This window comes from Dama dama, chromosome 1 (genome assembly GCF_033118175.1).
Source record: "Dama dama isolate Ldn47 chromosome 1, ASM3311817v1, whole genome shotgun sequence".
Classification (NCBI taxonomy): domain Eukaryota; kingdom Metazoa; phylum Chordata; class Mammalia; order Artiodactyla; family Cervidae; genus Dama; species Dama dama.
Genome location: NC_083681.1, coordinates 16,395,094 through 16,467,182, shown reverse-complemented (window position 1 = coordinate 16,467,182; position 72,089 = coordinate 16,395,094).

Below are 72,089 nucleotides of genomic sequence, written 5' to 3'. Positions count from 1 at the left end.
TAATCTTCTAAAAAGAGAAGATACAAATCATTATTACCAAAAATGAAAAAGGGGCTATCACTGTAAATATTGCAGCCACTGAAAGAACAATAAGGGAATATAATGAACAACATTGGACTCACAATAAGTTCTTCAATTTAGAAGAAATGGTCTAATTCCTCATTGACCACAAACTGCTAAACCTCAACCAAGATGGAATAGTCTGATTAGTTTTTTAACCATTAAAGAAATTAAATTTTTATTTTTTAAAAAAACTTTATTGGAGTAGAGTTGATTTATACTGTGTTAGTTTAAGGTGTATGGCAAAATGAATCATCTATATTGTGTGTGAATGCATATATATATCCACTCTTTTACTCTTTTGTTAAAGATGGTTTTCTCATATAGGCCATTACGGAACACTGACTACAGTTCTGTGTGCTTTATAGATCCTTATTGCTGTTGTTGTTTTAGTTATTAAGTCGTGCTGACTCATTTGCAACCCCGTGGACTAGAGTCCACCAGGCTCCTCTGTCCATGGAATTTTCCAGGCAAGAATACTGCAGTGAGTTGCCATTTCCTTCGCCAAGGGATCTTCTCAACCCAGGGATTGAACTTGTGTCTTCTGCACTGGCAGGTAAATTCTTTACCACTCAGTTACCTGGGAAGGCCAGATCCTTATTAGCTATCTATTATGTATACAGTAGTATGTATGTGTCAGGATTTCCCTGGTAGCTCAGCTGGTAAAGAATCCACCTGCAATGCAGGAGACCCTGGTTCGACTCCTAGGTCGGGAAGATCCCCTGGAGAAGGGATAGGCTACCCACCCCAGTATTCCTGGGCTTCCCTGGTGGCTTAGATGTAAAAAATCCACCTGCAATTCGGGAGACCTGGGTTCAATCTCTGGGTCGGGAAGATCCCCTGGAGGCGGGCATGGCAACCCACTCCAGTACTCTTGCCTGGAGAATTCCATGGACAGAGGAGCCTGGGGGCTGCCGTCATGGGGCTGTGGAGAGCCGGACGTGTCTGAGTGGCTCAGCACAGCATGGCACAGCAGGTATGTCAGTCCCAACCTTTCAGCTTATTCCTCCCCCTTTTAACCCCGGTAACCATAAGTTTATTTTTCTATCTATGGTTCTATTTCTGTTTTTTACATAAGTTCTAAATACCTTTTTTTAGATTCCATATACAAACAATTTGCGCCTGCATGCTCAGTTGTTTCAGCTGTGTCCAACTCTTTCTGACTCCATGGACTATAGCCTGCCAGGCTCCTCTGACCATGGGATTCTCCAGGCAAGGATACTGGAATGGCTCGCCATGCCCTCCCTCAGGGGATCTTCCTGACCCATGGATCGAACCTGGGTGTCCTGTCCTTCCTCTGCTCAACCACCAGGGAAGCCCTATATAAGCAGTGTCATATGATATTTGTCTGTAACTGTCCAGCTTACTTCATTCAGTATGAGAATCTCTAGATCCATCCATTTTGTTGTAAATGACATTATTTTGTTTTTTTTTTTTATGGCTGAGTAATATTCCATTGTATATATGTACCACATCTTTGTCCATTCCTCTGTTGATGGACATTTAGTTTGCTTTGATGTTTTGGTTAAATAGTGCTGCAATGACCATTAGGGTATATTATATACAGAGCCTGGTTCAGTGGTAAAGAATCCATCTGCCAATGCAGTAGACTTGTGTTTGATCCCTGGGTCAAGATGATCCCCTGGAGAAGGAAATGGCAACCCACTCCAGCACTCTTGCCTGGGCAACCCCAAGGGTAGAGGAGCCTGGCGGGCTATAGTCCATGGGGTTGCCAAAGAGTCGGACATGACTTAGCAATTAAAACAACAACATCTTTTTAACATTTTATTTATTTACTTATTTTTGACTGCATCGGGTCTTTGCTGTTGCAGGCAGGCTTTCTCTAGCTGTGGCGAGTGGAGGTTACTATTTAGTTGGGGTTCTCATTGCAGTGGCTTCTCTTGTTGTGGAGCACAGACTTCAGGGTGTGTGGGCTCAGTAGTTACCACACATGAGCTCTGGAGCATCTGAGCTTCCATAGTTGTGTGCACAGGCTTAGCTGTCCCGTAGCAAGTGGGATCTTTCCAGACCAGGGATCAAACCCGTGTCCCCTGCATTGGCAGGCAGGCTCCTAATCACTGCACCACCAGGGAAGTCCCGAAACTGAGTTTTTGATTAAGGATCTCCTGAAAGGAAATTCTCAGGCCTGATGGCATCACTGGAGGATTTTACCAATATTTAAAGAAGCGAAGCGAGCACAAAGAAGAATTAACATCAATTGTAACAATATCCTCCAGAAAATAAGGAAAAGCAATACTTCACCTCATTATATGAGATCAGCTTACCTTGATACTAGGATCAGACAAAAACAGCCCAAAAAAGTAAGCTGTACACCAATATCTCTACCAAGTAGATTCAAAATTCCTCAAGAAAATATTAGCAAATTGAATCCAACAATGCATAAAACGAATTATACACGTTAACTAAGTGGAATTTATTTTAGGTGTACAGGTCTGGTTTATGCAATCTGCCATGTCAACAGGATAAAGAAAAAGAAGAATCATTAGGTCATATCAGTTGATATGGAGAAAGCAAAACAAATCCAATATCTCGTGATAAAAACCCTCAACAAGGTAGGAATGGAGAGAACCTCAACTTGATAAAAAGCATCTACAAAAAAAAAAAAAGAAAAACAACCAAACCGTAGAGCTAGTATTACACACAATGGTGAAAGACTGAATTCTTTCTAAGATCAGGAACAAAGCAAGGATACTTCTCATTCCTTTTATCCAACATAGTACTGGCAGTTCTAGCTAGAACAATAAAGCAAGGAAAAGAAATAAACAGACTCAGATTGAAAAAGAAGAAATAAAAGTGTCCTTATTTACAAGTGACATGAGAAAATGACTATGTAAAAAAAAAAAAGCCAAGGAACTCTGGAACTGATGTGAGTTTAGTAAGGCTATAGGATATAAGATCAGCAAGCAAAAATTCTTTACATTTCTATATACTGACAATGAACATGGTGGGGGTTGATATTAAAAACACAATACCATTTATAATTTCTCCAAAGAAAACTAAAACTTAATAAAACTAAAAATTACAAAATGCTTATTAAAGAAATCAAAGAACCTCTAAATAAATAGAAAAACATAGAATATTTATGTATTGGAAGACTCATCATGGTAAAGATATTAATTCTCCCTAAGTTGATCTATAGGTTTAACATAATTTCTATAAAATTCACAGCAAAATTTGTGTAAAACAGACAAATTTATTCTAAAAGTTATATGGAATGGCACATACCCAAGAATAGCTAAAATAATCTTTAAAAAGGATTTAGTGGGAGGAATCATTCAACTTGATAATAAAGCTTAACACATATCTACAATAATCAAAACAGTATAGTATTGATGGAGGGCTGGACACATAAATCGATGGAATGATAAGGCAACCTAGATTAATACTCACACAAATATGAACTGGTTTTTGACAAAAAGTGCAAAAGCAATTCAATGGCAGAATAGAGCTTTTACAAATGGTGCTAGAACAATTGGCCTTCCATTGTGAGGGATGGGAAATGAACCTTGATCTAAACCTTACACTCTATAAAAAAATTAACTCAAGATAGATCACAGAGTTAATATAAAAAATACTATAGTTTTCAAGATATTATTACTGAGGAAACTGGGTAAAGGATACATGGCATCTCTCTGTATTATTTCTTACATCTTCATGTGAATCCACAATTATCTCAAAATAAAAGTTCAATTAAAAACTTAAACATTAACAATATTTTTAGTTTTCCAAATTATCTTTAACTCCTCGTTGATCCACCAAGTCTTAGAATGCAGAAGATTTAGAAACCCTGACCTAAAGCACATGAAGCAGAGAAGTGACCTTGGCTCAAGAGGCCTGCTTTAAAACCGAGTGGACATCTTTATCTGCTACTTCGGCTCCTCATTTCCCATCAGCTTACCAATGATCTGGTAACAGAGGACCCAGCGAAAGAGTATGGATGCGTCTGCACAATCCCCACTGCTTTAAGAACATACAGATTGAAGATCTTGGTGACCTAACTATGTGTCACACATATCACATGTATCATCTCACTTCATTGGAAAAGACCCTGATGCTGGGAAAGATTGAGGGCAGGAGGAGAAGGGGATGACAGAGGATGAGATGATTGGATGGCATCACTGACTCAAAGGACATGAGTTTGGGTAGACTCCAGGAGTTGGTGATGGACAGGGAAGCCTGGCACAGTCCAGGGGGGACACGACTAAGTGACTGAACTGATCTCACTTCAGCCTCACAATAACCCTATTAAGTAGGGAGTGACAAAGCTGGGATTGTAGCCAGATCTGTCTGATTTCAGAGCCTGCCTTCTTCACTGCTACATGCTACCACTCTGGGCTATCTGCGTTCATGCTGGTTTTATGCCAGACCCTCCTATACATTTGAAATGGAAATCCACCCAGAGAAGACAATATCTAACTGTTATCCTCACCTTGTGGCTGAAGCAGCCTTATCTATTAATACCTGTAGAAATCCTGGAACAGTTCACTTTAGCCCTAAGAGCACAGAGGTCTTATTGCATTTTAGCATTTAGACAACTCCATCTGCTTGCATGGGAAAAACAAGAATCTCCTGCAACAACTGACTTCATTCCTGATTTCACATTTGTTGGTTTTGGTTTTTAAGTCTTTAACATGGCATAATTTACATACCATAAACTCCAGCCCTGGTACAACTATAATTCAATGACTTGTAAATTTGTAGAGTTGTGCACTCATCACCAGCTTGAGAACATATCCATCATCCCCCAAAGTTCCTGCTGTGCCTGTTTATAGTTACTTTCTGTTCTCACCTGCTATCTTAGGCAACCATTGATTTGCATTCTGTCTCTATATATTTACTTCTTCTAGAATTTCACATAAATGGAATCACACAATATGTAGTCTTCTGCTTCGAGTTTCTTTAACTTAATGTTATGTGTTTGAGATTCATCCATGTTGCACCATGTATTAATAGTTTGTTCTTTTAACTCTGGCATGGTATTCCATTGCTTGGATATGGTGTATTTTGTTTATCTAGTCACCAATTGATGAATATTTTTCACTGTAATAAATAAAGCTGCTATGAACATTCACGTTCATACTTTTGTTTGGACATACATTTTAATGTCTGTTGGGTACATTCACAGGAATGAAATTAATGGATTTTATTGAAAATATATATAGTTGACCCTTGAACAACCTGGGTTTGAACTGCCCAGGTCCACTTATGTGGCTGTTTTTCAATAAGTGTGTACTACAGTACTACATGACAAGATCTACAGTGGGTTGAATCTGTGGATAAGGAACTGGGGCTAAGGAAGGACCCATTACAAAGTTATAAATGGATTTTCTACTGCGCAGGAGTTGGTGGCCCTGATTCCTGCATTGTTCAAGGGTCAACAGCATTTTTTTAAGAAACTGCCAAACTGTTTTCCAAAGAGTCTGCTCCTCTAATTTTCTTTCAAAAATAAATATTTCAATATAGAAAAATAAGAAAACAAAAGTGTTTCTCAATTCTACTCATAAAACCTTAGATGACATTTACTTTAAATAAAACATGTACTTACTGGAAGACAATTTAAATGATTTAAAATGATAATAAAAAATTTTCCTTTTATCCCTAGGTCATCTCCTTAAAATAACCAATGTTAACAATGTGCTTAGTCACTCAGTCGTGTCCAACTCTCTGTGACCCTTTGGACTGCAGCCCACCAGTCTCCCCTGTCTATAGTATTTCCCAGGTAAGAACAGTGGAGTGGGTTGTCATTTCTTGTTAACAATGGTTATTTTTACCTTTCCAGAAAAATTTTAGGCATATATCACTGTATGTTTTAGATATGCATCTAGTGACCATTGCATTTTTTCAATTAATCATGTATTTTGGAGGTCTTTGCATATGAGCAATATGGTCCCACCTGTTCTTTTATTTTTAACAGCTTTACTGACATATACTGGACATAGAATAAATTATACATATTTAAAGTATACAATTTGATAAGTTTAAAAAAATGTATACACCCATGAAACTATCACTGCGATCAAGTCAATGAACATAGTCAGCCCTCCTCAAAAGTTCTCCGTTCCTCTTTGCAGTCTTTCCCTCTCCTCCTTCTTTGTCTCTTTTCCTCATTTACACACAATCCTTTGATAGATATTTTTGGTCAAGATTTTTATATAAATGGGATCACACATTAATTACTCTTTTTTCTTTGGATTCTTTCTGCTAGAATCAACCTTTTGAACTTCATCAAGTTCACTCTTTCTGTTGCTGATGGTATACCATTATATGGTTATGCCACAGTTTATCCATTCACTTGGGGATGGCTATTTGAGCTGTTTCTAGGTTTTGACTGTTACAGATAAAGTTGCTTTGAACATTTGTATACAAACATCTATATGGACATATGTCTTGAGTGAGTACCTAGGAGTAGAATAGTTGGAATACAACATATAAATATATGTTTAACTTTTTAAGAAATTGTCAAACTGCTTTCAAAAATGGGTTTCATTCTACATTTCCACTAGCAGTGTATGAAAGCGACGGTAGCTCAATGTTTTGTTTATACATCTAGAAATTTGACTTATTTTTAAAATATTTTCAATATCTTTAACATTTTTAACATATGGAAAGCAATTATAATAACCATTTTAAAGCTCTTGTCTGCTAATTCTCACATCTGTTTCAGTTCTGGGTCTGTTGCAATTGATCGGTCTTTCTCTTTGTTATGGATTGTATTTTCCTTCATGTTTTCATGCCTGGTAATCTTTGATTAATTGCCAGACACTGTAAATTTTACCTCGATGGGTGCTGCATATTTTGTATTTCTATAAATAGTTTTGAGCTTTGTTCTGGGACATTCTTGAAATACTTGGAGACTTTTGATCCATTTGGACTTTGCTTTTAAGATCTTTGGGTGGGACCAGAGCTGTGTTTAGTCTAGAGCTAAATAACCCCCACCACTGCAAGCCCCTTCTTGAACATTCTGTCTAATTTCCTGTGAGTTATAAGATTTTTCCAGTCCAGTTGGTGGGAATGAGCACTATTCCTAGCTCTGTGTGAGCATTGTGTACTGTTTTCTCTAATCCTTTTGTATGTTTCTACCCCAGGCTTTGGGTAGTTTTTTCACCACATGTTCTGATCATACTATGATGAATATTTGAGGGGAAACTTCTGCTGGTTTCCAGAGTTCTCTCTCTGCACAACTCTCTCATCCCTTGCACTCTGTGCTGTGATGTCTAACTGCACGGGTCTCCCCAGATTTTTAGCTTCATCTCTCTGACTCAGCTACCCAGTATTACTGTGCACTATATTTAACCAGTTTCCTATTGTTAGGTGCTTGGGTTGATTCTATTGGTATTGTCTTATAAACTACAACAAATAATGTCCTCATGCATATATATTGACAGATTCTTGTAAATGCAACCATTCCATGGAGTCTTTCCTAGCAGGAAAGTTACTAGCTGAATGCATGTCTGTTTAATTATGATAGATAATACTAAATTATTTTCCAGAAGGTTGCATCAATTACCCTTCAGGGAAAGTGTATGAAAATTACTTTTGGCCCACATCCTTGCCATAGAAGGGTATTATCAAATGTAAGAGTTTTGCCAATCAGATAAGTGAAAAAAATGACATCTCATTGTTGCCCTAATTTGCATTTCTTTAGTCACAAATGAAGCCTAGCATCTCTTTACATGTTTGTTGGCTGGTTTCCCCATTATCATCCAGATAGTGCTGTGGACAGACAACTCAGAAATACAGACCACTTTTGTAACAACTTGCAGTTTACAGTCTAACTGATGGCTCATCTCCATCAGCCACACACTTAGCAGTAGATTTCCTAATTTCTAGGGATCTCTAGATCTTGAGTTCTCTGGGAACCAGTGACATTATCCTTCTAAACTAATCTGTGGATTACTGAGCATGCGTGCTCAGTTGCTTCAGTTGTATCCGACTCTTTGCAATCCCATGAACTGTAGCGTGCCAGGCTCCTCTGTCCACAGGATTTTCCTGGCAAGAATATAGGAGCGGGTTGCCATGCCTTCCTCCAGGGCATCTTCCCAACCTAGGGATCGAAACTGCGACTCCTGCGTGTCTGGCAATGCGGGTGGATTCTTTACCGCTGAGCCACCACGGAGGTCCTGTGGATTACTGTAGCAGTACAAATTATTTCAGTTACCAACTTCAGGTGGCTACAAGGAAGCAAAGTTTCTCTCTCGTTTTCCCAAGAGAGAGACTTTCTCAATGTCTAGAAATCAGCAATGCATATGATCCCCAGCCTTCTGAGTCATTAGGCCTCACAATAGTGATGACCACAACTGCTGCCATCATTACTGAAATTCGTTTTAGGGCTAAGACCTGTTATAGCAAATCATTTAGAACTTTTGTAGTTTTCTAGACCAGTGGCCAAAGGGATTGGCAGGACCCTGAATTTTGTCAGTCCTGGATTCATGACAGGGTGACAATTGGCTGTATAAAGCTTTTAGAGGTAGCATCAGCTTAGCTTCAAATTCTATAGCTACATTCATTAGGATGGAAAGAGGTACTATGGCCCAGGCAACAAGGAAAGGAGGTTAGATCAGATGACCTTTTTTTTTTTTTGCTATACCATGCGGCTCGAGATTCTTAGTTCCCTGGCCATGATTGAAGCCTCAGAAGTGAAAGTGTTCAATCTTAACCACTGGACTGTTAGGGAATCCCCTTAGATTACTCTTCACATACTTTCTGACTTACCATTAGATAAACCAGTTATGTCTTTAACTCTCATAGCCATCATGGTTTCCCTGTCATCTTTCAATCTGCAACAAACTCTTGAAGTTCAAGAAATTCTATCAATTTGTATGTACAAATTCAAAGATACCCTTCCTCCTTGGGATGTATCTCAACTATACCCTGTTTCTTCTGGATAAGCCTTTAGACCAGATCCCATTTCCAGCCCTGTCTAAGATATACCTTTCCAGATTCTTCTGACTCATCGCATTATGTGCTTCCTACTCCCCTGGTGGCTCAGACAGTAAAGGATCTGTGTGTAATGTAGGAGACCCAGGTTTTATCCCTGGGTCAAGACTCCAGTATTCTTGCCTGGAGAATTCCATGGACAGAGGCTACAGTCCATGGGGTTGCAAAGAGTTGGACATGACTGAGTGACTAACACCTTCACTTCACTTTCCCCATTGGTGACATACCCGGAAGCCTGCTTTTTTACATGGAAGAAATAAAGATTCATTTCAGGGAAAGTGAAATCACTTCTCCTTCTCCAGGAGATCTTCCCAACCCAGGGATTGAACCTGGGTCTCCCACATTGTAGGCAGATACTTTACCATCTGAGACACCAGGGAAGTCATTTCAGGGAAGCCAGTCACAAAACTCACATCCTTCTCAGCTTTTTCCCTACAGGTCCCTCACATCATTACTTTCAGTTCAGTTCAGGTCAGTCGCTCAGTCATGTATGACTCTTTGCGACCCCATGGACTGCAGCACACCAGACTTCCCTGTTCATCACCAACTCCCGGAGCTTGCTTAAACTCAGGTCTGTTGAGTCAGTGATGCCATCCAATCATCTCATCCTCTGTCATCCTCTTCTCCTCCTGCCTTCAATCTTTCCCAGCATCAGGGTCTTTTCCAATGAGTCAGCTCTTCAGACCAGGTGGCCAAAGTATTGGAGTTTCAGTTTCAGCATCAGTCAGTCTTGAATATTCAAGACTGATTTCCTTTAGGTTGGGCTGGTTGGATCTCCTTGCAGTCCAAGGGACTCTCAAGAGTCTTCTCCAACACCACACTTCAAAAGCATCAATTCTTCAACGCTCAGCTTTCTTTATAGTCCAACTCTCATGTCCATACATGACCAGTGGAAAAACCATAGCCTTGACTAGACAGACCTTTGCCAGCAAAGAAATGTCTCTGCTTTTTAATATGCAGTCTAGGTTGGTCATAACTTTTCTTCCAAAGAGCAAGCGTCTTTTAATTTCATGGCTGCAGTCACCATCTGCAGTGATTTTGGATCATTACTTACCTATCACTATAAATATATTGATTCCAGGATGACACTAACAGGGTCTACTTGCCAGGCACTGTGTCAGCCACTTTATGTGCATTATCATTTATTGCCACATGACCCCTATAAGGTGGGTATTAGATGAGTCAGGTAAGGATAGTTTAAGTCAAAGTCATACCGCTAGAATATAACAGGGCCAGGTTTACCAGATTCACAGACTGTGCTCCATCCACTATACCGTACCTAGTATTTACTCATGTACAGCATTGTAGGGTACAGAGAAACATGATCTGTCCCTGATTTCACATAGGCTTAATTTTGCTGGGGTGATGAGGCTGACTCTGATGGAAGATTAAACAACACTGAAAGATTACATTAAGTGTATGGTGATTGGCAACCACTAGATTTACAGGACAGAGCACAGAATATCTAAAGAAAGTTTCATGGGAGATACAAGGCCTAAGGTGCTCTGCAAGGATGCATTTTGGAGAACTTGCTAGATATTTGAAGAATTTGCTAGAATTTATTAGACATCTGAAGAGAATTGCAAGGTGAAGTAGAGGTGATTGAAGAGAGCATTTATGAGATGAAATACAAGTTCTGTCTTACACATATGCACACACATGGGCTTCCCAGGAGGCCTTAGTGGTAAAGAACTCACCCGCCAAGGCAGGAGACACAAGAGATGCAAGTTCGGTCCCTGGGTCAGAGCAGGGCATGACATCCCATTCCAGTATTCTTGTCTGGAGAATCCTATGGACAGAGGAGCCTGTCAGGCTACAGTCCATGGGGTCACAAAGAGTTGGACATGACTGAGCGACTTAGCACACACACAGCACGCACTCACACATAGACATACTCAGCCAAGTCACTTCATAGACCAATGCTTCTCACTGCTCACAAAGAGCATTGGCAAATGTGCATGCCCTTGGGATAAATTCATTGCAATGTGTTCACTCTTTTTAAGATACTCATAGGCCAGACCCTGAATCTTTAGGCATCCTCAGTGAAAAAGCAACTATGATCAGTGTATAATCTGTGTGATGGGTCTGCAGGGTGAAAATGGAAATGCATGTTCCAATATTGGAGATAAGCCTGTTCATCTGGCTTATTTCCCACCTACTTCTCAGCAATGGTAGTTTCTTCACTGGGTCAGGGCAGGGAGTGCAGGTTCTTCTAAGTACCACCCTCAGACAACACCTCCTCAAAGATCTGTGAGAACCTAGATGTAGATCACTGGCCATAGAATATTAATGCTGGAAGAGGTATAAGATGTCATTAAAGGAGTTTTCAAACTCCTCTTTGGGAACCTTCAAGAACTCTTGTGCAATGGCATTTGGAGGCTTTTATGAGGATAGGAAACTCAGGGTAATATCAGCCTGCCACAACTACTTCTGTAAAAACCATTCTGTTTTTGCTTGCTTCATTTGTGCTTCTGCACAAAATACAATGCTGCAACCTGAAAGACAAAGTTTGCAGAGAGCTGGTGTGGTCCTATTCTTTCACACAGTAGGCAAAAACCAAGGCCCAAAGAGAGGAAGTGACCACCCAGGTTGGCTACTTAGTGGTTAAGCAGGATCTAGGTCTTCGGGTTGCTGAACTCCCTTGAGCACATGACCACTACCTCTGGGGTTCTATTTTTGGCACTAAAAAAATCTCACCAAGAGATCACTGTCACACTAAATGGGAGGGAAATTCACAAAAGAAGAGATGAGTGTAAACTGTGCAGATGATTCACTGCTGTGCGGTAGAAACTGACCCAATATTATAAAGTCACTATACTCCAAAAAAATTAATTTTCTTTAAAGAAAGAGATAATGGTCACAGAATTCAGATTCAAAGAGGAATTCTGCTTCATTTCCTTCTCCCTTTCCTCTCCTTCTCCTCCTCCTCCCTTGTCTCCTTCTTCTGTTCTTCCTTTTACTTGGCTGATTATCCATTCATCTTAAAATCACTTTCCCCCTTCCTCACTCCACTGCGTCCACCTCTTGCCACCCAGCTATCCAATCAATATGTAGACTGACATCAAGAGGGCATTGGGGAATTAGAGATTTATTGTGTTGGTTAACGGTAAGATGGTAAGCTAGACTCCTCCCAAGGGGTTGGACATTCTCAACATTCCAACAGCAACTTGCCGACCTCTCCCACTTCCTGCTATTGCAGGTATCCTCCTTCTCTTCCACTCGAATCTGTAATTAAGCCCCTGCAGCCAGAAAGTTGAAGTGCCTGAAAATTCTGGAGTCTACAGTGCTATACACAGATGGCAAGTTCAAAGCCTTCCTACCTGTTGAGACCTGAGCCCAAGTTCTCAATAGCTGGTGAAGTCATCAATGTTTAATATCAAATGGTAAGTGAAACAATAGCCTCCGGGTTAGGAAACAGGCCTTGGCAGGCATGTGACAGAGAAGGTTTGTTATATGCCTAAGGATCTGTTGAAATCTCCATTAATTGCATGACTCGCTAAAGATCAGTACCTTCCTCATTAGTGATGGAGTGGGCTAAGCAGAACTTTGTATTCTTCTTTGCTGAGTTTAACGATGGTGCTCCAGATTGTGACCTCTGGATAGCCTTTATTAAGGGATTGTATCACCCAACATTTGGGGTTCCAATTGCATTCAGAGCCCTTCAATTAAATAAAATTTTCTGAATACCTACTGTGTATACAATACACTTTTGGAAATACCAGACTATATAATCAGGGATTTGGTGTTCTAGAGTTTTCTCATTGGTTGGAAAAACAAGGCTAGCACACCTAAAATAATTGGAACCCAATTTATATTGCTTTGGAAGCTGCTGTCTTTATGATTGTGATTTTTTTACCCATTCACAAAATTGCTCTGATTTTCCATTTAATTTAATAAGGATCTGTGGCTCACATATTCTGTGCTAAGTGCGGTTGTTGTTTAGTTGCTAAATTGTGCTCAACTTGTTTGCAACCCCTATGGACTGTAGCCTACCAGCCTCCTCTATCTATGGGATTTCCCAGCGAAGAATACTGGAGTGGGTTGCCACTTCCTTCTCCAGGGGCTCTTCCCAACCTAAGGATTGAACCTGAGTCTCCTACACTGGCAGGAAGATTTTTTACCACTGAGCTACCTGGGATGTCCCACTCTCTATGTTTTAAACTAGGAGATTACTATACTTTTTATGACTCTTAGTGAAAATGAGAGGAATCAACTCAAATCAGCTTAAGTCAAGTATTGCATGTAGCAGAGTATTACTTGTACTTGAGGAAGGAGCTTTGGGCTTTTCCAATATGGGTCACGTGCATGTCACTGAACCAATGTCTTTGGCCAAAGGCATGTTGGGTCTTTGTCTGTTGTTGAATGGCCAAACACAACAGTGATTTCACTGAGCCAGTTCCACCTGGTGGACCGTGTGCTGTTTTAGAGAGTTGAAACTCTCTTGGAGAAGGCCCTGGACTCTTGAGACCACACAAAGCCTCACTGATACTCCAAACTTAAGTGAGGCCACTGGTCTTAAGGATACTTTGTTGTAGGAAGTCTACAATGGTAAAAGCTGAAGACTTGACTGTTGAGTAGTCCATCTAAATCTATTGAGCTGAGTTCCCTTGGGTCAGAAGTCAAATGTACCAGCCTTAACACTAGACGGAGGAGAAATGTTATAAAACACCAACACCTCATCAGCACTGGCAAGTGAATTATGGCAGCAGTAAGCTTCTGGAGTTTTCTTACAAGACTGGGCTAGATCTGATCTGCCTTTCAGCTCCCCACCATCACCACACCAAATTATTTCCCTGCCTTCCACTAAACTACCCATGTTACCCTACTATACTGTCTGAAAGTTATACTTTGAATGTCCATCTTAGGAATTTTCTCAAAGGATGAAGAAAGGATGAAGCTCTTTAGAACACTAGGCTGAGTCAAGCTTGAAATGTGTCTGGCATTGCCTTTGATACAAGATGTAGAGCAACCCTCTCACTTTGGAAAATCTCGTTTTCTGAAGTATAAAACCAAGGACTCAGATGAGAGTGTATAAGTTCCCTTAAACATAGCTATTTAATAAAACACTTGGCAAATAGCAGGTGTTTGATGATAAGCACTTGGTCTTTGCTCCTCCTTTCTTCCCCTCAGATTTTCGCTCCATGATTCAGTGTCTGATTGACCCATTGGCCTATTCATCCATTCTCAGGAAAAAGAGAACAGGGAATGAGATCCAGGACAATAAGATTTTGATTTGAAGGAAGGAAATAGTGAAAGCATGGCTATGTCTTAGATTTCTGTCCAACAACAGCCTCTTTATTCAAACCCTTCTCCTAACCCTGGTAAGCATGCCAGAGACTAGACTGCAATGAAAAGTCAACATCTTAGAGATTATTCATCAGCTACCCTCACTCTGACCCTAAGACCCTCTTTTTTCTTCTAATCTGTTTTTCTAAATGGCCAAGGCTTTCAATGCTGAATTTTTCTGGGAGGGGGGAAAGAGATAAGGGGAAAGAGAGCGGGGTGGAGAAGATTATTGAGAGAGGGTAGTACCATGGACACAGGGGCAAATGGCCAGTGAAAATTCCCAAGTCAGGAAGGCTGAAGAACAATTTTAAAAGGGAGATGACTAATGTTTAACTTAAAATTGTTTTTCTTGGCTCTTTAGTTGGGATATTAGAATCATAATTATTATACTCATAAATGTTTTCAATGTTGAAAGGGTTTGTTTATTTTGTTTTGCTTTTGCCTTCTAAATAAAGGAAGGAGACAAAATTTTTCTGGGTTGCTGTCATGTAGAACAGAGAATACATTAAAGGTAACAAATTCATCAAGAATTGGCAGGGATAGATTTTTTTTAAAGACTTTGAACTTCCCTAAGATGTGTAATCATCATTCTAACTGATTTAAGCTAGGTCTGGAGTGGCTAGATGACCCCAGCTGACATTTGGGTTACACATGTAAGCCACCCTACATAGGATAGAGCTTTGCCGAATACATGGCCTAGCTTCTGTGTTGCTACAATGCATGGTGTGCTCACAGAATGGCTAGAATTCCAGGACAGTCCAGATATCAGCCTGGCCCACACCACTTAATCCTTTTCTTCCTTCCAAGCTTTCTGTAAGTTGATTAAAGTGGTTAGCTTTCCTTTTCTCTACTCTCCCACAGGACCATCTAATTCTAGAATGTTATTAGCATTATTCCAATTGTCTCTTCAGGTGTTTATGCCGTGCAAAGATCGGAGCCTGGAACCATTCTCCAATGACTCTCCTTTACTCACCAGGAGCACAGCTGGTACATGCCTGCATACGTGCTGACTCTTTGTGACCCCAGGGACTGTGGCCCACCAGGCTCTTCTGTCCATGGAATTGTTCAGGCACGAATACTGGAGTGGGTTGCCATGCTCTTTCCAGGGGATCTTCCCAACCCGGGGATTGAACCTGCATCTCCTGAGTCTCCTGCATTGCAGGTGGATTTGTTACCCACTGAGCCACCTGGGAAGCCTGCACCTGCCATATAGAACAGATTAATCAATACAGCTCGATGGGGCTGCCTTCTCACTGGCAATTGTTGCCTAATGGCTGTGCCTCCAAGTATGGATTACAGTGCCAGGGTTTGAACTGTAGTTCTCCTGAAGCCTTGGCTTTTGAGTGGTGACCCTGCCTCCCTGCATTTCCACATTTCCACACTCACTGACATCTACCCAGGTTGACCATGTTTCCACTATGGCTGGCTGCATCTTGAACTACAATGGTTTCCTGTAAGCAAGTAACAGAAATCAGATAGTATGCTGCTACTGCTAAGTCACTTCAGTTATGTCTGACTCTGTGTGACCCCATCCCTGGGATTCTCCAGGCAAGAACACTGGAGTGGGTTGCCATTTCCTTCTCCAATGCATAAAAGTGAAAAGTGAAAGTGAAGTCGCTCAGTCATGTCTGACTCTTCGCGACCCCATGGACTGCAACCTACCAGGCTCCTCCGTCCATGGGATTTTCCAGGCAAGAGTACTGGAGTGGGGTGTCATTGCCTTCTCCGATCAGATAGTGTAAGGAAGGTCAAATCCAAGCTGGAAATTCAAATCTATGAGAAAGAAGCCATTCTCTTGAGAAACGTAGAAATGAAAATGAAAAGAAAGTCAGTGGATTTATAAATTTAAATCGCCCCTTTGGCTCACCTGCCTTATAAAAGAGCTCCTTTATACCAGAACAATATTGCCAAGCATCCCTTTGACTGTCCAATTATTCCTTACCTTCCTCCCTTGATCCCCAGACAGGACTGTGTTCTTACAGTTGACCCTGGCATAAAGCCCTCCCCACTCCTATTAGGCATTTTAAACTCTACCTGTTCTTCAGAGCAATGATGCTTTCTCAACTAGATTGCAAGCTCCAAAAGGGCAGAGAACCCTCTTTGCCTTGTTTGCTGAATGTCCCAGCCCTTTGTATGGGATCTCCATGGATATTGTGGAAGGAAAGGTGGAAGAAAGAGAGAAAGAAACTGTACTAATCCATACTATCTTGACCTTTGAACTCTTGGATTTATTGTCACTACTTAACAGTCGAACTAAGGGCTGCCTATTGCTTTACCTGAGTGTGTTAATATCCTGAAGACAGAGAATTACACTTCAGTATTCAGTCCCTTTCCAGAACCTGATAACTTTTTAGTAAATACTTGCTGATGAAGGAATGGTTTGTTTAGAGACCTCATTTATGGGCTGTGTACAGATGACATTGTCCTGTGTCCGCAGCATTCAAGATTGCTGCTCTCTGTTAATAACAATCAGCCTGATGGACCCCTCCCGGTGACCTAAAGAACAAACAGCATCCTTGGAGCATCAGATGAGAGACAAACTCTATTCTCCATGCCCTTCTGAAAAAACAATTCACAATGACACCACCCTCTAAAGCTTCAGGCTTAATATTGATATTTCCATGGTTACTACTTTTCAGATAGAAACAAAAAGCTTTGATTAGTTTCAGGAACACATGTTGTCCCCTCAGCCTCACACTGCAGGTACTGGTTAGGAGTCAAGCCTCTTCTGAAACCCCAGTGACCTGAAGATTACATAAACGCTCTAAGCCTGATTCCTTACCTTTAAAACAGATGGTGGAGAAGGTGAAAGATGACTTACACTATGGCCCTTTTGCTGAGGCAGACCCTTCTTCACTTTGAGCTATGTTAGAGCCCCAGAGACCACCCCACACCTGGCCAGGTGATTCAAATAAGTTCCCAGCACCACACTCTGCTCTTGGCTCCTCCTGTGGCCTCTGACCACAGATTTCCAATATTTGCTTCTGGCTCCTTGGCTTGGAGATCTGCCCAAACTTCATTCTCAAGAGTATTGGGCTCAGATCCTGTTTATTTCTGGGATTTCCAAGCTGCCTTCACCCCATCCTCTCTCCATTTTCAGGGAACACACACCTTTCATCAGTCCCAGCCTGTGGGAAATTTCATTCTGGGCCAACTGTTGGACTTGCTCTGCCCCAGGTCGGAGAATATAGATCCGTGTCATTAAAACACAAAGATTAATCTGCTTGGACTGAAGAGGTGGATGGTCAGAGGGGATGCTGTTCTGTCCTACCTGGCTCCCTGAAACAGACCTGGCCTCTCCAGACAAATAAACCCAATAAAAGGTCTGCATATGTCCATTTCCCACCCCTGATTCTTTATGCTGTCTACATGTGCCAGCTCATCGTGTTCTTTCTTTCTTTCTTTTTTGGCCACTTCATGCTGCTTGCAAGATCTTATTTTCCCAACCAGGGTTTGAACCCAGGGCCCCCGGCAAACAGTGAAAGCCCAGAATCCTAACCACTGGACCACCAGTGAATTCTTCACGTTCTTTCTTATTCTCCCATATTCAGTCTCACCTCAGTCTTCAAGTTTGGCCCCTGACTCTGTTTTTGCCTTTAAACTTGCCTTGTCTCTGCCAAAACTCAGCCTCCTGACTCAGACTTTAGTTTTCCGTTTCCCCTGCTCTTATTCCTCCTCGGTCACCCTCGTAGTCATGCTCCCTCCACAGGGCGCTCCCTGAGAGCTGGAAGGTCCTTTTGCAGTTTCTGAGGCCAGGGAATCCCAGTCAGAGTGGGTGATTTTTCCAAAGATTCCAGGGCTTTCAGAAGCCTAGTTTCAAATGAAGTTAGGAAAGTGTGATATTCTTAAATCCTCCTATCAACTTAGGAGCTTGAGTGACAGATTGGTCAAAATAGAAGAAAGACTGAAAGGAGAAGAAGAGGGTGGATGATATTATCTGAGAGGTGAGAGAAGAGGAAAGAAGTCTTGCTTCTTCAAGGTACTCCTATATTTAAGTTTTAGTCAGAAAGCTACCAATAGTGATTTTGATACCTAACATTTTTGTTACAACACTGTAGAAATAGCGGGTGTGCCAGCTCCAGACCGACCTGCACGGTAGGTATTCGGGAGTTCAGCATGAATTCTGAGAGGCAGAGGGGAGAATATTCCATGGCCCTTCTCTTCTCTCCGGTCTTCTTCCCCGCTTCTGTTACCTGTCAGCAAGGATGGCTGCTTTTGGGGAACTGCACACAGTTTATCACTGTGTCTAAAAATCTCAGAGCAACTGCAGCTGTTCAGTATCATATATAGGATGCTGTGGAATTACGATTTGTTCTTCACAGGCTGGAGAGAACCTCCATAGGTTTCTGGACAACTATCTCTTCATTCTGAATCAGCAACGGCATGCTGGAGTCAGCACCTAAAATGAAGTCAGTTCCCTTTGCTTGCTGTCGAGGATCCATCTCTTACGTTGGTGCCAAATAGGTCCTTGTCCACAGGGAGACTGCATGGATTATCTATGTGGACAACAGGGTACTATGCTTGTGGACAAGTGTGTGTGTGTGTGTGTGTGTGTGTGTGTGTGTGTGTGTGTGCCTGTGATGAGTGGAGAAAGCAGCACAGAAACTGTTGCTGCAGAAGTGAGTTTAGTCATCAAGACAAATATGGTGTTGGAGTTGTAAGGATATGGCATCCTTAAAGGGACTCTATTTTTTCAGGAGGCTGAAGTTAGTGGAAAAGATACCTCGTGATGGAGTAGGACAATTGACAAGGGAAGGTCGATTGACTGGCTGGTCTAGTAGGATAGTGAATTTATAATGGACCTAGGTCTTGGTTCCCAATGTTGATCAGGAGAGCTACTATTCATTCAGTACCTCCTATCCCATGCCAGCACCCAGGCCAAGAACTTCCAGATGCTATTTTATTTAAAATCCACAGCAGGTATAATTAGCTCCATCTTAACATGAGACTGAGTAGGTTAAGCAACTTGCTTCAAGATCTATGGCTAATACCTGGTAGGGCTGGATTCAGACATATATCTTCTGACACCAAAGCTGGTATGTTTAATTACCATGCAACACTATCTCTCCTTGCAGGGCCCCAAATTGGAGCAATTAATATACTCAGAGACAATTAGACTTTTGCTGAAAGACAAGAATTACAGAACTCCCAAGAGACAGCTGAATAAAGTACATGGCTCATTTCTTTAACTCTCCAGTGACCAGAATGCCAGCTGCCCATAGGAGCATTGAGGTATATCTCAGGCGTAACTGGCAATCAGGAAATCATTTGGTGAGAAGGACTGAGAAGGTAAAGTGGGCACTCGTGTCCATAGGGAAGCCTACGCCTCTGTGGGGATAGAGTCAGAGACCGTCTCCAGGCCCAGCCAGACTCCCAGCACCCCTAACCCCTCCACTGCTAGCCATTCTCTCTCTGAGGACAAATTTTATCTTCAATGTGCTTACATTTTTGATCTACAGCTGATGACAGATTTATACTTGGCCAGAGGGTTACTCTGTTTCTTTTATTATAAGTTACAGAACTGCCCAGAAGGCTACTTTATTCCCCCCCCACCCCCACCCCAGGTTCCTGTGCAGAAGACAGGCTCATGATGTCCATAAGACCTCAGTGGACATGCTGATTGTCCACTCAGCATCCTCTTCCACCCTCCTCTTTCCTGAGTCCATGGTAAGCTGAGGCTTCTACTCAGGTAAAAAAAGTTGTATTCCTTAGGTATTTTGAATTGGCTTTTCTACTACTTGCTGCTAAAACACCCAAAGTGGTACAGGTACTGCTTCAAGAGTAGACTTAAGTAAGACTAGTGTTGTGCTTTACTTAGTCACTCAGTCGAGTCCAACTCTTTGAGACCCCCTGGACTGTAGCCTGCCAGGGTCCTCTGTCTAGGCCTTACTCCTGCACTAATTCTTTCAACAAACATTTTTTGAGCCCTTCCTTTATACCAGATGCTCGTCTAGGTCTTAAAATGTATTTGCATGTTGGTCACTCAGTTATATACAACTCTTTGCAACCCCAAGGACTGTAGCCCACCAGGCTCCTCTGCCCATAGAATTCTCCAGGTAAGAATACTGGAGTGGGTTGCCATTCCCTTCTCCAGGGGATCTTCCTGAACCAGGGATCGAACCCATGTCTCCTGCTTGCAGGCGTCTAAGGCACCAGGGAAGCATAATATCAATGAACAAAATGAACAAAGGTCACTGTCTTCCCAGGGCTTACATACTAGCAGGGAGAAATAGACAATAAACAAAGGATGTGTAAAGTAAATGGCATAGTTTGTTAGGAGATGGTAAGTGCCATGAAGAAAGAAAAATGGGGAGCGGTGTCTCAACGTGGGTTCACCCAGAAGAAAGCCCAAAGATAAGAGTTTTGGTGTAATTAGCTCATTTTGGAGAGCACCAGGGAGACAGAAGAGAAATAGGGACAGGGTAGGAAGGAAAGCCAATGAACTGTCTGTCAGTGAGTAGTGAGTAAGCAACTATTGTATCAGCAGGGAGCTCACTGATGCTGGAAGCCGTATGAGATCTTATTGTGAAGAACGTCTCAGGATTGTCCTGCTGAGGGCTGCGAAACCTGGATTACTCCTCCTCCAACTTGGTCCTTCTTGGGTTGAGAGCTACCCTTGGGGGAATTAAATCCTCAGCCTTCAGAGGTGCCCCTGGCAGGCCCAGCAAGCTTCAGTGGTAGAGGGACCCCCAAAAGTGAAAGAGAAGCATGAGGTGCTAAAGGGGGAAATCTGTCAGCTTGTAGAGACTGTCCATTAAAGCCAAAGTTGGGCTGAGGAGGTCACGGACAGGATCTCCACGGTGTCTGCTGCTATCGGCAAGGTAAAGAGGATCGGGGGTGCAGAGCGTGGGAGGCTTGGCTCAGCTTCAAATGGGATGCTCAGGGTGGGCCTCCTTAAGAAGATAACACTTGTACAAATACTCAAAACCAGTGCATTCCAGTCAGAGGCAATAGCGGGGCCGAGACCCTGAGCTGGGAGTGCCCTGGAGCATTTGAGAAACAGCAAGGAGACTAGAGTGACTGGAGTCCCATGGTCAAGGCTGGGGTGCCAGGTGCTGGTGGTAGGAAGTGAGGTCAGAGGGCTCCAGCGCCAGGGCTTAACCAGCTCTGAAGGGCGTTGTAAGGACATTAATTCGCACTCCAAGTGAAATGGGAAGGCACTGGAGGATCTAGGCCCAGTGTTGTAACTCTGATGGTTGAGAAACTCTCAAGGAGGAAATGCTCTTTGGGGACTGACTTGCACTGTTATAGGTCCTGGAGCCGGAAAATGATGAATACAGAAATAAACTGCCAGACAGTCCTTCCAGGGGGTGTCCAGCCTGGTGTGCCGAATAAAGGCAGACAACGCCGTTCCTCCCTCCAGAGCAGCCTAGTGAATTCTAGGTTTTGGTTCACTGTCTTTGAGGGCTTTCTGGGTTGGATGTTAGCCGATTTAGGTAGTTTGAATGCTGGGTATGTGGGAGAAGTTCATGGAATGTGAAACAAAATGGAATTGCATTTTAGGCATTATCATCTACTTTATTCTTGGATCTTGTCTCCAGAATTAGCACCATTTCCTCCTCCTCTTGTGTTCAGTATCCTCATGTGGATGGTCTATGTTCATATTCTCAGTTTACAGGTAAGGAACTTTAAGCATAGTAAGCATGATATTCGATTACCAAGTGGTGCCATAAGGTCTCTAGACCCCAATTATGGTCTTTTCTTATAAGTTATAGAGGACCCTGCTCTGTGCACTGTGTTCTGTCATATTACAGGACACCTGATTTCCCTTTTTCAATGTCTTAGTGGTTTGTGTTAGTGGTTGATGAAAGCTTTACTGCAGAAAACAGAGGGGAAAAAAGACATGTGGGGTTAAATAGTAAAAGCCAGGGTGAATTCTTAGTATTAAAAATAAAAATTGGGGGGATTTCCCCAGTGGTCCAGTGGTTATGACTTCATGCTCCCACTTGCAGGCGGTACCAGTTTGATCCCTGGTCAGGGAAGTCCCACATGCTATGGAGTGGGAAAAAAAAAAAAAACACAGCAAAACAAAACAAAACAAAAACTGGGGCAATGTAACAACCTAGAGGGTGAGATGGGGAGGGAGGTAGTGAGGTTCAAGAGGGAGGAGACATATGCATATCTATGGCTGATTCATGTTGATGTTTGGCAGAAACCAACACAATTCTGTAAAGGAATTATCCTTCAATTAAAAAATAAATAAATATAAATAAATAAATAAAATAAAACTAAAAATTTCCAGGTTTTAAAATTGTGAAGTATAAGTAAACAACACCCCCCAGCCCAATTCACCGTCAATTCTTATGTTTATCTGTTAATACTCAGAGTTTAGTCCCCAGTGCAGGGTGCTTCTAACAGGGACCGGGAGGTAGCTGTGGAGACCACTGGCTGCCTACCTCAATCCCCTGGTTCCTCTCTTGTTAACAGTATTGCAGTCAGGGCCATGACCAGGCTGCGAGTGTACTCAGAGACAGAATGCATTCAGTTCCAGACCACAGAAACAAAGGAAGGAGCACACATTGCTTTCTGTTTCCTATTGCATAAGAAGTTATGTTTATACCATCAGTTCAGTTCAGTCCCTCAGTCGTGTCCGACTCTTTGCGACCCCATGGACTGCAGCACGCCAGGCCTCCCTGTCCATCACCAAGTCTCAGAGTTGACTCAAACCCATGTCCATCAAGTCGGTGATGCCATCCAGCCATCTCATCCTCTGTCGTCCCCTTCTCCTCCTTCCTTCAATCTTTCCCAGCATCAGCGTCTTTTCAAATGAGTCAGGTTTCCACATCAGGTGGCCAAAGTATTGGAGTTTCAGCTTCAACATCAGTCCTTCCAATGAACACCCAGGACTGATCTCCCTTAGGATGGACTGGTTGGATCTCCTTGCAGTCCAAGGGACTCTTAAGAGCCTTTTCCAACACCACAGTTCAAAAGGACCAATTCTTCGGCGCTCAGCTTTCTTTATAGTCCAACTCTCACATACTGTAGTTTATTAAGTGTGTAATAGCATCATGTCTAAAAACTGTATATGCCTTAATTTAAAAATAGTTTATTTCTAAAAAAAAAAATGCTAACCATCATGTTAGCCTTCAGTGGGTTATGATCTTTTTGACAGTGGAGGGTCTTGCCTTGCTGTTGATGCCTGCTGACTGATCAGGGTGGGAGCTGCTGAAGATGGGGATGTCTGTGGCAACTTCTTAAAGTCAGACGCAGTGAAGGTTGCCACATCCATTGACTCTACCTTTCACAAATGAATTCTCTGTAACATGCAATGCTGTTTGTTAGCATTTTACCCAAGTAGAACTTCTCTCAAACTTGGAGTCCTCTCAAACCCTGCTGCTGCTTTATCAATTAAGTTTATGTAATATTCTCAATCCTTTGTTGTCATTTCAACAAACTTCACAACATCTTCACCAGTAGATTTCACTTCAAGAAATCTCTTTCTTTGCTCATCGATAAGAAGCAACCCATCATACGTTAAAGTTTATTCAGGAGATTACAGCAGTTTAGTCACGTCTTTGGACCCCACTTCTAATTCTAGCTATTTTGCTATTCCCACCACGTCTTCAGTTACCTCCTCCACTGAAGTCTTTAACACCTCACAGTCATTCAGGGAAGTTGGAATCAACTTCTTTTAACTCCTGTGAATGTTGATATTTTGACCTCTACCCACAAATCATGAACGTTCTTAATGGCATCTAGAATGGTGAATCCTTTCCAGAAGATTTTCAATAGACTTTGTCCAGATCCATCAAAGGAATCACTATCTATAGTAGCTATAGCCTTACAAAGTGAATCTCTAAAGTAATGACTTGAAAGTCGAGATTACTTCTTGATCCATGGGCTGCAGAATAGATGTTGTGTTAGAAAGCATGAAAACAACCTAAGTCTTTTTGTACATTGTCATCAGAACTGTTGGCACATTGTTAATGAGCAGTAATATTTTGAAAGGGGTCATTTTTTCTTATCTTATCTAATAGGCTTCAACAGTGGGCTTAAAATATTCAGTAAACCATCTTGTGAATGGATATAGTTAGTCTGTGGTTGTCGTTCCATTTCTAGAGCACAGGCAGTGTAGATTTAGCATAATTCTTAGGGGCCTTAGGACTTTCCGAATAGTAAATGAGTGTTGGTTTCAACTTCAAGTCACCAGCTGTATTAGCCCCTAACAAGGGAGTCAGCCTGTCCTTCAAAGCTTTGAAACTGATTGACTTCTCCTCTGTAGCTATGAAAGTCCTAGATGACACCTTGTTTCAATATGAAGCTGTTTTGTCTACACTAAAATTTGTTACTGACTGTAGCCACCTTCATTGATTATCTTAGCTGGACCTTCTGGATAACTTGATGAAGTTTCTACATCAGTGCTTACTCCTTCACCTTGCACTTTTATGCTTTGGAGACAATTTCTTTCCTTGAACCTCAAGAACTATACTGCTCTAAAACACCTTGCACTTTTATGCTTTGGAGACAATTTCTTTCCTTGAACCTCAAGAACTATACTGCTCTAACTTCGGATTTTTTCTTCTGTAAGCTTCCTCAGCTCTCAGTCTTCATAGAATTGAAGAGAGTCACGGCTTTGCTGTGGCTTTGGCTTTGGCTTAAGGGAATGCTGTGGTTGATGCAATCTATCTGGACCACAAAAACTTCCTACATATCAGCAACGGGCTGTTTTGCTTTCTTATCATTTGTTCACTGAAGTAGCATTTTTAAGTTCCTTCAAGCCCCTCTCCTTTGCATTCAGAACTTGGCTGACTGGTGTCAGAGGTCTAGCTTCCAGCCTGTCTCAGCTTTTGACATGCCTTTTTCACTCAGTTTAGTCATTCCTAGTGTTTTATTTAAAGGGAGAGATACATGGCTCTTCCTTTCATTTAAACACTTACAGGCCATTGTAGGATTATTAATTGGCCTAATTTAAATATTACTGCTTCCCAGGGACCAGGGAGGCCTGAGGAGAGGGAGAGAGACAGGGAGACAGGGGAACAGACAGTTAGTGGAGCAGTCAGAACATTCGCATTTACCAATTAAGTTCACCATCTTATATGAGTGTGGTTTGTGGCACCGCAAAACAGTTACAATAGTAACATCAAAGATCACTAATCACAGATCATCATAAAAAATATAATAATAACAGTAAAAAGCTTGAAATATTTGTGAGAATTACCAAGATGTGACACAGAGATATAAGCTGAGCCAACGCTGTTAGAGAAATGGTGCTGCTAGGCTTGCTTGACGCAGGGTTGCCATGAGCCATCAATTTGCAAAAAACACAGTATTTTCAAAATGCAATAAAGTGAAGCATAATAAAATGAGGTATGCCTGTACATTTCCCAGCCTCTTTTGAGTTAGAGGTAGACATATGACTCATCTGTGCTAAAGGGTGTGGGCAGACACCATGCACATTTCTTGCAAGCATAAAGCAGGCATTTTTCCCCCTACATGTTTTCTTCCAAATGGAAGAAAAAGACAACGAGGCTGAGGCCTTGAAGATGGCAAAGTCTAAGGCAGGAGCACCTTGGATTCATATTGCCACATGGAGGAGAGTGATCCCAACCAGAAATAATTGCCTTGTACCAACATATGAATAGAAATAAACCTCTACTGTATTTCAGCTATTCCATTTTTTTCTATTATCACAGCCTAGCCTATTCTATGTAGTACATGGTTGATTCCCTTTCTTGAGGGCCAGAAAAACATCAGGGAGGGTCTGAAATGTTTTTTACTTACAAGATTAGAATATTTTAATGTTTTTGGTTTAAACATTTTGAAGTTGTCAGAGTTGCTATTGAAATGACAAAGGTCTAATGGAATAGAAAATAGATATTCTGTCATCTTTTAAGTATGTGGCTGTTTCTAAAGTTTCTATTTGTGCAAACAGGAAAGAGTGTACTATTGGGTACACTGAGCAAATGAAAGACCTATATGAAGAACAGGAGAGACTTACATGCATCAGTGGTTACACCTAACGGTCAAGTAAAAAAGGGTTGGACAGAGCCTGTGGCCACATACCACAACCAAATAGGAAGCAGATTTAGCATTGTGTTCCAGGAAGATAAAATTAACCACATGTCCTCAGAGAAAAGATAAATATGCTGACTTTACTTCTCATCTTATAGGAGATAAAGACTCTTAATGGATCCTATTAAATTATAATAAAATATTAATAAAGGGTATAAGTGTTTTTATACTGGTAAAAATCCGAGCTATATATTGCAAGGATAGAACAACAGATTTTGTAACAGTAGCCAAACGAGACTTCAATAATGTATTATTTCATGATGAGACACAAGTTAAAAACAATAGAACCCATGGCAAAGTTTGGACCTAAAAAGTGTCATTGATGTAACAAGTTAAATTTAGCTAAGAAAAGAAGAAGAAAACAAACAAACAAACAAAAAACTCAGCTTGATGAGTAGTGACTTGGGTTTGAATGCCCTCAGGAGAAACAAAAAACCCTGAATCTTGGGCGATAAGCAAGATCCTATAAGCTTGTTTTCTTTTTCTTTATATCTGGAATGATTCCTGCCAGGCTGAGAAAGTGTCAAACTACTTATTGAAATGCTAGGAAGGCATCTGAACAAATAGAATTATAACCCAGGAAGGTAGAAAAATATTAATATTAAAATAATGAAATTAATGAAATCCTTAGTGTTGATTTTTTTAGAACGGGATTAAAAATTAGTATTATATGTTCTGTGATAATTGCATTTTTATATAGTTTACTTTGTTGCTTCTTCCTTTCCAATTTGGATTCCTTTAATTTCTTTCTTCTCTGATTGCTATGATGAGATATCCAAAGCTATGTTAAATGAAAGTGGTAAGAGTAGGCATCCTTGTCTTCTTCTTGATCTTAGAGGAAATGCTTTCAGCTTTTCACTGTTGAGTATGATGTTAGGTGTAAGCTTGTCATATAAGGCCCTTTTTTCTGTCACTGTATGTTCCTTCTATGCCCACTTCCTGGGGAATTTTTATTATAGGTGAATTTTGAATTTTATCAAGAGCTTTACCAAAATAAGCAAGTAGGACCTAGTTAAACTTAAAAGTTTTGCACAGCAAAGGAAATTGTTGACAAAACAGAAGCAATCTATTGAATGGGAGAAGATATTTGCAAATTATATGACCAATAAGGAGTTAATATCAAACATAAGGGGTTGGCCAAAAGTTTTGCTCATTTTTTTTTCCATAAAGGGCTCTAGTAATGCTTAGTTGTCTTCTACTTTGTTCAAAACAATTTTGTTAGACTGTATTTTGACAGCTGTCACATCAATGTGTATTTTTTTAAAAACTTACCAAAATTGGTGAAAATGTGTAGTCATTTTAATATTGATGATGGACTGAAAAAAGCAACATTTTGGCATATTATGCTTTATTACTTCAAGAAAGATAAGAATGAAACTGAAAAGCAAAAAAAAAAAAAGAAGCTGAGCAGTGTATGGATGGGCTAGGAGATTTCAGGCTGGAAGATGCTCCTTGATCAGGTAGATCAGGTGAAGTTGATAGCAATCAAATCGAGACATTAATTGAGAACAATCAATGTTATACCATGGGAGAGATAGTCAACATACTCAAAATATCCAAATCAAGTGTTGAAAATCGTTTGCACAAGCTTAGTTATGTTAATCACTTTGATGCTTGGGTTACGTATAAGTTTAGCAAAAAAACCTTCTTGACCGTATTTCCGCTTACAATTCTCTACTGAAATGTAACAAAAATGTTCCATTTTTAAAAACAATTGTGACAGCAATGAAAAGTGGATACTGTACAATAAGGTGGAATGGAAGAGATTGTGGGACAAGCAAAATGAATCACTGCCAATCATACCAAAGGCTGGTCTTCATCCAAAGAAGCTGATGTGCATTTGGTGAGACTGGGAGTCCTCTGTTATGAGCTCCTTCTAGAAAACCAATTATTTCCAACAAGTACTGCTGCCAGTTAGACCAAATAAAAGCAGCACTGGGCGAAAAGTATCTGAAATTAGTTAACAGAAAACACTTCATCTTCTATCATGCGGGGGTGATAAGTCACTTCAGTCATGTCTGACTCTTTGCAACCCTATGAACTGTAACCCACCAGGCTCGTCTGTCCATGGGATTCTCCAGGCAAGAATACTGGAGTGGGTTGCCGTGCCCTCCTCCAGGGGATCTTCCTGACCCAGGGATCGAACCCACATCTCTTATGTATCCTGCATTGGCAGGCAGGTTCTTTACCACTAGCAGCTCCTGGGAAGCCCATTAGGATAACTTGAAACCACGTGTTTCTTTGCTGACCAAGCAAAAGCTGTTACAGCTTGGCTGGGAAGTTCTGATTTATCCACCATCTGTTCCAGGCACTGCACCTTTGAAGTCCATTTATTTCAGTCTTTACCAAATTCTCTTAATGGAAAAAAAATTCCAATTCCCTGGAAGACTGTAAAAGGCTCCTGGAAGAGTTCTTTACTCAAAAAGATAAAAAGTTTTGGGAAGATGGAATTATGAAGTTGCCTGAAAAATGGCAGAAGGTAGTGGAATAAAATGTGAATATGTTGTTCAATAGAGTTCTTGGTGAAAATGAACAATGTCTTTATTTTTAACTTAGAAAGTGAAGGACATTTTTTGAAAACCCAATATATAACAGCTCATACAACTTAATGGGGCTTCTCTGGCGGCTCAGATGGTAAGGAGTCTGCCCACAGTGCTGGACACCCAGGTTCAAAAGATCCCCTGGGGGAGGGAATGGCAACCCACTCCAGTATTCTTGCCTGGAGAATTCCGTGGACAAAAGAGCCTGGAGGGCTATAGTTCATGGGGTCGCAAAGAGTCGGACAAAACTGAGCAACTAACACAGGTACATACAACTTAACACCAAAAAAATAAAAATAAAAAACAAACAACAAACAAACATGAAAAAAAACAACCTGATCAAAAAATGAGCAGAAGAACTAAATAGACTTTTTTACAAAGAGGAAATGCAGATGGCCAATAGATACATGAAAATAGACTCAACATTGCTAATCATCAGGAAACTGCAAATCAAAACCACAATGGGATGTCACCATCATCATCGAAAAGAAGACAAGTAACAAGTGATGGTTAGAATGTGGAGAAAAGGGAACCCTCCTACACTGTTGGTGGGAATGTAAATTGGTGTCGCCATTATAGAAAACAGCATGGAGGCTTCCAAGAAACTAAAAATAGAACCACCATACAACCCAGCAACTCCACACCTGGATATATATCCAAAATAAACAAAAACACTAATTTGAAAAGGTACATATACCCCAATGTTCATAGCAGGATTCTATATGATTGCCAAGTATGAAATCATCCTAAGTGTCCATCAACAGATAAATGCTTGAAAAGGATTTACAAAAAGATGCATGCTGTGCTGTAAGTCACTTCAGTAGTGTCTGACTCTTTTTGACCCCATGGACTGTAGTCTGCCAGGCTTCTGTGTTCAAAGGGATTCTCAAGGCAAGAATACTGGAGTGGGTTGCCATGCCCTCCTCCAGGGGATATTCCCGACCCAGGGGTCGAACCTGCGTCTCTTATGTCTCCTGCATTGGCAGGCAGGTTCTTTACCACTAGTGCCGCCTGGGAAGCCCCATACAAAGATATATAAGTGTATACATACACAGTGGAATTGCCATTTGCAACAATATGGTTGGACTTGGAGGCTATTATGCTGAGTGCAATGTCAGGCAGAAAAAAACAATACTGTATGATATCACTTATCTGTGGAATCTGAAAAATACAAAAGGCAAGTAAATAAAACCAAAAAGAAGCTGACCCACAGGTATAGAGAATAAACTAGTGGTTAGCGGTGGGCAGAGGGAAGGGCAGAGAGGCAATCTAGAAGTGGGGGTAGAAGAAGATTATTATGGGATTATACAAAATAATGTATTGAAACTTCTGAAAATTATAAAGCACTATAGAATTTAAAGATCTTTCATTCAATAAAAAAGAAAAAGTATCAGTCATATTAAATGTGTATCTGTTGTTTAAACACATCAAAGAAATTTAAATTTGTAATTATTAACGTTTTTAAGAAAAAAGGTTCCTTCATTCATTATATGTATATATGCATGTATGCTTATGTATTAAATTATATATATTTAATAAATTGATTATTACAGAGGTTACTCTTCACTGGTGTAAATGTTTCTGTCTTAAAAGAATCTAATCAGCATTAAACCTTCCTGGACATATCTGGCACACTAAACAAGTATTCTCATGACAAATAATATTAAGTTTATCCGTATCAAATATTAAGTGGGAACAACAGTATTTTACAAAGAGAATTTCTAGGAGGCTTTTATCACCAGAGACTACTGCTGTGGTAATTTCACCTGCAAACATTGATTATTTTATACTCTAAGCAAATGGACATGCAAGTGGAGCCTTGGGTCACATTTTCTTCCAGAATGCTTGCAAATCTACTGTAGGACCTGACTCTTGGTGTTCTCTTCCCACCAGTCTCCTGTCGCACCATCCTGTCTTATCTGTACTGATGCTGGATCTGATCCATGGGTTATACTGGACTGAGATCCTTTCACTCTATCTTCTGTCAAGTCACTAGCCTGACTTGCAGCCTGCTTCTCATCCAAGTCCCACCACCTGGCAGAGGAATAATAGCTTTTGTATCAGGAAGAGAAAATTAGGGAAACAAATACTATAGCCCACCAGGCTGCTCTGTGCATGAAATTCTCCAGGCAAGAAAACTGGAGCAGGTAGCCATTCCCTTCTCCAGGGGATCTTCCTGGCCCAGGGATTGAACCCTGGTCTCCTGCATTGTAGGCAGATTTTTTTTCCATCTGAGCCACTGGGGATGCCCCTTCATACTTTCACACTATGAGGAAGAAAAATATTAGGGAAACAAATGAACACATTCCTTTTCCTTGGTAGTTATCATCTTGCATTTCTCCTTCTATTGGTTTTCATGTCCTGGCCAAGATCATTGGGTCATCTAAGTGGATTCTCTGGCCACTCAGTTCTCTGTCCCATCTTGATGAAAATTCCCTTACTTTTTAAATGTTATTAAAGATATTTTGGGCTTCCCTGGTGGCTTGGACTGTAAAGCTAAAGATATTTTATATCCCAGAGTTTTCATGGTACAGTTTTCTCTGAATAGTCCTGGCCGCCAAATTTAATCTCCCTTCTCTGAACTTCTCCAGGACATAGGGTTGGGACCACAGCAGTTAGTCACTGTGCAGACGCTAACTCTCTGGAACCCTCGGAGACAGTCATTTTGTTTTGCCGAAGCTTCACAGATCAATAAGAGTTAAAACCTAGAGAATATTAAGCCTCTTTGGGTTTGCTACATAAGAACACATTCTGAGTAAATGTCTAGGCTTTAGTACTTCACATCCTGTAGAGCATTTTCTATAGACCTGTGCTTTAGACTCTCTTGAGGTCACTTATTAAAATGTAAATTCCTGGGTTCCACCCAAGATGTACTGAATCCCAACCTCTTAGGATGGGGCCTGTGCATCTAACAAACTCTCCACGTGATTCTTGGGCTTCCCAGGTGGCTCAATGGTAAAGAATCCACCTGCCAAGGCAGGAGCCACAGGTGATGCACCTTTGATCCCTGGATTGGGAAAATCCCCTGGAGGAAATGGCATGAGTTCAATTCAGTTCAGTTGCTCAGTCGTGTCCGACTCTTTGTGACCCCCATGAACTACAGCACACCAGGCCTTCCTGTCCATCACCAACTCCCGGAGCTTACTCAGACTCATGTCCATTGAGTCAGTGATGCCATCCAACCATCTCATCCTGTTGTCCCCTTCTCCTTCCACCTTCAATCATTCCCAGCATCAGGGTCTTTTCAAATGAGTCAGTTCTTCACATCAGGTGGCCCTTTGGCCACTGGAGTTTCAGCTTCAGCATTAGTCCTTCAAATGAATATTCAGGACTGATTTCCTTTAGGATTGACTGGTTTGATCTCCTTGCAGTCCAAGGGAATCTCAAGAGTCTTCTCTAACACCACAGTTCAAAAGCATCAACTCTTTGGTGCTCAGCTTTCTTTATAGTCCAACTCTCACATCTATATATGACTACTGGAAAAACCAAAGCTTTGACTAGATGGACTTTTGTTGGCAAAGTAATGTCTCTGCTTTTTAATATGCTGCCTAGGTTGGTTTAATATGCTGTCTAACTTTTCTTCCAAGGAGCAAGTGTCTTTTAATTTCTTGGCTGCAGTCACCATCTGGAGTGATTTTGGAGCCCCCCAAAATAAAATCTGTCACTTCATTTCCCCATCTATTTGCCATGAAGTGATGGGACCAGATGCCATGATCTTAGTTTTCTGAATGTTGAGCTTTAAGCCAACTTTTCACTCTCCTTTTTCCCTTTCATCAAGAAGCTCTTTAGTTCTTCTTTGCTTTTTGCATAAGGGTGGTGGTATCTGCATATCTGAGGTTATTGATATTTCTCCTGCAATCTTGATTCTGGCTTGTGCTTCATCCAGTCCAGCATTTCACATGATGTACTCTGCATATAAGTTAAATAAGCAGGGTGACAATATACAGCCTTGACATACTCCTTTCCTGATTTGGAACCAATATGTTGTTCCATGTCCAGTTCTAACTGTTGCTTCCCGACCTGCATACAGATTTCTCAAGAGACAGGTCAGGTGGTCAGCTATTCCCATCTCTTTCAGAATTTTCCACAGTTTATTGTGATCCACACAGTCAAAGGCTTTGGCATAGTCAATAAAGCAGAAATAGATGTTTTTCTGGAACTCTCTTGCTTTTTCAATGACCCAACGGATGTTAGCAGTTTGGTCTCTGGTTCCTCTACCTTTTCTAAATCTTGCTTGAACATCTGGAAGATCATGGTTCACATACTGTTGAAGTTTGGCTTGGAGAATTTTGAGCATTACTTTGCTAGCGTGTGAGATCAGTGCAATTGTGTGGTAGTTTGAGCATTATTTGGCATTGCTTTTCTTTGGGATTGGAATGAAAACTGACCTTTTCCAGTCCTGTGGCCACTGCTGAGTTTTCCAAATTTGCTGGCATATTGAGTGCAGCACTTTCACAGCATCATCTTTCAGGACTTGAAATAGCTCAACTGGAATTCCATCACATCCACTAGCTTTGTTTGTAGTGATGCTTCCTAAGGCCCACTTGACTTCACATTCCAGGATGTCTGGCTCTAGGTGAGTGATCATAACATCATGGTTATCTGGGTCATGAAGATCTTTTTTGTACAGTTCTTCTGTGTATTCTTGCCACCTCTTTATATCTTCTGCTTCAGTTAGGTCCATAACATTTCTGTCCTTTATTGAGCCCATCTTTGCATGGAATGTCCCCTTGGTATCTCTAATTTTCTTGAAGAGATCTCTAGTCTTTCCCATTCTATTGTGACATATGCATACCGAATTTGGGAATCACTCTTCTAAGGGAAGGGTAATGGGATCTGGATGAATTCAATGCAGTGAAGCTGATTGAATGTGCCTTGGTTTTCCCAGAATTTAGGCTGTATTTGCTTGCATTTATACCTCTGTTTCTTGTTTTTCAAACATTTTATTATTTATTGTCAGATAACAGTTTTCTATTTCATACATCTTTTCAAGTGACTCTGACACAATTAACTAGCCATTTCACTGAAATTAAATAGTTGGGCTTGGCATGGAATTGGTATGGTGGGGAAGTTTGGAGAATAATCAAGAAATATTGGATAAATGGAAATTGAACATTTCCCCACCCTGACTTAGCACCAATGAGTTTCAGCTGGGGTATGGGTGGGTGGTCATAATCAGTAGAGAACTGTTGTAAACAAAGGTACAAAACAAAGGGTAGATGTTATACCATTCAGATAGGTCAGGCTATGCTATAGCAACAAATATCCTCAATTTTCAGTTTCACGAGGCAAGGTAAGTTTACTTCTCACACATGCATAGCCCATTCAACTTTCAGGAGGCTCTTCAAGGGAACCATTACTGACATATGGACTCAGCATTCCAGTCTGTTCTGATTGTGGGTTTCATCATTTTTACATGAAGATTTCTTCATGATCAACACAACAACAAAAGAGTGAAACAGTCAGACTGGTAATTTGATGCCCTTTTCCATACCCACTGGCCAGAAGTAGTCACATGGCCTTGCCCAATTGTGGGGCAGGATTGAGTGTCAGGAAATGTAAATATCCAGTGGGCCCCGTAGGTGAGGAAGCAAGATGGGAGCCTTAGAAATCTTCACTCCAGGTGCTCAATCACAGTGGGAAGTGTTTCTGGGAACCTGTGATATGAGGCAATGATTTTCACTAGGGCAAAAGGAAAGATGGACAGAAGCTAGGACTTTTATTAATATTTCTCCCTCTCCCCTTCCTCTTTTTTTCAGACCTCACTTCTTTTTCTCTTTCTGAATAATACTTCCTGACTTCTTTTTTAATTTTTTAAATTAGTTAATTAATTTCTGTCTGTGCTGGGTCTTCGTTGCCATGCTGTCTTTTTTCTAGTTGCAGTGAGCAGGGGCTACTCCCTAGCTGTGGTGCACAGGCTTCTCACTGCAGTGGCTTCTCTTGCTTCAGGGCACGGGCTCTAGGGCTCGCGGGTCAGTGCTTGAGGCTCCCAGGCTCTAGAGCACAGGTCAATAGCCATGGTGCTCAGACTTCGTTGTTCTATGACGTGTGGGACCTTCCTGGGTCAGGAATCAAACCCATGTCTCCTGCCACGGCTCCACCAGGCAAGCCTCTTGATTTCTTTTTTAATCATACTGGTGCTTTTGTGTTATGAAGCAAGCTGAGTTAATGAAAGGCTTTAGGTTACTTGGTGCACATCCAGGCAAAGAATGTGCCAAGGTCACATGTCTAATAACTAATCAGAAGATGTTTCTAATGACTCTGCACTTCTAGAATGATGCTTCAGCTCCTCTTCTGTCTAGATCTTGTTTCCCATTTCCAGGCCCAGCTCCCACAGTTGCTCACCTTTTAGTTTTAGTGCAAGATACCGATATTAGATTCCCAGGCCTCTTCCTCAAGATTAGGATTCAGAACTTCTGGAGTAGGACCCAGGAATTTGCATTTTAATAAGAAGTGTCTTCGGGAGATTTTAAGGCAGTGTTACACAGGCCACTTCTTGAGAAATGACTTGAAGAAAATGAAGTACTGGAGCTGATGTATTTACCCTTATGGTGCTCTTACAAACTGATCGTATTCCGATCTCTGAATCTTTGCCCAGGTGGTTTTCTCAGGCTGAATCATTCTCCCGACCAGTTCTCTACCCACACTTGGCTCTTCCAGGCTGGGCGAATGTCACTTGTCCTTCAGGTCTCACAGATGTCACTCTCCCTGGGTGACTTCCTTGAAATGCAAGCCTTCAAGTCTGGGATTAAGTGTACCTACCAGGTATTCCTGTAAGAGTCAGTAATGTCTTGATCATAGTGTTTACCTCAGCATGTGGTGATTGCCTGATTAGTATTCCCATCCAGTACTAGACCAAGTCATTCAAGTGCTGTAAGCATGTCTACTGGGTTTATCATTGCATCTGTTTTCCAGTACTGTGACCAGCATATAATACATGCTAAAAAAATACATACTAAATGAAAGGTAAGAGATAATTACTTAAAGGCGGGTTAAGGACAGGAGTTCAGAAAGCCCATGCAGGAAATGAGTAGGCCTGACCCAGCTGACAACATTGCAATACTCTTTTAAGTTTCAAGGGCATACTTAAAGTGAATTGGACTTCTTATATAGATCAAAAACATATTGGCTGCTTTTAATGTCTTTACACTCACCTGAAACACAACTCTGTCTTCCTGTTCATCACTCTACAAACCCAATAACCTCTGTAAATGTGAAATTGTGATTGTTTTTTGTTTCAAGTGGTGAACTAAAGACCATTTTCCACTGCCCTCACAGACATCACACAAATTAAGAAAGACAATAAGAAATAATAATAGAAATTTCATCTTCAAGGAAATGAGGAGACTTGGGTAACACAAATGCATAATATCTGAAGACACAGTAGAATGGCAAAAACTTCAGAGTGGAGTAAGCCGTGACTACAAAGTGAAATGCCAAGAATAAGCAAAGTTTGCGATCTTTAGGATCCTCAAAAAGGCTGAAGAATTAGGTGGAAATAATAATATGGACTAAAAACAGAGGCATTGGCTAGAAACCTATCAAAGAGTGAAAACACTACTTGCCACCTTATAGTTGGATGCCACTCTTTCCTTCAGCTAACCCTAAGAGAAATGGACAATTATTCATTGGTAAACTGAACCAAATCTAACTCATCAGACATAGAGAAGAGAAAAGTTTGTAGCCTAAAAAGAGAGCTCATATTAGATGATGAAAGTCTCAATATTCCTCTCCCCAACCAGCCCTTAGAATGCCCAAAACCAACCTTGTCTAATAGGCAAGAAGAGTTGGATCTTCATCTGGAGAAACTAGTGGACCAGTGAAGTTGCTCAGTTGTGTCCAATTCTTTGTGATCCCATGGACTGTAACCCACCAGGCTTCTCTGTCCATGGGATTTTCCAGGCAAGAGTACTAGAGTGGGTTGCCATTTCCTTCTCCAGGGGATCTTCCCAACCCAGGGATCAAACCCAGGTCTCTCGCATTGTGGGCAGATGCTTTACCACCTGGGCCACCAGGGAAGCCCATGACCCAGAATTAAGACCTATGGATTTGACGTTTACGACATTCATCAATTAAAATGCTAACTTAAGACCCAATTACTCTCCAGTTAAGCCTAGTGGTCAAAAAAAACCATATCAGTGCACAGGGAATTTCATCCACTTTTTTTAATGTCTCACTCGCCAGTAAAAGTGAGAGGCAAGGATGGCAAGACAATTCAATGGGGGGAAAAGAGAAAGTCTTTTTAAAACAAATTTTTTGCAGCAACTGGATATCTATCTGAAGTGAAAAGAAGCTCAACCACTACCTCATTCCATTCACAAAAATAGTTTGAGATTGATTAGAAACCTCAGTTTCAAAGAAAAAAACTATAAAGTTTCTAGGAACATATCTTTCCTACCTTTGTGTAGTTACAAATTTTAAAAGCAGAAGTCACAATTTTAAAACTGTTGAAACTTTTAGATGAGTATCTTTCTGACATTTCTTTATTTCTTTTTATTTCTGTTATTTCTTTTTTAAACAGATTCTAGATTATATTTTACTTTTTCAGATGGTTCAGCATCATTATAGGCCTTAGATACAGTACTGGCCTCCAGCATGATATTGTCCTTGAAACCTAATAGGTATGATGAAACTATTTGCTTAAAAGTAAGTTGAGAACGAGATGTTTTGTTTTCCCTGTTTGTCTTGTTTTACTTTCTATATCTGATTTTTTAAAAAGTACCCATTAAAATGCCAATTGTCACTTGTTATAATTTCTGTCTTAGATTGCAAAATCTACCCTGGAAGGCAGAGTTGGGCAGATTATAAACTTTTTCTTAAACTTCCTTGGTTTATAACTTCTCACAAAATCATATGTTTCTACAATGAGAAACATGTGATAAAGAAGACAAAGATTAATAATAATATGTACACTGTGGTGGCATTTACCTTGTTTTATATACATTAGTTGACATGTTTTAATATACTTATGTCTCTCTTCCCTCCTAGATTATAGCCTTCATGAAGGCAAAGATTTTATTGGTTTTTTCATCATAGGATTTTTACCAGTGCCTAACACAAATGCTTAGCACCTAGAAGCAACTCAATAAATACTTGTTGAATTAATGAAGGAATAGTTTCAGGCAGACCTGGAAATGAACTCATCATCTTAGACTTTCCACAACGGAAAAATCAGAGGGTAATGAGTAAAAAGTTTTGCTCTTTGTAATATACATGGAATTTGTGACATCTTTTTTGAGTTTTCTGGGTGCTTTTTGTTCCCTTCTTGATAACTATCTGGTCCCTGGTTATGTAACCACTAAATAAATCCATCAGATACACAGTTCCAAACAGGATAAGTGTGGCAGCAGTACCTTGCATTGTTTGGTAATTATTTCACACTGCACAATCAATGTTATTTACTAAGTACCAGCTGTAAGCTTTATAACATGGCAGAGGTTATATAGGGTTTCCCTGGTAGCTCAGCTGGTGAAGAATCCACCTGCAATGCAGGAGACCGTGTTTCAATTCCTGGGTCGGGAAGTTCCCCTGGAAAAGGGATAGGTTACACACTCCAGTATTCTTGGGCTTCCCGGTGACTCAGACAGTAGAATCCTCCTACAGTGTGGGAGACCCGGGTTTGATCCCTGGGTTGGGAAGATCCCCTGGAGGAGGGCATGGCAACCCACTCTAGTATTCTTGCCTGGAGAATCTCATGGACAGAGGAGCCTGGCGAGCAACAGTCTCTAGGGTCTCAAAGAGTCGGACAGGATTGAGTGACTAAGCACAGCGCAGCACAGAGGTTATATAACAGAAAAAGGAAAGGGAAGGCCTCTCCTTTCAGGAAGAGGTGGTGGAGAACATGAGAGAATTTCAGGGAAGAGTTTGAGACAGTGTTTAAGCTTCTAAAGGGACGTCTTCTCTATCCTGTTAGTATCTGATCACAGTGCCGCATGGTCATTAGGCTCATTCAATTGACACACTTTTGATGAGGAGGCCTACTAAGTACCAGGCAGAGTTCCAGGTCCTGGGCATGCAGGAGTGAACAATAGGAAAGAAGCTCCTGATGCCTCTATGCTAGTAGGAAAAGAAGGACGACATAGAAATAAATGAAATTACAAGGAAATATCAAGGAGTAGTAAGAACTGTTCAGAGAAGTGCAGGGATACAGCAGCAACTATCTCAGCTTGAGTGCTTGAGGAAGGTTTCTCTAAAGCTTTGGCATTTAAGCTGTGAAGAATAAGAGGAACCAGTTATGCAAACGAGGGGGTACATTAGGGGAGGCACAGGGCAGGCAAGGAACCATCTAGTGCAAAGGCCTCGAGGCAGGAGAAAACTTGGCCCATTAAAGGAACTGAAAGATGGTCAAGTAGTAGAAACTTAGTGGGTGTGGGTGAAGGGGAGGGAAGGATGAAATCAACTCAGAGGGGGAGGTAGGTCCAGATCACCCAGGGTTCTGGAAGCCATGTGAGGAGCTCGGTGCTAATTTCTGAGTGTAATGGAAAGCCGCCAAAAAGCTTTATACAGAGATACACATAATGTATGTTTACAAAATGCTGCTCTGACTAATGTGTGCAGAGTGGAAAGGGGCAGAAGGAGAAACAGAGAAATGAGTCCCAAGTTTAGGGAGAGAGGCAGAGGGCTTGTATTAGATCATAGTCATGGAGAGGGGGAGATACAGATGGATTCAGGATGTGTTTTGAAGGTAGAATCAACAGGATTTGCTGATGGCTTGGAGGTAGGGAGAGAGGAGACAATCAAGAATGGTGCCTAGATTGTTAACTTGGGTTACCTGTAGTGTTATTTTGTGAGGGTAGAACTGCAGAAGCCAAAAGCAGGAAGTGCTTCAAGCAGAAGATAGTGGCCACTATGTCCATCATTTTTTGATATGAAACAGTCAGGTAAGAATAGACAAGTCATTGCTGGGTTTGGGACACAGAGTCATTGCTGACCTGGACAAGAGCAGACATGGTAGCCTGGTGAGGATAGAAACCCTAGTGCAGTAAATGGAAGAGACAGTGTAACAGGCGCAGTGACTGCAGTGAACTCTTCCAAGAAGTTTGCCCAGGAGAGCACGGGGATGCAGAAGGAATTGGAAAGACTATGGGGTCGAGCTTTTCTGTTCTTCGTTTTACTCCATCTTAAAGAGTGTTCATGTGATTACTGGGACAAATAATAAAGACCCCAAATGCACAACAAAGGAGAAATTACAGGAGTAGATTCTAGAAGTTGCAAAGTTGAGATGCAGGGCAAAAGCAAAGCTATCAACTTTGCCCGGAGTGGGGAACCCTTTATCCAAACTAACCTTGCAGGAAACTGTCTCCAGCGCAGACAGATTGAGAGTTTAGCAGTGGAAAGAAAAGGGAGCTCTTTGTTTAGCATCTGCTTCTATTTTCTTAGTGAAACATCATACAAGGTCAAGGGTGGAAGGGCACAGGTGCATGAAATTTGAGGAGAGAGAAAAAAATGAGAAACACTTTTGAAGAGTGGAAAATTGTAGATTGCCTATTTGAGGGTCTATCTGAGATTTGTGGTTACATCATATGTGTTTTCTTCCTCTAGAAACATGCAGCTGTGGGCTTTGCAGGGCAAGAAAAGATGTCAGTAGTGTTTAATCAGGTTGGGACTTTGCCTGGCTGGTGCTGCAAAAGGAAGAAAGGGCTAGCCATTTAAGAGTGTTTACAAAGGAATGATTATAATAATAGATCATGAGCTCTTCACTAGGTAAGGGGGGAAGAAGGCAATGAATAAGTCGACTAATTGCAGTCCTGTGGATTGATCATCTTGATGAGGTTGTAGGATATCTATGAGTAGGTGTATTTACAGGAAGTGAGCTAGACATACAAGACCTGGTCATAAAAAAACAAGGTACTTGAAGAAATTTGACTGTCAGAGAAGACCACAAGGTCAAGAGCACGATTTGGAGAGTGGATATATGAGATAGGGTGAAGGAGCAGATCACTGGAAGTAATAAAGCTGAGGAGTGAAAAGGCTAGAGTGATAGATTATACACATGGCTATTGGAGATGCAAAGTATAAGGATCAGACTAGTGGTGAAATAGGAGACATTCTGGTGCTAGAGTCATCCCTGAAGACGGGAGGTACTCTCAAGAGTTAGTAGTTAATAGTAACAAGGAGAAGTGATGGGATAGTTACAAGACCTGGGGATTTTGAAAGTGGGAAGAAAATGATCTTGAAGTAACAGTGGAAAGCAAGAACTAGATGAGAGAGAGAGGAAAAAATACAGCCTTCACTTATGAGTGGCAGGATTCAGTAAGACAGCAGATGGAGACAGGGCTGACCCAGGAGGTGATGTGAACGGCACTTGACCAAGCTGTGAGCCACAACCACTGTCCAAAGGGAAAATTCAGAGAAGTTGAAGACATAGGGGCGTTGTCCGGTAACACCACTTGAGTGTCTGAGGGCCCAGTGGAAGGGGTGAGAGTGTCAAATTCACAGGTAAACAGAGATGCCAGGAGGAAAGGAGGGCCCAGTGGGTTATGGATAGCCTGGGAAGTTTGAGCTCCACAAGCTTCATTCACATTCACTTCATTCACAGATTGAACTAGATTCCTAAACCATTTGTGCTATTTGGCATAATTTTCCCAGGATTCTTTGTTGATGGGGTTTACATTCATGGGATTGGAGACACTTTATCTCCAGCACTCTATCTTTGGTTAGAAACAGCCTGAAATAATTTGAGTGCAGGTGTTTTGGAGGCAGACAATCTCCCTGGAACAGCGAGGCCAGGGAAATTCACATGATTTCTGGCCATTGCTATTCTTCCACCTGCATCTGGAAGCATAAAAGAGATCAGTCGACTTGAATAAATGCTCAGCTGCCTATGGTGGGCACAGTTGTCTCCAACATTATTTTCTTGAATATTTCTCCTATTACTAGTCCATGGGTCTTTCTATGTGAGCTTATCCCGCAAAGAATTCCGTGAGAAGAATTCACAGAGTTTGTGACTCCAGTAAATAGAGTACATTTCCTTTCTTTCCAGAGGTGGTGACTAATTTTGGAATTTTTTAAATCACCAAAGTGTCCTGGTAAATGACATTTACCTGCTTTGGAAACCCCTGTGAATGAGGTACAGGTTGTTGAATTGATAAAGTATAAAGAAATGGCAAGAAAACACAGAGGAACTGTAGGAAAAACGTCTTAATGACCTGGATAACCACAATGGTGTGATCACTCACGTAGAGCCAGACGTCCTGGAGTGTGAAATCAAGTGAGCCTTAGAAAGCCTTATTACGTTACTGTGAACAAAGTTAGTGGAGGTGATGGAATTCCAGTTGAGCTACTTAAAATTCTAAAAGATGATGCTGTTAATGTGCTGCACTCAATATGCCAGGTTCAATATGGGCTTCCCTGACAGCTCAGTTGGTAAAGAATCTGCCTGCGATGCAGGAGACCCAGGTTTAATTCCTAGGTTGGGAAGATCCGCTGGAGAAGGAATAGGTTACCCACTTCAGTATACTTGGGTTTCCCCTGTGTCTCAGCTGGTAAAGAATCTGCCTGCAGTGTGGGAGACCTTGGTTTGATCCCTCAGTTGGGCAGATCCCCTGGAGAAGGGAACAGCTACCCACTTCAGTGTTCTGGCCTGGAGAATTCCATGAACTGTTATAGTTCAGGGGGTCGCAAAGAATCAGACATGACTGAGCGACTTTTGGAATATGCCAGCAAGTTTGGAAAACTCAGCAATGGTCATGGGACTGGAAAAAGTCAGTTTCCATTCCAATCCCAAAGAAGAGCAATGCCAAAGAATGTTCAAATTACTGTACAATTGCCCTCATTTCACATGCTAGCAAGGTCATGTTCAAAATCTTTCAAGCTAGGCTTCAACAGTATGTGAACCAAGAACTTCCACATGTACAAGCTGGATTTAGAAAAGGCACAGGAACCAGAGATCCAATTGCCAACATCCACTGGATCATAGAAAAAAACAAGGGAATTATAGAAAAACATCTACTTCTGCTTTATTGACTACACTAAAGCCTTTGACTGTGTGGATCACAACAAACTGTGGAGAATTCTTAAAGAGATAGAAATACCAGACCACCTTACCTGCCTCCTGGGAAACCTGTATGCAGGTCAATAAGCAGCAGTTAGAACCAGACTGAATGGGACTGGTTCAAAACTGGGAAAGGAGTACATCAAAGCTGTATATTGTTACCCTCCTTATTTAACCTATATGCAAAATACATCATGCAAAATACCAGGCCGGATGAATCACAAGCTGGAATCAAGCTTGCCAGGAGAAATAAGAACCTTAGATATGCAGGTGATACCACATTAATGGCAGAAAGTGAATAGAAACTAAAGACCCTCTTGATGAAAGTGAAAGAGGAGAGTGAAAAAGTTGACTTAAAACTCAACATTCAAAAAACTAAGATCTTGGCATCCGGTCCCATCACTTCATGGCAAATAGATGGGGGAAAAATGAAAACAGTGGCCGAGTTTATATTCTTGGGCTCCAAAATCACTGCAGATGGTGACTGCAGCCATGAAATTAAAAGATGCTTATTCTTTGAAAGAAAAGCTATGACAAACCTAGACTAAGAATTCAAAAGCAGAGACATTGCTTTGCCAACTAAGGTCCATATAGTCCAATCTATGGTTTTCCCAGTAGTCATGTATGGATGTAAGAGTTGGACCATAAAGAAATCTGAGTGCCAAAGAATCGATGCTTCTGAACTGTGGGGCTAGAGAAGACTCTTAAGATTCCCTTGGACAGCAAGGAGATCAAACCAATCAATCCTAAAGGAAATCAGTCCTGAATATGCACTGGAAGGACTGATGCTGAAGTTGTAATACTTTGGTCACCTGATGTGAAGAGTTGACTCATTGGAAAAGACCCTATTACTGGAAAGTTTGAGGGGTTATAGGTGAAGGGGGCAACAGAGGATGAAATGATTGGATGGCATCACTGACTCAGTGGACATGAATTTGAGCAAACTCTGGGAGATGGTGAAGGACAAGAAAACTTGGCGTGCTTTAGTCCATGGGGTCACAAAGAGTCAAACACAACTTAGCCAGTGAACAGCAACAACAAAGCCCACTCTCCGAAGTCCTTTATGTATGGATCTCATGGTCCTATCCTATGTGCCTCCTCCTTGAAAGCACATACATTTCACAGCTGTAATTCTACAGTTGTATGTTTCTGTAAAAGATGCATTTCTTTGAACACTGGACTACAAGCTTTGTGAAGGTGGAGAGCATGCCTTCCCCTCCCACTCATCACTAACTCCAGCACATGAGACTTCTGTGGATAGTTCTTGTGAATTACAGCAATGATGAATGTCTTCACTTCTCCGCTTAGGCTGTTGACTGCCCAGCAGCTTTTCACACTCTCTTGTCTCTTAGCTGCCATCCCAGCCTACTTCTCTCATGGGTTTCCTAAGAGTTGAACCACTCCCCACAGCCTCCCTCTGAGAATTAAGATCAGACCTACCTAACAAGTACCCCCTGCATATTCTGACCACTCAAAGAAGACCTGTCATTCGTGGCTTTCAGGCTCCAGACAGAGAAAAAAAAATCCCAACCCTGGTTCAAATCCTCAATCTAGCATTTCACTACAGTGAATTTGGGCAGGTGACTCACCCTCTCTGAGTCTAATTTTTGTTGCTGGCAAAATGGTGATAATAGTATTACCTACTTCATAGCTATTGGGACAACTAAATGAGATAAAGTCTAGAGTTATTCAATCCCATGACAGGGATGGAGTAAATTCCCAATGATGAACTTTTGTGATTATTGTTACCATGTTGTTCCAGCAATGAACAGCATTCCTGGACAGGCTGAGAGTTTCTGGGGAAGGTGTTAACAGTCCCAGACAGAGTTCTCCCCATCTCAGAGCTTCAGGAGCCTCTCAGCTTCTAGTTGAAGATGGAAGAAGGGCAGATCTTATTTCTCAGTCTCTTTGGGACCACGCGCTGATGCAAACTGTAGACAACCTCTTGCAGGGTATCAGATGGGCTCCAAATGTCAAAAAATTCAACCCAGTCACTGAATTGTTAAGAATTTTCCTTTAGCCAAAAGTTTAGAGAGGGATCATTCTTTTATTCTTTGCTGCCATACAATTTAATAATTATACCAAAAAAGTGAGGAGAAAGAATTTTGTCTATGAGACCTCTCATCAAACACAGAAAAGAAGGTGTCTGGCTCCCACTTTTTACAGAAGACAAGTGAAATGAGATAAACTATGGAAAACCTAAATTTCAAGCAATATCTTCCTTTCCACTCCTGTGCTTAACTTGGTACAGTGTTCTTCCAGTTTACCTGGTGTTTGCCTTTATCAAATATACACTCATTCGACTCTCCATCAGGGTCCTGTTAGGCATCAGGGATGTCAGGATTGGTATGTAGATATCAAGTAAGCCAGACGAAGTCTGCCCCTGTGGCCTCCTGATCCATATCATGAGATGGGAGACAGAGGTCTGGGAGGTTCAGGGTAAAAGACGAGACTAGTCCTAAACCAAGAGTAGAGGCCAAGGGGAAAAAGTGGAAGAGAGAAAACATGTAATGAGCACCTACAATGCACGAGGCATCATGCTGGACGCTGCCCATTGGATCTTCATGAACCCGTCTGGGTAGGCAAAGCTCTCCTGAGCTTACAGATGTATGGAGAGACAAATGAAAAAGTGGAATTCAGCGGTAGCACTTTGGCTTCAATGAAACAATAATACATGACTTTATGGTACATTTGCTAAATACTGTCCCTATCTTAGCTTCAACTTATTTTCCTATAGTAATAATAGTAACAGCCAACAACTAAACATTCATTTGTCTCTTACTATATGGCAGGTACTATTCTAAGTTTTATAGGTACAAATTCGTTTAATCTGGTTAGACAGGTATTATAATCCCCATTCTACAGGCGGGGTAATTAAAGCACAGAAATGCCAAGTTATTTGCTCAAGTTATGCAGCTAACAAGAGGAGGGAAGAGGATTGAACCAAATAAAGTCTTAGACTCTGGGTTCTTAACCTCTTTCTATGTGGCCTTTTTCCCCAATTATTTCCTGTTCACTTCCATTTCATGATTTTTAAAACTTGATTGTATGTCTCAAATATTTTTTTAAAGAAACACCCAGAGAATGATAACAATAATGATGATGATGATAATAGAATATACATATATGATGGCATAGCAATGCTTTTTATTTTTTTATTCAATGTAATCAGAGTATAGGGTTTACCTGGTGGCTCAGTGGTAAAGAATTCATCTGCAATGCAGGAGACACAAGTTACTCGGGTTCAATCCCTGGGTCAGGGAGATCCCCTGGAGGTGGGCACAGCAACCCACTCCAGTATTCTTGCCTGGAGAATCCCATGGACAGAGGAGCCTGACAGGCTACAATCCACAGGGTCGCAGAGAGTCACACTTGACTGAAGTGGCTGAGCACGCGCACACAATCAGAGCACGAAGGAGAGGATTAGAAAGAAATTGAGAAAGTCCTTCATTTCACTTTCAACTCACTTCTATCTTTACAGCAACTGTGAGCATATTCACAAACATGCACACAACCACATTCACACAAATTCTAGACCCATCTGGGAGAATCCAAGCAGACAGTGTAGTCACAGTTTGCCTTTGACCACTGGCAGCATGAATTAACATAGTATTTCCAGGGGTCTGTTTTTGCGCCTTTAATTCATTTACTTCACCTCTTACAGGCTTGCTGTGTATAAGCCCATGCATGTGTGTGCATGTGAGCATATGTGTATTTGGAGTAAGATTTTTTAAAATAATGTTATTTATTTATTTTGGGCCGTGCTGGGTCTTTATTGCCATGCGAGCTTTTCTCTCACTGTCACTGGTGGGGGCTCCTGTCTAGCTGTGATGGGCAGACTTCTCATCACAGTGGGCTCTCTCGTTGCAGAGCACAGGCTCTCGGGTGCACAGGCGTCTGTAGTTTCAACACGCGGGCTCACTACTTGCAGCTCCCAGGCCCTAGAGCACAAGCTCAGTACCTGTGGCACACGGGCTTAGTTGCTCCTTGGCAGGAGGGATCCTCCTGGATCGGGGATCAAACCTGACTCTCCTTCACTGGCAGGCGGATTCTCTACCACTGAGCCATCAGGGAAGCCCTGGAGTGAGTTTTGTTGGCTAGACTGAACATTCTCCGAGCTAGAGGATGTCTTAATCCCTTTATTAATTTGAAAAATACTCTCACTCCAAACACACACACACACACACACACACACACACACGTCTCCCTTACCCCATACAGAGAGATTTGAACAAAGAAGTCATTTATGATCAGTCAATAACTCTTGTCACCCTTTGTTAGAGAGTGAGCCCAGACTTTACTGTGGGCAGTGATGCGCTCAGCTCCAAGGCTGCCTGATTCCCAGCTTCTGTTACGTCTGGGGATGCTCAAAGGGACTAAAGCAGAAGGTGTTGGGTGAGAATTCTAAACAAATCTCCAAAGAAGCACCTATACAGTTTCCCCTTTCCTTTTTCTTCCTTTCTCTCGAGAAAGTGCGTATCGTATAAAGCTTTGGTAAGTCATCTTGGCTAGAGGAAACTTTGAGGATGAATCCATGAGCTATGGTTTGAGGAAGACAAAAACAGAAAGAGCCATCACACCAGCCCTAGACTGCCCAGGCTTCTTCCACAAGACAGAGAAATAAAGTTATATCTGCTTAAAACCACTCTCCTTTCTGATCTCTGAGACTAGAAGACAGATACAAGTCCTAGCTGACAGAGCATTCAACAACTTGTTAAAGTGAATTAAATGAAATTTTAAAAAGCAAAGGATTTTCCAAAGATAATCTAAGTCTTGCATCTTTACCTTTTGGATCAAATAGTGAACCCAAAAGATTAGTAATCAAGGAGGAAAAGAATATTTCATTCTATGCCTCTCTCTACCCCCAACCAATGGATAATTACAACTTTAATGCCCCACTATTAGGAAGAAAGGCTCTGGTGGCCCAAACAGTTAAACAATCTGCCTGCAGTGCAGGAGACCCAGGTTTGATCCATGGGTCGGAAAGATCCCCTGAAGAAGGGAATGGCAACTCACTCTAGTATTCTTGCCTGGAGAGTTCCATGGACAGAGGAGCCTGGCTGGCTATAGTCCATGGGGTCACAAAGAGTCGGACATGACTGATCAACTAACACACATTAGGAAGAAGAAAATTTCCCAGGGATTTTTCAGTCTGAAATGCCCATCCAGCTCAGCTGAGTATTTCCCACTCAACAAATCTTTCTTCCTCTTGAGTGGATTAACAGAACCTGTTGACTTCACTAATACATGACATCTTCAGAAACTCCAGCTGCTCTCATCTGGTGATGTTCTGAGCATTTTGGTAACCCCCAGAGCAATCTATCTTTCCTACGTTAGTCCTTATGGGAAAGCCTGGAGTCCTCCTTGTGAAATGCAAATGCTTTTCAGCAGAACTGGAGTGGAGCCTGAACACACAACAGTAGCTAAGTGGGTGTGTGAATTGTGGAGATCTTACTGTTGAGATTTTCCTGGGAGAGAACGTTTCCTTTCTCAGGATTCCTCTGGGTACATCATGAGTTCCATACAGTGTGAAACTAGAAACAGGGAGAGCCAAGGAAGCAAGGGGAATGAGGGAACAAAGGCACTTGGCGCAGTGGTGTGCTGGCAAGTGCTTAATGACCGGCGTGGGAGAGTGGGGAGGTGGACCTGTGGTGTTTGCTCACCATAGATAGTCACACGTGGCTCCATCAATCCACAGCACAGCCTTCGCACCAGCTCTAGCAGGAGGTTTGCACAGGGCTGTGTGAAAGGTGCCGGAACAGAAACTCAGATGCATTAAGTAACTTGCTCCCACTAGTTGGCAGCGGGGCGAAGATTTGGATCCAGGCCTGTATGATCGCACACTTCTGGTCTTTAACTCCTACACTGCAGGGACATGGGGGAAATGAAAGGAATGGAAAAAGAAGGAAAGTAAAATAAGAAAAGAAGCAGTAAGGGGCAGCTTCAGGCTAAGGGTCAGAAGACTTTGGCCAGTAGCTCAAATCCGCCCAAGGACGTGTTTGTAACTTGCCCAGTGATTTTTTAACATCTTCAGAGAGTTGTTAAATAGATAAACAATAAGCAAAAATGACCAAATATGCCCATAAAACCTAAAATATTTCCTCTCTGGCCCTTTGCCCCTGCACTGGGTCTGACATGACTCCTGGGACTCGTTGGCCTGAGGTCAACTGCAGGAAAGAAGGAAAGGGCAGAGAGCAGCCTTGGGTAAAAATCTCCCACTGCCACCAACATGTGATACGGATGATTTAATTTAACTCTTAAGGTGACTCTAAGTCTTGGTTTGTGCTCGCTGTCCCCATTCTTGCCAGAAGGAAACCTGAGACTCAAAACGATGATTTTGCTTGTCTAAATTCACAGCTGAGACTTAGGTCTCTTGAGAGGCTCTAAACCTTCACCCCCCACCCCCCCACCCCCCCCCCACCCCCCCACTGCATGGAGCCTCTTCCCTTTAGGATTCAGCCTTCAGATTCTGTGCTTCTGAGCCACTGACCGTGGCTGGTGGGGCAAGAGGATGTTCACCCTGTGAGCAAGGATGTGGCCTCATAATCCTCAAGGTAATCTTAGGAACCAAGGGAATATTAAGGGCATGGAGGAGGAAGTGATTAGTTCTGTTAGGGAGCTGGGCTCAAGGCTTTGCAGAGGAGATGACCACCCTCAGCTGGTCCTGGGTTGGAGGACGTTCCCTGCAAGAGGCAGTGTGACTGATGAAAGGGTGGGCAACTGGGAACTGGTGGGTGGTCCTCTGCACTTGTGGCAAAGGGTTTACAGTGGAGAGGTGGCCGGGCATGCCCCTGGACAGCTTGGTAGAAACTAGATTATGATATTCTGAACCCCACATCCTGGCAACCTCAGTTGTTAGGGGCAAAGGCCATTAAGTAGACAGGAAAAAATGGAAAATGGTATAAATTATTTGGAATGAAATGAGGATATTTATGTGATATGTATATTAGACATGTGATGACACTCAGGAGGTCTTACAATGAGTAAGATCTGCCACTAACAGAACCATAACTCATCATTAACTTAAACAGTTTTGTACAAAATATTTAATTAACTGGGACCTCTCATATAATTAAAATTAATCCTCAATTAATTAACATTAATCCCAGTGGAGAGCATACACACACCCTCTCTCCCTCCCTCCTTATTTTCTCTCTCTCTCTCCCTTTCTCTCTGCCACTAGACATTCTGCAAAAATGCAAACAGATGCAAACCAGGAAAATAGTCTCAACTGGACCATGCTGGCACTCTGATCTTGGACTACCATTCACCAGAACTGTAAGAAAATGAGTTTGTGTTGTTTGAGCCTCCTGGTCGATGGCATTCTTTGCAGCAGCCTGAGCAGACTAAGACAGCCTGCTAGAGGAGACACTCACTGAGAGATGGAAGACACTGAATATAGAAACCAGAGAGATTTAAACCAAGAGAGTCACTGCATGAGTGTTAGAAAAACTGAAGAGCCAGCAGGAAACAGTGAGTCACCTCAGAGATGAATGATAGGAGAAGCTGCTGATCCCCCAGGACTGCAAGGGCAGAGGTGGTGTTAGGAGACACCAGGGGCCAGGTTGCCCATTGGAAGCTGAAACCTTAGTGAGCTGCCTGGGGAAGTTGAGCTTAGAGAGACACAGTTGCTCTTGGGAACAAAGAGAGACAAACACCCCTATTTTCCTCTCTTCAGCCTTCTCCCAGTGCCTTATGTTAGCTGAATCCGGCCAGTCTAAGGGACACTGGAACCTGGGAAACACAGACTCCCTGATGATAATACCCTGAGATACACAGCAGAACAGGGGAGTGAGGATTGGGTTTGAGGAAATCAAGTCAAGGACTAGAACAGTGGTGGAGTCCACCAGTGTCTCTCCTAATGGGGACACTAGTACCATCATGAGAATGTCACCTTCATGAGCTCACCTAATCCAGGACCCCATCTCCAAATATCATCACTCTGGGCATAGGACTTCAACCTATGAATTTGAGGGGATGCAGCATTCAATCCATAACATAGGTACTGTTATTTTTTTTTAATACATAATTCTGCCTTGCAGATGAGGAAATTGAGACTACGAAGTTAAAGTTGCTCTTGTTGCTTTCTTGCTAAGTTGCATCCAACTCTTTTGTGACCCCATAGACTGTAACTCACCAGGCTCCTCTGTCCATGGGAAGAATCCAGGCAAGAATATTGGAGTGGTTGCCATTTCCTTCTCTTGGGGATATTCCCAACCCAGGAACCGAACTCATGTCTCCTTGCTTAACGGGTGGTTTCTTTACCACTTAGCCACCAGGGAAAACCAGGAAATTAAACTGTCTTTCTTCAAATCCTAGCTTATGTAAGTGTGATTCAAATTCAAGTCTAGCTGCTTCTGACGGCATACTATAAACTATTATAGTAGATGGCTTCGCAGAGTGCCTGCACACAGACCCAGTGATCAGATATGTATTTGATGTGCTAACATAATTCAGCCAAATTCCTCTGCTATGTACTAGCTTGTGGGAAATGGCCTATGCTAATGAAATAATATGATTGAGGGAATACTTTAAAATATAGAACTAACATCTTCATATCTCTTTACAATTCACAAAGAGCTTGCCTAGCCATTCCCTCATTTCCTCCTTTGAGTTTTGCAGTGTGCATGTCAAGATGGAAGGATGGATCTAGGTGGAAACTGAAGGTCAGAGGGAGCAGGTTAATTACTGCAAGACAGACAGCTAGGAAGTGACAGAGGAAAGGAACACTTAAATCCAGACCTGCTGGCCCTTCCTCCTGATGTTCCCCATCACAACAGATAGAACTGCAGTATTCCTTGGAGATCAAACAGAATATTTGATAAAGGTACAATAAGTCAGAGGTACTCCTATTACTTTTTAGACTGAGTGTCATCAGATTCATATACTGGTTTTTCAGGTAAGATACTTGAGATTCCTGTTCACTGTGCTACCTCTTTGAAGTTACCTACTCCACGGAGAATCTCTCTTGGCCAGAAAATGGGCTAAATATGGTGGGCAAGAAGGGTTTGCAAGGAGAACCTCTTGGGAAGCACTTGCCTTCTGACAGCTGGCTCTCCTGATACGTCAACAATCCCTTCTGTATAAAAATAGATAGTACCTCTAAAGCTGTGATGTTGGAGAAGACTCTTGAGAGTTCCTTGGACTTTAAGAAGATCAAACCAATCAATCCTAAAGGAAATCAACCCTGAATATTCCTTGGAAGGACTGATGCTGAAGTTGAAACTCCAATACTTGGGCCACCTGATTGGAAGAGCTGACTGATTGGAAAAGACCCTGATTCTGAGAAAGACTGAAGGCAGGAGGAGAAGGAGATGACAGAGGATGACATGGTTGGATGGCATCACTGACTCGATGGACATGAGTTTGAGTAAACTCCAGGAGTTCATAACAGACAGGGAGGCCTGGCGTACTGCATCCATGGGGTTGCAAAGAGCTGGATACAACTGAGCCACTGAACAACACCCCCACCACCTCTACAGCACTTGAAAATACTGTGTTCTCTTAAGACAGGTTACAAACATTCTTCCCTTTCCTTTACACTCCTTTGTTTAGCAAGACCTCTCCTTCTTAGAATCTAGGGTCTACAGCCAAACATGAATTTAAAATTCATTCAATTTATTTTTCCATTTTAAAGATAACAGGGAAACTGGGGGAAGTAAAGTATAAATGTCTTACTGGGACGTAGATTATTTGATTAAACAGTACATTTATTGTTTGTACACCAATAGCAAAAAATAGTGAGCTTTCTCCTAGGGCATTTCACTGTGTTGAGCAATTTGGAGAGAGAGAGACAGATTAATTAAAAAGGAAAGCTTGTCCTCAAGAAGTGTACCAGCTAGCACAGAGGCTTAGACATGTATGCTAATCCCTGTGTAACAAAATTGATAGTGATAATATAATAAAATACATAATATGGGTAATATCAAAAATTCAAGGTTGCACTTGGTGGTCCAGTGGCTGGGAATCACCTTCCAATATGGGGGTTGGGAGTTTGGTCCCTGGTCTAGGAACTAAGATCCCACATGCCACTGGGCAGTTAAGCCTAAGCACTCTGAGAGCAGCAAAGATCCCAAGTACTGCAACTAAGATCCAACACAGCTAAATAAATAAGTAAATTAAAAACAACAACAAAAACCTTAGTACTGAAAAAGTGAGGTTTTAAAATGTAAAAAGAACAGCAGAAATTAATTAAGACTCCAGTGAGCAAGTTCGAGTCCAGGCTATCTCTGGTTTTATCCGACTGGCTTAAGGTAAGTTTCCTAAATTATCTAGAGGTCACCTCCATTAAGAACAATACGTACAAATCTTCCTAGGCCTGAGGCAGAACTCTGGACCTTCTCCTTCTGGATGTCCTGTTTTGCTGTTTAACTTCTCTGGTGCCTCAGTGATAAAGAACCTGTCTGCCAATGCAGGAGACACAGGTTCGATCCCTGGGTCAGGAAGATCCCCTGGAGGAGGACAGGGCAATACAATCCAGTATTCTTGCCTGGAGAATCCCATGGACAGAGGAGCCTGGTCCATGGGGTCGCAAAGAGTCAAACACAACTGAGTGACTCACACACACACACACACGCACACACGGATATACACATGTATATATCATCCCCTTGTCTTAGCGTGCTGTGGCAGGTAGACTTGTGTAGCCAGCGATCTGGTATTCATGCCTTTGTGTAATCCCTTTCCCTCAGCTGTTGGCTGGGCCTGTGATTTGTTTCTGAATAGTGAAATGTGGCAAAGGTGATGGATGTATGTGATTCTTTGCAGGTAATTACATAAAAGTGTAGTGTCCATCTTTCTAGAGCCTCTCTCTTTCACTCTGTCTGACTTTAAAGAAGCAAGCTGCCATGAAACCTACAGCTGCAAGGAAATTAATTCTGCCAACAAGCTGAAGAAGCTTGGAAGCAGATCCTTCTCGTAAAATAAAAACTCCTCTGGGTTTCTCCTTTACTACTACACTTCACTTCACTTCTGACACCAGATGTGAGGGCTCTCCACACATCAAGCGGTTCTCTGTGACACCAGCTGGGTGTCCTACAATTGAATTCAATTCTGACACTCTCCACCTGGAGATAGCATCAGATCCCATAGGTTAAAGTCTCAGTCCCACAAGACGTCCACTCCCCAACTGCAGATGCCAGTCACAAGTCCCACGCTTCTGACTACTTGAGTATCAGTAGGGATTCCCACAACCCACTTCGTAGGTTTGACAATTTACTCGAATGACTCACAGAAATCAGGGAAACACATTTACCAGTGTATTATATCATTGTTCAATCCAATCAATCATAGAGGAAATCAAACCTGAATATTCATTGGAAGGACTGATGCTGAAGGTGAAGCTCCAGTCCTATGGCCACCTGATGCGAAGAGCGAACTCATTAGAGAAGACCCTGATGCTGGGAAAGATTGACGGGAGGAGAAGGGGGCGGCAGAGGATGAGATGGTGGGATGGCACCACCGACTCAATGGAACTGAATTTGAGCAGGCTCCAGGAGATGGTGATGGACAGGGAAGCCTGGCGTGCTGCAGTCCATGGGGTCACAAAGGGTCAGACACGACAGATGGACTGAACGACAGCAACAAGCAGAAGACCTAGGTAAGCTACACCAAGACTCCCGATCCAGAGAAACTGTGGTATAACAAATGTGTATTGTTTTAGGCTCCTAAGTTTTGTGGTAATTTGTTACATAGCAATAGACAACTAATACATATTTTGGTACCTGAAAGTGAGTCTTGCTGTACAGATATCCACAAATGTGGGAGTAGCCTTGGAACTAGGTAGCAGTTGATGGCTAGATGGATTTTGAGGAACATGGTAGAGAAAGCCATACATTGCTTTGAACTGTTAGTGTAAATTCGGGCTTTGAGTGTGCTGTCAAGAAAGGCTCAGAAGAAAATGAAGAATGAGTTATTGAAAACTGAAGGAAGTGGGATCCTTGCTTTGTAGTAGGGAGAAAATGTAGCAAAATTGTCTACTGCAATTATGTGGAAAGTGCAACTTGTGATTGATGAACTTGGTAATTGAGTGAAGGAGTTTCCAAGCAAAGTGTTGAAGATGCTGTCTGGTTTCTTCTTGCTTCTTGTAGTAAAATGTGAGAGAAGGGATACATTGAGGAAAGAGCTGTTCAACAAAAAGGAGCCAGAAATTGATTTCAAAATTTTTCGCCTCTCCAGATGGTAAAAAAATGTTAAAAGTGAGAAATGGCTGTCAAAAGTGTGGCATAGAGAAAACACTGAGTGTTCAATGACACAATCTTTTGCTAAAACTTCAAAAAAAAAAAAAAAAATCCAAAGGTCAGACTATTCAATCACCCAAACGGTCATTTCAAGATATTAAGGATGTACCTCATGGATCTTCTTAAATTATAGGGCTTCTAGAAACATAAGTGGTATTGTATCTCAGCAATCTCTGCAGGAAATAAAGATGGAGGAAGGATTATCTTGAAAATATCTGTGGGTGTAGCTTTTGTCTCTTAAAGTGGATGAGTGGATGCCAATGAAGTCCAAGGGAGACCCACACAATTATTGAGAAAATTATTTCAGTAGAAACACTGCCAGAATGAACTGAGAGGGACAGAGAGAGTACACAATGAAAGAAGGCTGCTGAAACACCCCCCTTACCCAGTTTTTCTGGCAAGAAGCAGGCTGATAAATTATTCAGCTGCAAACATGTGCTACCTGCTACGAAAAAAGGACACAGAAAGTGGAATCAAGAGCCCAGAAGTCAGAGCCAAGAACCATAAAGAATTATCCCCTGCATCTTGAAATATTATCAACCATCTTTGAGCATTTGACTAACTGGATTATAAAACTACTATGGACCTTTTTAATCTTTCATTTTAGCCTTGAGCTAGAACTTCTGTACTACTATCCAACGCCTGTCCCATCATCATATTTTGAATATTCTGAAATACATAACCTGTCTTGTTAGGTTCATAGTTCCACAGAAGGAGAGGAACTGTGCCACAAGACTTAGCAGACTATACCTGGGTACCTCATCCTCGCCTGGATCTGGCTTAGATAATGAAATTGTGAAGCTAATTCTATCATGGGATGAAACTCCTGGAAATATTGGAGCAGAGGAGAATGTAATTTGAATGTAAGACGGATATGAATCCTTGGGGGCCAGAGTTAACACTATGTCAGACAGACTGTAGTATAAACTCTCTGGTTCCACTTTCTAGAATTCACACTTTTGTGTAATCTCCTTGCATCCTTGATTGTGGGAGGCACCTGTAACTTGTTTCTAAGCAGTGGAATGTAGCAAAGGTGATGTGATTCCATGTAGGTAATTAAATAAAAATACAGCACTCATCTTTCTAGAGCTTCTTTCTCAGGCTGTTACTGGCTTTGAAGAAACAAGCTGCTATGAATCTGACAGTTACAAGAAAATAAATCCTACCACAACTTGAGAGATCTTGGAAACAACTCCTTCTCCAGTTGAGCCTCTGATACACATCCAGCCCTGACCATCCCCTTAATTGCAGTCTTCTGAGACCCCAAGTGAAAGATCTAACTAAACTGTGCCTGGACCACTGGACCTGTGCACAGAAACTTAGCAGTAATAAGCATGTGTTGTTTTATTTAACCCACTGTGTTTTGGTTCCATAAAATAGAAAGTTAATACAGAAGTTCCTTGAAAGAAAGGAAAACAGAGCATGTTTTTGTAAGAAAAGAAAAAAGTTAGCATTATACTTGTACAATAGCTATGTTTTTTATCTGTTGTCAACAGTTTGCTAGCAAAGTAGCACCCCTCTGTCCCTTCAAGTATTTATGAAGGCTTTACCAACATCCATCCATCTATTCATTCATTCAATAAACATTTACTATGTATCCATCACTGTAGGGGTGTCTGCCACAACAGGATTTATATTCCCTCCAGGTGTTTCCATATATATCCAAGTAATTATATGATAAGGCATAGCAGCTAAGTTTCCTGAGAGTAATATTTAAAATGTGTGTGTGTACAGTATCAGCCCTTTCTGGTCATTTGCTCACAGATCTTACCTATGGTCTGTTGGGGACACAGACAATAAGTTAAAATTATAAAAATAATTTTGCAATCACATTTATGATAAAGGGCATAAAGGAAAAGTACAGGATTATCTGACAGCATATAGCGGGGGACCTAACCTGATGACAGGCATCAGGGAAGATTTCCTTGGGGAAGTGACACATAAACTGAGTCTTGATGTATGTGTAGAAGTTTGCCACTAGCAGGTGGGAGGTTGGTGGGCTGTGAGTGAGATACTGTCAGAGGAAATGGAATGTCAAAGGGCACAAGGCAAGAGAGAACTTGCCATCTTCTGAAAATCTGAACAGAGGCCAGCATGGGTATAAGACAGCTGGGCAAAATTTTGGGGAAGAGGGCAGAGGTTGGCACAGGTCTATTTACGCAAGACCCGCTGAAGCCATCTGTGACTTTATTTAGAGTTTGAAAAATTTTAAGTGTGTGGATAAAGGATGAATTTCTTCCACTGTTAGAGACAGAAATTTGAAAATGGGGGAGAAGGGATATATGTATATCCATAGTTGATTCACTTTGCTGCATAATAGAAACTAACATGTAAAGCAACTATATGCCTATAAATTTTTTTTAATGTATAAAGGCCACAGAGGACTAGTAAATATAAAGATCTTAGATTTCTGGCAGGGTGTGAGTGACGTATGGAGTGGGTGGGGAGTGGGTACCCTGAGCTCATTGATGTGGGAGTTAGGACAGAATATAGACTCCTGAGGTAGGTGGCAAATAAATTCAGCTTGGATGGACAGAAGTAGAAAGTTATGACTTGGGTTTCCAAAAGAGCTTGAGAGGGAGAGAGAGGAGGGCTAGAGTGCAGCTTAGGGACAGATACCACCAGCTTCTCAAGCACCCCAATCCAACAAGGAACAGTGTGGAAAGTCTTTGCCTCTTTGTCTTTTGATAGGGTGTTTTTCTGTTGCTCTTGTTGTTTGTTCATAGGAGTAGATTACAATATATAACCATATATACTTTCTGCACCACACTTAGGTGGTGTGGGCGTTTGGAGGAGAATGGATACATGTATGTGTATGGCTGAGTCCCTTTGCTGTCCACCTGAAACTCTTACACTGTTAATCAGCTACATTCCACTATAAAATAAATAGTTAAAATGAAACTAAACAAAAAAGACTCTCTAGGTTAGAATCCTGGGTGCCTGGGCTCCTCCCAACCATCAGCGTGAACTGGGTCAGTGTTCTCATCCATCTCACCCCGGTTGCCTCATTGGTTATGGGAGTAAACAAGCTTAAAGTTTCCAAAAGGAAAGATTATTTCCATCTTTAAAAGCGATCTCTGCTGGTGGCACTCAATCTCACGAAGCCAGACTTGAGAGACTATATAAGGAGGGTGAATGAGATCTCAGGAAGGAAAATCTGGGACTGTAGTTGTGGGAAAGAAATCAGGGAGCTGGCATCCATTCCACAGGGTTTGGGATGCGACCCCGTGCTTCTAAGACCACTGTGGCTTGCATAATGAAAGATACTGGAAGGTCAAACACCCCAGAGGCTCCCAATCCACTGTTGGTTTTTCCCTTTCATCTGCCAATCTGCCCAAGTCCTCTGATGGCATTATTTTTATGATCAGGAATTCTTTCTTTGCAGTGCAACAGTTTTGATTTCTTTGTTTCCTGTTTTCTCCCCTTAGCATGACATCTGATGGCACTTGGATGCTTAAGGAAAGTGTGATGAAGGAACAAACCATGAACTAGTGAATCAGGGAGAGGGAGGCCTGGTCAGGTTTGGGTGAGGATGGGAGAGAAAGGAAGAGGGCCCAGCGGACAAAGCCTGCTCTGGCTGCTGCTTCCCAGTCAGCACCCGGCAACCCAGCTGTGAATCATGCTGTTGGCCTGGAGAGACCACCCCAAGCTGAGTTTGGAATGCTTCCCTAGCCTTGCATCAGCCTTCTTATTTATCTGATTCTTCACTTCCTGGATGGTTTTGGCTAGAAGACCTTCTTTAAGACTTGATGTGCCAACCTCACTATCAATCATAAGACCAGAAGCTGCTGCATGCTCTTGATTTTCCTAACCTTAAAGATGGTGTTAGGCTTGAGGAGGAAGAAGCTACCTGACCTTGGTGACATCAACGCTAAACACTTTGGGATAGTTCATGGGAAAGTGGTTTGTTGCATTTTTTTTTTTTTTTTTTAGGATTCAATTTTTTTGTTGTTGTCATTTAAATTTTTTTTCAAGGAAAAGTCTTCCAAAGTTCCAGGCCAAAGAGTGAGATACAGTGTTCAAATGTGCCTCTCATTAGCTGTTCATGTTCATGGCCAAGTTATATAACCTATCTAATCTCAGTTTCCTCCCTGGTAAAGTAGAGCTAACAATAATAATACCTACCACATGGGAGTACAATGGAGAATAGATAAGATAATGAATGTTTTGGTGCCAAATAGCCACTTATCCCCTGGATTTTATATCCAGGAGAGCCAAAATCAGCATAGTGAGGATTGGTGTGGCAGGAAGGAAGAGGGAGGAATAGTATAACATAACTGAATCTTAATTATGAAAAATCATAGTTTAGTGGGTCTGGAACACAAGTTTTAGAGTCAAATCTAAGACTAACTCCCAGTTCTATCATTTGTTGCATGGGCAGTACTTTCATCTCTGAGGCTGAGTTTGCTCTTTTGCAAAACTGTAGCATTAATTGTGTTTGCTTTATAGGGTTGTCTTGAGAACCTTTGTAAGGTTGTCTTGGGCTTCCCTGATAGCTCAGTTGGTAAGGAATCTACCTGCAATGCGGGACACCCTGGTTAGATTCCTGGGTTGGGAAGATACCCTGGAGAAGGGACAGGCTACCCACTCCAGTATTCTGGCCTAGAGTACTGTATAGTCCATGGGGTCCAAAGAGCCAGACACGACTGAGCAACTTTCACTCACTTGAGAACTAAATGAGATAATGCACTGTAGAAGACACTTTCTAGAAACACAACAAATCTGTTTCCTCTACTTCATGAGTCACCAAATGAATATATTTCCTAGCCTCCTTGCATCTAAATGAGGCTGTGAATGAAATTCTGGTGAATGTAATGTGGTTGGAAGTGATATACGCTATATGGTCTAAGCCTTTCCCCTACAACCCTGTGATTCTCTATCCTCTTTCTTTCCTTGGCTGCCGGGTGCAGAGGATCCAGGGGAGGATGCCGAGGCTTAGCAAGGCCACAATATGGAAAGTGCCTGGGTCTATGAGTGATTATATAGAATATAGCACTCCTTTCTCTGCTCACACCAATTTGCATTGGATTATGGCTTGAACTACTGAGATTTTTAGAGTTGTTTCTTAAAACATTTAATGTATCCTGATCTATTCATCCTTGTAAAGCCTATAATAATTCCCCAATAAATATAACTTTTACTATTATTATTTCTTTCATGACTGCATTGACTGAGTGGGCAGTTCTAAGCCCATCACACTTAAATCAGGCTTAATACTACAAGCATATTTTTGTTCGGTCCCCTGGTGAGAGCATTGACTCCCAAAGTTCTGGATTTACCTTCAAAGAAAGTAAATAATTCATTCCTTCACTCATTTATCCAATCCATAAGCATATATGTAAGACCCAGGTGGCTCTAGTGGTAAAGAACCTGCCTGCCAATGCAGGAGCCATAAGAGATGCAGGTTCGATCCCTGGGTTGGCAATATCCCCTGGAGAAGGAAATGGCAACCCACTCCAGTATTCTTGCCTGGAGAATCCCGTGGACAGAGGATCCTAGTGGGCTACAGTCCACAGGATCACAAAGAGTCAGACACGACTGAAGTGACTTAGCACACACAGCACACACATAGATATACACACTAATATATGTATACACACACACACACACACACACATACATACATATATTAAAGAGCCTCTTGATGAAGGTGAAAGAGGAGAGTGAAAAAGTTGACTTAAAACTCAACATTCAGAAAACTAAGATCATGGCATCTGGTCCCATCCCCTCATGGGAAATAGATGGGGAGACAGTGGAAACAGTGTCAGACTTTGTTTTTGGGGGCTCCAAAATCACTGCAGATGGTCACTGCAGCCATGAAATTAAAAGACACTTACTCCTTAGAAGGAAAGTTATGACCAACCTAGATAGCATATTAAAAAGCAGAAACATTACTTTGCCAACAAAGGTCTGTCTGGTCAAGGCTATGGTTTTCCCAGTGGTCATGTATGGATGTGAGAGTTGGACTGTGAAGAAAGCTGAGCGCTGAAGAATTGATGCTTTGAACTGTGGTGCTGGAGAAGACTCTTGAGAGTCCCTTGGACTGCAAGGAGATCCAACCAGTCCATCCTGAAGGAGATCAGTCCTGGGTGTTCATTGGAAGGACTGATACTGAAGCTGAAACTCCAATACTTTGGCCCCCTCATGCGAAGAGTTGACTCATTGGAAAAGACCCTGATGCTGGGAGGGATTGAGGGCAGGAGGAGAAGGGGACGACAGAGGATGAGATGGCTGTATGGCATCACCGACTTGATAGGCATGAGTTTGAGTAAACTCGGGGAGTTTGTGATGGACAGGGAGGCCTGGCGTGCTGCGATTCATGGGGTTGCAAAGAGTCAGACATGACTGAGTGACTGAACTGAACTGAACTGATACATATATATACACAAGTACCTTGAGGGGTAGGATGGTCTATGTTATTTTGTACCCTTCCCTCACTGTGCTCAGCTCTCAGGGAGACCTCGACAAATACTTGAGAACTGAGAAGGCCTCTTCTCCTCCGATTTTCTTCTCCTGATCTTTGCTTCTGTTTCCTCACCATCAGATTTCTTCTCATCACAGCTACGAGTCTCACCAGCACGGCCTGTCTGACCTGGAATATATGACCTCATGGGTTCATCTAGTCCATCCCTCTGCTCCCAAATAGGCTTCCTCACAGTTATTCCAGTGTGATCAAGTGCAGATTCTATGGGAGAAGGACAGTCCTTTCTTGGAATGTCTGCTGGTACAACCAAAGGTCTTGGTACAACAACAGGTCTTGAAACCTGTCTTCTTATGACTAGTTGACTCAAAGGATTCCAAACCCTGACCATGGATATTTAACTGTACCTTTTGCTTCATTAATATTTTTAGGGCAGATCTGTTTCTCATTGATTGGGCTGGTTTGGCCTCTCCTTTGCCTTGTCATGCTCAGGACAGCTCAGTTGGCAGCCGTCCAAGGACCAAGCTTACCCAGAGGTGCTGTCTCCTGCCTCTCCTGACTGGTGGGTACAGGCCTGGGCTGAGGCCACCTTTGTTCTTTCACAGTGGGTTGCTTTTTCCTTGGGCTTGGATGGTTCAGCAAAAGTTATTGGCTGTTCTGCAGTGGGAGCCCTGAGTTACAGAGTTTATGTTGGAAACTGTGTACATTGTTCTGGGTTATCCTCATGGTGCCTGCATTTTTCCTTTTTGTCTGCCAGGGTGAATACTCCAGCATGGGAGTGAGCTGGGAAGGGGTCATGTGCAAGTTCATGCAGTCTGCACTGTGTCACAGAGGCCCCTTTCCCAGCAACATGAATGCTCCTGGTGGCACAAGGGGAGAGAGAGGTTGCCAGTGATGGGGTGGGGAGACAACTGTTTAGACTAGATCATTGAAACTGCCAAGCCACTCTCAAGCATGGGCAGGGAGAGGGGAAAGAGACAGGCATAATAAAAGGAAAATAAATGGTGGCAATTGATCATTACAAACTGGAACCAAGATTGCTGGGAGAAATATCAATAATCTCAGGTATGCAGATGACACCACCCTTATGGCAGAAAGCAAAGAGGAACTAAAGAGCCTCTTGATGAAGGTGAAAGATACATTCAAAAACCTAAGATCTTAGCATCCAGTCTCATCACTTCATGGCAAATAGATGGGGGAACAATGGAAACAGTGACAGACTTTATTTTCTTGGGCTCCAAAATCACTGCAGATGGTGACTGCAGCCACGAAATTAAAAGACTCTTGCTCCTTGGAAGAAAAGCTATGACAAACCTGGACAGTGTATTTAAAAGCAGAGACATTACTTTGCCAACTAAGGTCCATATAGTCAAAGCTATGGTTTTACCAGAAGTCATGTATGTATGTGAGAGTTGGACCATAAAGAAGGTTGAGTGCCAAAGAATTGGTATCTTTGAACTGTGGTGTTGGAGAAGACTCTTGAGAGTCTCTTGGACTACAAGGAGATCAAACTAGTCAATCCTAAAGGAAATCAATCCTGACTATTCATTGAAAGGACTGATGCTAAAGATGAAACTCTAGTACTTTGGCCACCTGATGTGAAGAGCCCACTCATTAGAAAAGACCCTGATGCTGGGAAAGATCGAAGGCAGGGGGAGAAGGGGATGACAGAGGACAAGATGGTTGGATGGTGTCACTGACTCAATGGACACGAGTTTGAACAAACTCTGGGACATGGTGAAGAACAGGGAAGCCTGGTGTGCTCCAGTCCGTGGGGCTGCAAAGAGTTGGACACGACTGAGTGACTGAACAACAACAATAGATCATTACTAGCTTACTTCAGCCTCCTTTGAGGTTCCATAGACTCCATTATTTATACCAAATAATTCACCTCACACTGTACAAAAGTGAGTTTCCTAAATGCTACTCCAAGCTTGCTTTTCCCTCAGAGATTTTCCTACTCTCAGGCTTGAATTCCACTCTTCAGCAAGAGCCCATCAAAAGCCCTTTGCTGTTGCTGTCTGCATCCTCTCCCAAGCCTACTTCCTCAGGTTTCTCAGTGTCTCCACTCAGGAGAAGGTGGCCTTCTCTATCCCATATCATCTACCTCAAAACTGCTGATTGCCTCGTAGGGAAATAAAATTCACTCGTGCAAAGAATCTCAGGAATGCAGAGAGCTCACTAAAAAAAACCTCGGAGAAAGCAATGGCAACCCACTCCAGCACTCTTGCCTGGACAATCTCATGGATGGAGGAGCCTGGTAGGCTGCGGTCCATGGGGTCACTAAGAGTCGGACATGACTGAGCGACTTCACTTTCACTTTTCACTTTCATGCATTGGAGAAGGAAATGGCAACCCACTCCAGTGTTCTCGCCTGGAGAATCCCAGGGACGGGGGAGCCTGATGGGCTGCCATCTACGGGGTCGCACAGAGTTGGACACGACTGAAGCGACTTAGCAGCAGCAGCACTAAACCCTTGGGGGGTGGGGGGCGGGGAATGACGTGATCCGTGATCCTAAGACAACTTCCGGCCGCCATCTTGGACTTCCCTGCCCTCCTTTTGCTTTGCCACCTTCACTTAGGCCTGTGCTGCCGCCTTCCCGCGTTTCCTTCTGCGTGGAGCTGTCGTGTAACTCTCTCTTTTTCCTCTGACACTATTTGATAGTGTGCATTTACCCGGTTCTATGGAAAATAAATTTCCTTCCATATGGATAGCGCTTTACGCGCTTCATTAAAAAAAAAAAAAAAAAATCTTCACTAGGATCCTATGAAACTCAGATATTAATTCAGCTAATATTCGGTAGCTAATATTCGGTCCTGTGTCCCTCTACCTCTCGGGTAGAGCCAGGAACTTTGTAAAATGAGAAAGGGGAAGTAGGGAGCTGTGTCTGGTAGGGCGAGGGGAGGGTGAAACACTTTAAGGAGGGGGCAGCCAGGGGTACGATCAATGCAAATCTCACAGGAAACCTCGTGGGTCAAGTCCCTCATGCTTTTTCTTTCCCAGGCCTCAGGATTTGCCTGTCACTTTCGTTTTATTGTTCACTAACTAGTTTCTAACTTCATTCTTCACTTGCCCATTTGTTTCCTCATTCCTTTACTCACTGCTTACCCAACATTTCTTGGTGTGCACAACATTCTAGGCAGTGGTGCTTCTGTTGAGAAATACTGCCCTCAGCAGAGTCATAGGGCAGATGTTTCTGTTGTGGGGGCCAGAGACAGCTTCTTGGAGAATTCTAGCAACAGGAGGTAAATGAACCCCTGCCCTGCAATAGCTCAGGCTGCCTATTGACACTGAGAGCCTCAGGCAAAGACCAAGGCCACATATTTATCTTTTAATATGCATAAGATTGAGGAAACAATTACCCATTCCAGAGAAATACTTCAAACTCTTCCATCTTCCAAGAACTTCTCAGCTGGAAGCTGGGGTTGGTGGTGACCCAGCTAATCTGCCCCCTCCTCCTTTATGTGCTTCTCACACAAGGCTCCCAGGACACTTGGTTTTTTTTCTGATTCACTGGTTGGTCCTCTTTGGGTTTCTGCAGTCAGTCCTTTGTCTTCTTTTCTTCTTTAACTATACTTACTCTCATGGTGGGCTCAACCAATGCCATACCATTTATATGAATGGCTAAAGAAGATGTAGTGTGTGTGTGTGTGTGTGTGTGTGTGTGTGTGTGTGTGTGTGTGTGTATACCTGAATCACTTTTCTGTTCAGCCATAATTAACACAATGTTGTAAGTCAACTGTACTTCAATAAAAAAATTAAATACCATCTATATGCCAATAATCCCCACATTTATTTATCCATCCCAACTCCAGGCTAGTGTATCTAATTGTATAATCAGCATCATAACTCTAATATTGAATGGATACATCAAACTTCAACCTCTAGCAGAGACTCCTAATCTTTCTTCACAAACCTGCATTTTCTACAACTTTCTCTACTTTTCCAGCTGCTTTGGTTGGTCAATAAACTTGAAGCCATCTTTGATACCCTTTGTCTAATTCACATGTAATCCATTGATCTGATGATGAATCTAATTCAGAATCTCCCGTTTCTTACAATTTCACCACCAGCATCATTTCCCAGGTCATGATTATCTCTCTCTTAGTTTCTTGCAAAACTTTCTACCTGGTCTTTCTGCATCTGCCCTTGTCTCCTACAGTCTATTCTCAAGACTACTACCAGAGGAATCACTTTAAGACATAAATTGAATGATGTGACCTTTCTCCCTACAAACCTTAATGGCATCCCTCAGAGACAAAGTCAGTCTTTACAGTGCGGTGGTAAGTTGACTGCATGAATGATCACAGTTCTCCAGCTCTCCCTGTATCTGCCTCCTTTGCAAAGCAACTATGCAACTCATCCCATTAAGAGGTGGAATCTATTCCCTACCCCTTGAATCTGGACTGGCCCTGTGATTTGCTTTGGCAGAATGCACTGTACAGGATGACGTGCCACCCCTGAGCCTGAGGCTTTCTTGGAACCCTGCTCTGCCCATGTAAACAAGCCCAGGCTAGCCTGCAGGCTGGCGAGAGATGTGTGGTCCAGGCGCCTCCTTGCCCCAGCTGGCAGCCAGTCAACAGTCAGGCATGAGAATGGGGCCATCCCAGAATAGCCAGCCTTGGGCCAAGCTACCACCCTCAGCGAGTCCAGCTGAGATAAGCCCAGACTGGCCAAGGTCATCAGAGCCCAGCTGAGCCATAGACTCATGAGCAGTAGAAGAAGCTTATTGATTTAAGCCACTGGGTTTTGCAGTTGTAAAAAAAAAAAAAAATGGTACAAATGACCCACAAGGCCTTTCATGATCCACAACTTCCTTTATTTTTCTGACTTCAACCTCTACTACTTTCTGGAAGTCTTGTTCACCATGTCCCCAGCCACAGTGATCTCCCGGCTTTTCCTGGATGATAATCACTCTGTTCCAGCCTCACAGCCTTTGCGCTTGCTATTTCCTCTGCCTAGAATGCTTTTCTCTCCATATCCCGGTGGCTCCTTCCTTCATTTGTCTCAAGACCTGCTTGAGTTACATCTAAACAAGGGTGATATTCAAAATGTTTTTTAAACATTATAGGATGAATACTGAACCAATCAGAATAGTCAAGGGCACAGAGCAAAGATCAGGGTCTTGGTTGTCCACAGTTGAGCTATGAATTCATCTTTTAATAACTTAATTGTAGGGAGGATTCCAAAAGAGAGGCCAGGATAGCCAACTTGGTGGCATGAACAACAGCAGAGAGGCTTCAGGCCATGTTTGTTTACTGATTGGAAGGCACTATTTTATTTTATTTTATTTATTTATTTTTTTTTTAAATTTTTTTTAATTATTATTATTATTTTTTTCCAGTGGGTTTTGTCATACATTGATATGAATCAGCCATGGATTTACATGTATTCCCAATCCCGATCCCCCCTCCCACCTCCCGCTCCACCTGATTCCTCTGGGTCTTCCCAGTGCACCAGGCCGGAGCACTTGTCTCGTGCATCCCTCCTGGGCTGGTGATCTGTTTCACCATAGATAGTATACATGCTGTTCTTTTGAAATATCCCACCCTCACATTCTCCCACAAAGTTCAAAAGTCTGTTCTGTATTTCTGTGTCTCTTTTTCTGTTCTGCATATAGGGTTATCGTTATCACCTTTCTAAATTCCATATACATGTGTCAGTATGCTGTAATGTTCTTTATCTTTCTGGCTTACTTCACTCTGTATAATGGGCTCCAGCTTCATCCATCTCATTAGGACTGGTTCAAATGAATTCTTTTTAATGGCTGAGTAATATTCCATGGTGTATATGTACCACAGCTTCCTTATCCATTCATCTGCTGATGGGCATCTAGGTTGCTTCCATGTCCTGGCTATTATAAACAGTGGAAGGCACTATTTTAATATTTTAAGAAAGAGATCAGCTCTGATTATCAGGAAGATATCACCTCCCCACTCTAGCCACTAACCACCTTTCGCCAGCACACACTGTAGACACCTTGTTTTACTAAATATTCCTCCAAAGCACTATTATCACCATCTGATCTAGTTGGCTGTTCACTTGTTTATTACATTTCTGCTGTACTCCTCCCTCTAGAACAGTGTCGTCCAATAGAAGTTTCTCTAATGGAGGAAATGTTCTTTTTTGAAGGCATTCAGTATATATTCACAAGCCACATGTGACCATCAAGCATCTGAAATGTGGCAATGGCAACTTAGAAAACTGAATTTCTAATTTTGTTTAAAATTTAATGTTAATTACTTTAAATGTAAACAGTCTCACGTAGTTATTGTCTATCATACTGAACAACACAACTCTAGAATGTAATAAGACTAAGGACTTTTGTAACTTATTCACTACTGTATCCTCAATGCTTAGAATTCAAAGTGTCCTGTAAGAGCTGGTGAATGAATGAATGAGCAAGCCAATTAATATGGTGGGTGGGGAGGGCAGTAGAGGTATTCACAAATACCTGCTTTGTATTCACAAAGCAAAAGGAGGTATTCACACCCAAAAGTTGAAAGCCCATTGAAGGTTGTGGCCATGATGGATGTGGTTTTGGGGACATAGTAGCTTCTCGCCTACTCTCCATATCAGGCTCTCAGTTTGGCAGTATGCACCGAGAGGGGAACGATTCCTTACCTGAACCACAGTGCACTAATTTTTCACTCTCCCCTCAGCCAGTTGGCAAATGGGCTGGGCCTAATAAGAGGTTTCCTTTGGCCTGTCCTTCTGGAATTTCAATGGGGGACAGAAGAACTCAGTGACACTGGGGCGTTCAGCACCAGTCTTTAGCGGTGGCTGTGATAGGGCTCAGATGCTGGAGGATGACTTCCCAAGGACAACGGAGAAAGCCCACATATGAGGACCGTTCTTCCCACTGTCACTATGGCAGATCATCAGAGAGACACATCCTTACCTGAGCCTCAGGTAGGGCTCAGTAACTCTTAGGGATCCAAGGAACAATTCCAAGGACACACACAGCAAGCAGTTCCCAGTCACTGTTGCCTGCACACCCATCCCTGCAGCCAAGTCTAGCTCATATCATAGCCTCACTGTACTAGCCAGTACAGTACTGTGCAGTATTGTTTAGCCTGACTCTACTGCATTTTACTGTTTGCTTGTGAGAGGCCTTTTCACACTGCTCTTCCAACACCCAGTCTGTGCAGTGCCCCTTTAGCTCTCAAAAGCATCCTGATAAATTACAGATATTGATGAGTTGTCTGGTTATCCTACTCTTTGTGAGTTCTCATTATTCATCAGGCTTCATTCTAAGAATTTCACATGTTTTTTTTACATTTACACCTTGTAACCTTTAAGGCAAATATTACCTCCACTCACCCTAGAATCCGAGAGGCTGAAGGACTGGTCTACTTTCCTGGGGACCAACAGGTTTAGATACGGACAGTGACTGGGTAAACAAGGCTTCCAGGAATATAACACAGACTGGGCCCCTCCTCACACCTCCTGAAAGATGTTTCCATTGGAAAGGAGGCCCTAACGGGGAAGAGTCTTTTTCATAGTGGATATTGCTTCTCTCTTGAATAAGCAGTAGTCTGACAATTTCCAGGGCAAAGGCACCATGTCTGCTCTTACGGGCTGCTGTTGTTTTTCAGTCCCACAGTCGTTTCCGACTCTTTGAGACCCCATGGACTGCAGCACATCAGCCTTCCCCGTCTTTCACTCTCTCTCAGACTTTGTTCAAGCTCCTGTCCGTTGAGTCGGTAATGCCATCAAACCATCTCGTCCTCTGTTGCCCCCTTCTCCTCCTGCCCTCAGTCTTTCCCAGCATCAGAGTCTTTCCCAATGAATCAGCTCTTTGTATCAAGTGGCCAAAGACCTTCAGCTCAGAATCAGTCCTTCCAGTGAGTATTCAGGGTTGATTTCCTTCAGGACTGACTGGTTTGACAGGATTGACTGGCTCCCACAGGACCATTTCCCAAATCCAGTAGAAGATGCTCACACCCTGGTCTTATTATCTGAGAGCTGATGTTTCTCCCATGGGAGGATTTGAAAAACTTGGAAAGAGATGGAATCTTCCAGGGTAGGTCCAAGGAAAGCTAGCAGAAGCTCTGCTGCAGAGATCATGGATGAGGAGCCTCTAATCTGTTTCAAATTAGGTGTCTTCTTGGTTGACTCTGAGCATGTCCAGTAAAGGCTGAGGATGAGGCAGGCAGACCAGAATACAATGTGCCAACCGTGACTGTGTGAGTCAAAGGGGAACCAAATTAACTCATGGAGTTGAATGAGTTCCAGATTGCTTATAAATGTCATAGAAAGGCACTGACAACATGAAGGTTGTATTCCCTGTTTTTTTCACTTTTCTTTGGAGTCTCTTAAAAAGAAGCTTTCAGCTCAGAGTATCATTGAAAATGTTAACAATAGCCTACCACTGAATAGCTCTTTATAATACATAAAATGTCTTTCACATCTATTATCTCAGTGGGTCTGACACCAACCTTATGAGGTAGACAAGCCTGTTATTAATAACTTTGTTTTAAAAGTGAGGGCACCAAGGTTCAGTGAGGTTAAGTGATTTGCTCAAACACATGTGTGTTATGATAATAATAAGTATCACTTACAAAGTGCTTAAGTGCTGTGCATTTATAGAGTGCTTAAATTATCTCATTTAAAGCTCACAGCCCTATGTCAGATAGAGATGTGATTCTCCCCAGGAACACTGAAGCTGCGGGCAGGTGCCAGCCCACTGTCGAATCATTTATCTGGAAAGAGGTGCCACCAGGACAGGGACCAAGTGCCTACTCAGAACCCAGTCTGAACTGGATTCCCATGCCCTTTCCAATATCCAGGAGAAGGTTTATGTTGCCAAAGCATTATTTAAAATGGGAAGCATTGTTGAAGCCTGAGCCAAGGAAAGTGGATGGAAGGAATCCCAGTGGTGAGGTGGGAAGAGGGAGGTTGGCGCTGAGAGATGACGCTGTTGACACTGGTCAGTTGTGGGTCCTTGTGGGACCTCAAGGAGCCTTATGGGGCCTGGCATACGGCATGTTCCATGAAGCAGGGACCTTTCTCTTGCAGCTCCAGAACATACTGGGTGCTTAATAAACAGTTGCTCTGTGAGTAGAAGAATAGACGGTTCACAGTTTATAAAATAAAACATGAATTATTCAAGAAATACTCTTCCTTTTTATCCAACATAATTTGGGAGTAATTTATATGCAATCAAATGAACTCATTTTAAGTAAATGTTTGGGTGCATTTGAAAATATATATGCCTGTGTGGCCCTGCCATAGTCAAAATATAAAACATTTCCTTTACCCACCAAACTTCCCTGGTGCTTCATCTCAGCCTCTCTCTGCTTTTCCCCTTTATGGCCTCTCATTGTCCCTATTGGGACACTCAGCATCCTATACCATTTTTAACAATCTTGTGATATTATTTTGTTGTTCTTCAGTCTCTGAGTCGTGTCTGACTCTTTGCAGCTCCACAGACTGTAGCCCGCCAGGCTCCCCCATCCATGGGATTTCCCAGGCAAGAATACAGGAGTGGCTCACCGTTCCCTTCTCCAGGGGATCTTCCTGACACAAGGACTGAACCCACAGAATCTCCGGTACTGCAGGCAAATTCTTTACCACTGAGCCACCTGGGAAGCTCTGTGATATTATTATTATGTTGTTGTTGTTGTTGTTTTCCCAGAAAGCATAAATGAGGCTTATATTGAATTATTTTTCAAAGAAAAAAGGGGAAAGAGAAGTATTAGCTTGCTTAAAAGACTAGAGAAAGAGCCATTAGGCTGTGTCAGAAAGGGCTGGTGGTACAAAACGGATGTGGTCTTCTGCTGGCAGAGGCAGGCAGGGGCCCTCACAGGCCATGTGAAGCATGGGTTCTGTACAGTTGTAGAAATTCAAGTGACCATCTATGTCTAGTAATTAAAGTTCCTTTTCTCTATGTCAAAATGATGTGTGGACAGAAATGCCTCCACTATGTGTGTGAAGAGAGGGAGGAGAAAGAAGAGAAGAAAAAGAGAAAAAGAGAGAGAAATAATATTTACACTTGGATGGGCTTGGCAAATATCTCTTATCTAAAAATATTTCTCAGAGTTACTGTATGATCCTGCAAGCCCACTCCTGGGCATGTATCTGGAGAAAACTCCAACTTGAAAAGGTACCTGCACCCCTATGTTCATAGAATCAATATTTACAATAGGCAGGACATGGAAGCAACCTAAATGTCCACCATCAGAGGAGTGGATAAAGAAGATGTGGTACATATATATAATGGAATATTGTTCAGCCATAAAAAGAATGAAATAATGCCATTTGCGGAAACATGGATGGACCTAGAGATTATCATACTAAATGAAGTAAGTCAGGCAAAGACAAATATGATATTACTTATATGTAAAATCTAAAAAATGATACAAATGAACCTATAAACAAAACAGAAATAGACTCACAGACAGAGAAAAACAAACTTATGGTCACCAAAGGGGAAATGGGGAGGGATAAATTTGGAATTTGTGATTAACAGATATGCAATCTATAAAATAGATAACCAACAAGATCCTACTGTATAATATAGGTAGGTGTATTCAAAATCTTGTAATACAGTATAATGAAAAATAATTTGAAAAAG